This window comes from Centroberyx gerrardi, chromosome 13, assembly GCF_048128805.1.
Source record: "Centroberyx gerrardi isolate f3 chromosome 13, fCenGer3.hap1.cur.20231027, whole genome shotgun sequence".
NCBI lineage: Eukaryota > Metazoa > Chordata > Actinopteri > Beryciformes > Berycidae > Centroberyx > Centroberyx gerrardi.
The window spans coordinates 10,527,913-10,600,001 of NC_136009.1; the positions used below are offsets into that span (position 1 = coordinate 10,527,913).

A 72,089-nucleotide genomic window follows, 5' to 3' on the forward strand; every position below is an offset into this window, starting at 1 on the left:
TTGTTGCCGTAGTGATCCAATATCCCCTTGAGGATCAATAAAGCTGATCCTAATCTTAACAGCATGTTAAGATCTTGAAACATCTGGCTGGTTTACATGTGAGTCTCTCTGCGCCTCTAGACATCTGTATTGTTTAATTGGTTATTTGTTTATTCATTTATTTAAAACATTTAAAAAAATGCCAATTACAACCTCATGACAATAGAATACAGAAGCTACACAAATCAAACACTCAAAACAAACCTTCTATCCACCCACATGTAGCTACACCTATTCAACTCTCCACTTGCCTCTTTTATTTCAAAGAATTGTGATATTTGTAAGCTTGTATCTGATATCAATAATCTGGGCCAACATGCACATCTGCCTGAAGAGAATTCGATACACAACATGCAGTTCATCCTTGTACTTCACCGCAATTACCAAAATTGCAGTGTATGTATGTCATGTATGTAACATCAATACAAATCAATATTTTTCCAATTGCTCTCAATTATGGCCAGGTTCAGAAGTAGCTTAATAATGCAATAACAGTGTGTGTGTGTGTGAGAGAGAGAGAGAGAGAGCGGATAATCACCCTCCTTCATTTTCCATGAGTGTGCGAGTGGCATTAATGACTTCACCCCCGCCTCTTTAGGAGCCGAGTGTTTGAACAGGAACAGGAGGTTGCCGCTAGAGTAGGGGAGCGTAGGAGGAGAGCGGCGGGGGGAGGAGAGGGGGAGGGGGAGGGGGGCGATGATGATGGCTGGATGGAGAGCGGAGGGAGGGGGTGATGTGCGGAGGGAGGGAGGGAGAGCTGGCGTGAGTCACAGGTTGTGAGTGGCTGCTAGGTAGTAAACAAACCTGCCTGTGGAGGTACACAGTCGGTGTCTGCCGTCTCCATGGAGACCAGCCCTCGCACTCGGAGGCTTCCCGGCAAATCCCTCCATGCTCCGGTGGCCCATTTTGTTCACACACACACACACACGCATGCGCACGCACACACACACACACACACACACACACACACACACACACACACACACACACACACACACACATTGTACTTCTATACTTATGAGGGTCCTTCCACTGACTACATTCATTCCCTAACTATTACATGCCTTTACCTTGACCTAAACCTAATCCAAAATCAAAATTTTACCCTAAACCCATGTCCTAACTAGTCTTAACCATAACCGTTACCCTAACCTAACTTTAACCTTAACCCTAAACCTAAACCCTATCCTAAACCTAATCCTAATCTTAATCTTAACCCTAAATCCAAATCCTAATCCTAAACTAGCCCTTTGTAGAAGTGAGGACTGGCCAAAATTACCTCATAAGAAATGTCCTCACTTTGAGGGTCTAAAACTCAAACTAGTTGTCACAAGGATAGAAGTACAAGAACACACACACACACACACACACACACACTCACTCACTCATACTTAATAGCTTCCATACTGTAATGCCTGAGAGAAGGAGTCATCTAGTCGCCTACTTGTGAACTGGAAGTGGAACTAATGAGGCTACAGATTACTAACTCTAATGACGTGCATGAGCAAGTCCTTTTCTTTTCTCCTCCTACCTTTGTTTCTGACCTCAGCCGCCACCTACATCATCTGAACAACTGAACTTTCAATGGAAGGAATGAAACAGAAATCCTTTTTTTCCCTTCTGGAAATCGTTAATCTTTTATTCAGTATTCATACTTTTTTTTTCCATACAGTACTTCAGGTAGAAATATATAAAATAGAAATCAGTTTTCTTCAACGAGTTGCACAGCAAACATTCACATAATAAAGTTAATTTTTAAATAAATAAAAAATAAATAGACATTAATGATACAGAACTGACATAGCTTTTCTCCCACTGGTAGCTGTGAGCTGTGAGTCCTTTGTCTTTGCAGTGGCAGACTTCACCTGCAGCTCAGTCTCTGCTTTGACAGTCTCGCCTCCCTCAGCTTTAAGGTGAAGCTTCAAGTGTCTTATAACTTCCAGCGCTGACCCCAATCTGTGGAACCTCCAGTCTCAAAAAATGTATTCCACAACCCGGCAAGGAACTCCTCAGACCGAGGCATTTGTTCTGTCTGAACGTTTTTTTACTCTTCGCCGTGCGTCGATAAGCTCGTGTCCCTTTGAGTCCTGGTCTTCAGAAAGGCCCTTTTAGCCCGACTTGGCCTTTCTGCTGAGCTCCAGGTACGTGGAGGACTTGAGGAAGCGGGGATAGCAGTCCTTCTCCATCAGGGTGTAGATCCTGTCCTGGGCCAGGTCGAAGCAGGATTGGCTGGGCTGCTCCATGTTCTCCTTCATGGCTGCTTTGGTCACATGGTCAAGGTTCACCTGGGAGGAGAGAAGAGGTGGAATGATTATCATCAACGTCAGGATATGAGAAATCAGCATATAGTGACAGAGCATGTTGACTTTGCGCAGTGTAGCGTATTCGGTCGTCTATTATGGTTTTACTATGTCTACTTTTAGTCATTTGATATTTACCTCTCGTGGCGCGTCGCTGCAGATGAACTCGTCATAGATTTTCTTGGCCTTGGCAGCCAGTTTTGAGGTCTTCGTCGTCCTGTAGTCTTCACAAGCCAAGTAGAAGGCAATGTTTTCCTCACTGAACTCTGACACCAGGAAAGCTCTAAATAAGCACAGTCCATCTGGAGAAAGGAGAGAGAAAGGAGAATTAGTCGATGAGCAACTGGTAGTTATAACTCTTCAACATCTGCAATGATCAAAACACTTTCATACAGTGTGAGTGAAAAGATTGTACTTACTTTGGCTGGACAGCAGTTTCTCAAACGACTCCTTCCATTTCAAAGGCTCATCTACATTTAACCTGCAACAGAAACATATAATTAGTGATGTAAATAATAATTCATCCATCTAAAAAACTCAGCTTGATTGAATATCAGTTCACTGATATGGTTGGAAATAGAGAATTTGACTGAATGTCTTACCTCAGTTTGTCAGGTTTCTTCGAGTGTCCAGTGATGCTGTGATCTGACTTCTGGAGTAAACTTCCAAACAGAGCTTTGAGCTCCTTTGCCCTGTAAAGATAAAGAGAGATAAAGTGTTACACCAAAGATTGGCAAGTTTAACAGCTCTAAGGATGATTTGATCCACCCTCACTACACTACAGCAATTTGTGTCTAACAGCACACAGTAGAATTACTTTTCATCTTGAGAGAAACATGACTGAAAAGCGTGATGGAGCTCACCTCTCCAGGCAGGTGATCGGCAGTGAATCAAGCCCTCTGCACATGATGACAGCTCAGATGTTATCCTGCTTGCTGACGGGTATTTCCAAAGATCGTTGACAGTTGTTTGTAAGTTATGTACTATGCTGTGGAGCTGCGCAGCCCTTCCTTGCTGCAGATGAGCTGGCTCTTAGCTGGTCTGCCGGCTGTGTGGGAGACTGACTTTTTATATGCCAGTCCACTCCGTGACATCACGCCTCTCAGCCAATGGGGCGAGAGCTGTGGGAGGATGAGGATTCTCCGCAACTCTTATTTTCCTCCAGACTATTTCCTCACCGCTGACCACCAGCACATGTGACACTTACAGTGATTGGATTCCTTAGGGACTCTTAAGTGTCTGAGTATTCATTCTGCATTCTGTGTGTATGTGTGTGTGTGTGTGTTCTTGTATTTCTATACAATACCACACACATGAGGAGGACCACGTGTTCTCATAAGGACAGAAAAATGAAGAAAATCAGAGTATTCATTCTGTGTGTGTGTGTGTATGTGTGTTCTTGCATTTCTTATACACGAGGAGGACCACGTGTTTTCACAAGGACAGAGAAGTTAGGACTTTGGTTTAGTGTTAAAGGAATAGTTCACCCCAAAAAATGAAAATTAAGAAATTATCTACTCTCCCTCATGTCATTGAAGTTCGTGGGAGTACCAAACACACAGCAAGTTACTGTCCAAAGCTTCATCTCAGCCTTCTCTCAAACTGTTGAAATTAACAGAGCCATCTCTTTACAGCTACAAAAAAAAGCATGAAATGTCCATCAAATGTAGCCATACGATTGCACTAAAAGTCCAATATTTACCTCATTATTATATGGAGGTTGGGGTTTTTGGAGTGAATGTAATCAATGAAGGTCCTCACAAATGTAGTAATACAGACATGCGTGTGTTTGCGTGTCTTGGTTCAACACATTCTCACACATTCCCTGTCGGGAAGATCATTCTGGTTAGTCTTTTTCTGGTCAGGGCACAACCCTCACAGTGAAAGTAAATATATCTGTGCCTATGTATAGCCTTAAGGGGCGAGACACCTATTGTGTGTTGAATCCGGAGAGTCTAATTTTAGATGGGAGAGAGGGAGAGACAGCTATAGACTAAGTTAATTCGCAGGAGACTGGAGAGGAAACGCAAGTTAGGGGAACCGGACGAAAAGGCAGAGCGCTTATTGGAAGCGTCTGAGCCAGCTTCCTCTTCCGACAGCCCAGAACAATACTTTCCCTCTAACTCCCTCAGTCAGACATAGCTGGGTGTCAACAGCAGGTCACTTTGGTCCACAATAATGAGCTGGCCCTCTGCTCCTTCAGACACAGCTATGGCTGTCGACGCTGAGTCACATCGGCCTAACACGAAGGACGTTTTCAGCTTCATTTAGGAGCAAATGCGCCCTGGTCTATGCATGACGATAAGCTAAAAAAAGCAGCTTGGTTTTTTACTGTCTGTCTTTTTCATATGGGAACCTTCTGTAATATTTGATCCAGCATATCTAAGGCTACACTAGGCAGAGATAATACAGGAAAATTGAATTAAAGATAAACTACAGTCGCTTTGTGCTTTAATTGTTCGATGCACAATAACATGCATCCCATTAGCACAAGTAGGTTGAAGTTTAGAGCCTGAAGAGCGGACGGTCTATTTTCACACTGCAGGGTCAGTGTTTTTCAGGACATCGTGGCTCAAACATGTTCCAGCCCTGAGCCAATGGAGGCTTCCTTTTTGGAAACACTTGACATGGTGTAAACATGTTTTCATTGACCGTTGCTCATCATACAGTATCTTACTCAAACAGTGGCAAACAGGATCCAGATCTATTTCACGCAACCACGACATGTTATTCTCATTCGCGCTCTGTTGTTGCCGTTTATTGATGTAATGTTTCGGTCATTTGAGAGAGACGACAGCATTGCGTCGCTTTTGTCCCGGATTGATGTGCCGTGTATTTTTCACAATGCGGTGTATGAGAAAGTTTCCATTTGATTAACGATACTGCGGAATCCAAAATGATGCTGTCTCAGGTCTTCATCACTGCCAATTCATTCTCGTCTCATTCATCTGCAAATGTTTGTCACTGACGTATTTTCTTTTCAAACCTTACCTACTAAACCCTGATACCTGAAGATTACAATCACTACTGGCTTTTCTGTTATGGATTTTAATAGGAGATGACTCTGAATATACTGTAATAACTACTTGTTGTGCATGACTTTCCTTTAAAGGCAATGACTAACTGAAATAATATCATTTATGTTATATCATGAGAAAAGCCTTGTTATCTAACAGCATAATAGGATCCTGTTGTCATTGTGTTGTTGCAGTCGTTATGCTATTGTGTCCATTGACAGAGGTGGCAACCTAATCAATGGTGTGTGTGTGTGTGTGTGTGTGTATGAGTTATCGTCATTGATTAGGTTGAAATCTGGGTCAGTCAAAACGGTGAAGCATGAGTAAATAGAGACACACTACAAAGCTACTATTACCACACACACACACACACACACACACACACAAAATCATTCACATTACATGATAATATTCTTCTAGGAGAAGGCACAAAGAAGTCCCACAGTGTGTTATCACACAAAGTGCTCACATTATTAACAATTAGGTCATAGTAGTGCCGCCCAAAAACTGGGTCAATTGTTCAACATGTAACTGACATCTAATTTTCTGGTCGTGTCTTGGTGAATTTAAATCTAGCGCAGCCTCGCTATTCATCTCTGTATCTCACCTTGGCCCAGAAAATTTCTGTCATTTATGTGAACAACAATGTATACAAAAGAGAATCTGATTAGTTTGGGTCTCAGGTGCTGATTTGAACAGCTTTGTGAGAAGGATCCAAGGCCTTTCTCTTTGTGATGAACACAGAACAGTGATGCAAGATATTTCAGTCAGGTCGAGATGGGGATTTAGCATTTAAGCCAATGATAAACATTGTCTCGGCCTGGCAGACGATCACAGTGCTTCTTTGATCTTTTTCTTTTTATTCCAATTTTATTAGATTTTGTATTTCATTCTCCATTAAAGATTTTTTAAATATGTTCAGTGTCATAATATGTTCATGTCATAATTTTTTATTGTATTATTTTGTGCTCCGGTTGATTAGATTCAAGTTTAATTTCTCCAAAGTATAATGAAATATAGTTTAATTTCTTCATAGTTCAAGTTAAACTTCGCTGGAGGTGTTTTGCTGTACATGTTTTGACTTTGGCATGAGTTTTATTTTCTAATTGTTAGCTTTACAGTTTTGGGCCATACGCTGTACAAGATGAGAAGGAGCACAAGGGACGACTAGTTCTTTGGAGAGATGCAGAGGTCTTTCTAAGGTCAATCATGTTCCAGTCCTGACTCCTGTCTGTGTCTAGTTGGACTATTTAAGTCACCATAAATAAAAACTGCACTCAGCCAACTGCAGGTCTCTGGGTCTTCGGTCAACGTGATGTTTGTTGCTGTCCGCTCTAAAGCTCCAGCACAAACAAGACTAAATGTTCCACTATTGCCACTTTCCCTAAACTGAACTTTGTGCAGCAAAACAGCAGCTGTGAGCTTTCAGGGACAGATTCCCCAGGACTAATGTACCTCCATCATGAAAGAGTTTCTCACACTCGTCTGCTTTAGCCACACTATAGTTTGTTGACTAAATCTATCCCAGTTCAGTCAGTTGAGGAATTGCATTCTTATTTAAGTTCAAAATCCTGTTGAATAAATGATTTCAACAGTGACTACATTAAGTTTTTTACTTCTCAACATGGCTTAAGTTGGCCGAGCTTACAAAATTCCTGGTAATTAAAAAAAAATGATTGTGTTTTGCAAGTTTAGAATATTTCTAGATAAAGGCCTACACTTGTCGTGATAGTCATCGTCTCGATGCTCTGGGGACTGATACCATATCCTGTCCCTCTGCGGCCGCAGTGATTTTCATCGACAATCAAAGCCTGGTTTCCGGGAGACTCTTTCACAATAGAGTCAAGTGCGGGAAGTAAATTCCCGCGTGGAAATCCCAGATAGTCTGTCAATTCCCCAGACACTATCTGGAGGGCTTCCAAAAAACTTTCCAAGACTGTTTCCTCCTCTTTCTCCCCATCCTCTTCCTTCCCCTCCTCCTCCTTCCCCTCCTCCTCCTCCTCTTCCTCCTCCCCCTTCCCCTCCCCCTCTTCCTGCTCGTCCTCCTTCCTCTCATTCCCATCCTCCTCCTCCACTCCTCCTCCTCCTCCTCCTCCTCCTCCGCTGAAGCACATCTGTTCAGATCTTGTGTTTTGACATTAGAGCGAGGCAGTCTCATTCAAAGTCAACACTGAGAACAGCATTCACTTTGGGCACTTATTGGATCGCCTCTAGCGGCGGACAGTTATCTTTTTGCATAGTGCAGCATGCAGGCTGCTGATACGGCTTGAGTGGCACCATATGGCAGCAGACTGAGGATCCAAGTCCTGCATATTCAGTCGGCTAGATACCTATCTGACAGAGCAGGTGCAGGCTCACCTAATGCATCCCAACTAAGAAGCCTTGCCAACGGCTATCACCAGTAGAGCACATGATATCTGTATGTTATCAAATGTCAGCTGGCCATTGAACAGTCGGAGACGCAGCGGCCAGGATGGCAAATCAATGTTAACGATGTTCTACAAAGCCTACCTCATCTCCAGCAGAATAACAATGACTGCACATGGTCTCTCAGTGTAATCCATGCAGTCAGGTGGTGAGAAAGAAGATACTGCCTCTGGATACACCCATCTGTCTCTGTAACGTTCTGTAGCTGCCAGACGCTAATGATGTATGTTTTTTAATTCTGACACACTGGCTATTCCAAACGCATGCATGGCTTGTTTTTCACCCATATGGTTTGGGCTCCCATATTCGTGAAAAAAAGTACAAGAATGTTGACATATTCATACTTAATTAACTAATCAAAGTAACTTGCTCACCCACGATCACATACCCGTTATCACATGGTGAATCTGATCTGACATTTGAGAGCTTCCCTTTCTTCTTGGAATAATATAATTATAGGGGGCAGCCAGGAAAAAAGTGTGGTTTCATTTTTTCAAAGAAGCCTCTGCAGGAGGCTAATAAGTATGCACTCGTTAGCATCGAAGCAGATATGCCTGCAGGAAGGCTAGCGACGCACCAGCAGGACACTGATATACACAGCCGTAATTGGGTACATTGCCAGAAATCCAGCTGTAGGCAAGCAAAAGCTGTTTTATAGGAAATGATTAGAGACACTATACCACTAATCCATCTGCTCTTATTCTGTCATGCGGCTGCCTTGCGAGAAACTGGGATGAGTGGGAACAGAGATTTAATGGGGTGCCAGTAAACAAGTCAGAGATGTCACATCAATACTTCAGTGTGATGGAGGGCAACGTCAGTTCATAATGTTATTTATTGGACTCCAACACACAAACCAACATGTTTGGCAACATGTCAGCATGTCCTTCACTGGTAACACTTTATAATAATGACAGATCATACACCTTAAACTACGAGGTAACGGTGAATTAAATAATAACAGTAAGTTGCTTATCATATTATAAATATTTACAACTGAGTAGTACATCATTAGTAGTAACATAAGTTAAAATGTTATATCTGATTCAAGTTGAAGTTTATTATGAAACACCATGGCATATTTGAAATGAGATGCTTTTTACAATAATAACAAGAGGCCCACTTAAATAACAAGTAAAAGAAAATATATTAAGATATATAAAAGAATAAGTTAGACTACGATAATACAATGGAGTATGAGTTGTGACAGCATCATATTAGTTTGAACAAGCAGCATGTAACCTAATACTGATATGTTTTTTTTTCTCTCAGTTACCAGTGACTTTGCACTGGTGTCTCTTTATGCAACTGACTGACTGTTGGTGACGTCTCCCTTTTCTCAGACTACAGTGGCGGTCCTGCATGTTAGCTCTGCTCTCCTGAGGCTGTTTTCACAAAGCTTCCCAGTACTAAGAGAGTTGGTCTTGGTGATGATAGTTATGGTGTAACTATTTTTGTAATTACTGCATACTTAAAAAATAATTACAGGGCACAATAACATAAGTAGAGGGGGACAAAACAAATGTTATCGGTGCTTGTTCCCTGTAGTTATGGAGTAAGTATTTAGACCCTAAATTGTATTTTACATTTTATATTTTAAAATTGACATATTTGATATTTCATCTCAACCCACTGTATATTGCATTCAATAAAGCTCTTGTATGTTCAGTTAAGTCTGTTACTGTGTGTTCAAGTTCCATATTTTTTGTGTATGTTATATTGTTACAGAAATGTCATCAAACAGCTGGTCTTGGGTCTCCTCTCCCAACATCGATTAGCAGATGGATGTATGTGACTTTCTGTTAAAATGTATTTACTGTGGGGCAACCTTGAACCTTATAATTACAGTGAACAAGAGGGGAACAAGCACTGCTTTATTTTACAGCCCGCACACCTTGTACTTAATCCATAACTACAGGGAACAAGCACCGATAATATTTGTTTTGTCCCCCCTAATTACGTTATTGTACCTTGTAATTATTCTTTAAGTATGCAGTAATTACAAAAACAGTTACACCATAACTACCTTTTAAATCTCTCATAATTACAAAATTGTTACCCCTTAATTCCTGGACTTCTTGTTTTGTTACCCTGTAACTACAGCATTGTTATTTTACTAGTATCCTATAATTACAAACTAGTTACACTGTAATTAGCGGGCTGTAAAATAAAGTGTTATGATAATAACAATAATTTTATGTGTTTTTTTTTTTTTTTTACAGAAAACAAGTGGTATATTAGACGCAAAATTGACTCTCAGTGAAAAAACAGCCACATTTAGAATAAATATTGATTATATTGTTAGTAATAGAGGTATAGAAAATTAATGGCCAACATATATTTACTAATTCCATTACACTTTCACTGCTTCAGGAACAAAGGTGTGTTTTGAAGAAATTTACAAAGACACTGTAACAGCTGGTGTGCAAATAAATGTATTCAAATAAAATGATTCAGTTGTTCAACTGTGTAAAGTGGATAGGAAGATGACAGCAGTTCAGAAGTGGACTGCAGGTGAGAGGGCAGTCAAGCAGGGCTTTGGTTCATCTGCTTCTGTCTGGCAGGTCTGTTGGAGCGGCGTCTCTGCTGTTGCAGCCATGTTGTCAGCAGATTTCTTGTTCTTCTTCCGGAAAATGCGGGATAGCCAAGAAAAGAAGCCACGCTTCTTCTTCTTTGGTTTTGTTGACAGGCTGTCTTTGGCACTGGGACTCTGAGGTCCTGTAGGTTCGACCAGCTGGACAGGTGAAAGTGTTTTTTCCAGGGTCAGACAGGACAGATCCTTGGTGTCCTTTACAGTTTCAACCACAAGGCTTGGTGGAGCTTTGACCTCAACCTGGATGGCTGGAGCCTGGGACTCTTGAAGCAGATTGGTTGATCCTTCCTGAAGCAGGTGAATCAGGGTGTATTCAGCAGGAGAGATGGGGAGAACCTCCTCTGAGGTGGAGTTATTGTCAGGTCCAGCAGAGAGGACAGTGACTTTTGTTCCCTCACAACATTCAGGTTGATGCAGGACGGTGACAGAGCTTTCAGCAGCGGCCTCAGTCTGAGTTGACCGTTTCACTCTTGATGATAAAAGAACATTGTTCTTCCTCCTTCTCCAAGTCCTGGAGGAACAGCATCAGTTTAGAATCAGCTTTGACGATTGGCTCCCATTCATCAAGGTGATCTTGAGTAGGGGCATGGTGTGCAGCGCAGGCAGCCATGAATGTAGAACTCACTGATGAGGAAGCATTCATGTGCTTTTGATGAAGTTCCTCCTCCTCCAGGAGGACTGAGAGGAACTGCATCAGGTGAGAATCAGTGCTGCTGACAACAGGTTCCCATTTGTCAAGCTGGTCCAGAGTCGGCCCATGCTGTGGGGAGCAGTCAACTACAAATCTAGAGAGATGTGATGAAGCGTAGAGGAGCTCCTCACCAAATCCCTCCTTCTCCAAGTCAAAGTGGGATTTGACCAGTGGCTCCCACTCATCCAGGCAGCCCAGAGTGGATCCACAGGGTGAGCAGCAGTCAGCCACAAATCCAGATGTGTCACATGGAGGAGCATAGAGGTATCTCTTTCCAACTGTCTCCAGGTGGTAGTCATCGTCAAAACCAAAGAGGGAGTGCTGAAGCAGCCTCAATCTCTCAATGATTTTGAAGTCATCAGTTTGAGCCTCATGGGACGGAGCCTCAACAAGGCGGAGCAGGTTAGACTGAGCCTCAACATGCTGAGCTGGGTGGATGGATGCTCCAGCATTACCTAACACTGTGTCCTCGGTCATGAGAGGAGACTCTTTCTTTGTGGGAGCAAAATCCTCTGTACTAATCTTTTCCTGGTAAATAATAAAAATATAGATACATGTGGCTTACCAAGATGGAAATCACTCTCCATGTTTTCCTTTCTAAAAGGCAGATATTGTTGATGTTTCTCCAAATGAAAGCAACGTGAGTTTTCTGTCTCAGTGTGCAGGTGAACACCGATCAGAGATGAAACTGTGAGTCTGAGTCTGTCTTCAGGTCAGTCTGTCTTTATGACACTGACATTCTAAATTCTATGAACTCTGCTGCATTGTGTCCGGCTGCATTATGATTCATCAGATGAAGCTCAGGCTCCAGTAGACTTTGATGACAGAGATGTCTCACTTCGTTCATGGTTTATAAACTACACATGATTAAAATTAGACAAATTAGAATTTGTATTAAGATACTGTATTTTTTATGCAGAAAACATCTATTTAATTGTTAATTCCTATTGCACTTTCACTGTTTTAAGCCACAAGTTAGCTCACTCTAGTCTTACTACTACCTACTACTATTACTACTATGTATTACTATTACCTACTACCTACTATCATATCTTATGTTATTGTTTATTATCATATGTTATTGTACCCTGTAATTATTTTTTAAGTATGCGGTAATTACGAAAACAGTTACACTTTAACTACTTTATAAATCTCTCACAATTACAAAATTGTTACCCCTTAATTCCTAGACTTCTTATTTTGTTACCCTGTAACTACAGTATTGTTATTTTATTAGTACCCCATAATTACAAACTAGTTACACCGTAATTAGCGGGCTTTAAAATAAAGCGTTACCGAATATTCTTAGAATTATGATGTTTTCTAATAAGACTTTCCCCTTAAACATTAGATTAATTCCTAGTAAAGACAAATGCTATTCATGAAGCATCTTTGTCTGTAAGACAACTCCTAAATTGGGAAACTGTTAAGAGTAGGGAGGAGGACTTTTAGAAAGCTTAGGAATTTCTTAAGCAGAGGAGAAAATGGCTGCAGGAGGCGGAGGCAGGAGAAATGTTCTCCAAACGCTGATTGACAGAGTTAATAAAGCGCTACAGATTAGGTGGTGTAGGATGTTGGCGGTTGATCTCATTAGAGATGGGCTCCCATCTCCCTCTCAACAAACCATATTAATAATAAACTTTTATTTATATAGCACCTTTCAAAACAAAAAGTTACAAAGTGCTTCACAGACATTAAAACCAGAGGGGAACATTAAACATAACTAGAAACAGCAGGAATATAAAAATAACAAGCTAACAATAAATAATACAACAGTAGCCTATAAATAAGAACAGATCCTAAAGCACAAACCGAGTGTTGGGGAAATGCAAGTTTATTAAAATGAGTTTTCAGTAGGCATTTAAAAGACGTCACTGAGGTAGTTGAATTTCTCCAGAGTTTAGGGGCCCTAATAGCAAATGCACAGTCACCTTTCTTCTTGAGTCTAGACCTATAGGGACTAAACTGATACAAGATCTAAGATTGAGTTTATGTAAATATGGACATACAAGCTCACCAATGTAAAGCATGCTGGGGCTAGACCATGTAATACTTTTAACACTATTATGCCTGAAATGGAATATCTTCATGTTCACAACATTAAGATATTTGGCAACAGGCAAAATGCAGCAGTGCCCCAGTGATGATCTGGGTCTGTTGCAACACTCCAGCAGCATTTGAGTCATCACACAAACAATTATCTCTTTCACAGCCTCATGTTGTGACGCAATTTATTTCATTCCCACTGGATGTACGTGCTTCGTGAGCCAATAAAACAACTTTTATGGATATAGCGGGCTTCCCCCGGTGCTGTCGATGATACGAACACACATCCGCATCATCCAGTCCAGACGATATTAATGCATGAATTACTATTTCTAGGTCTGAGAAGGACAGAAAGGGCCTGATTTTGGAGATAACCTTTTTAGACCTATGATTCACCTAACATACATACATAACAAGTCTCTATCATGTAATGTTATTCAAACTAGAAGAAGAACGGGTTTCTGGGGTTTAGTAAATGTTTGGTAAGTTCTTTCAAGTTGTAATTCTAAGTCACAAGACATGAACTCAAGTTTCTAAGCTATGAAGCTGAAACTAGCAACTGTAAGTCAAAATTGACAGACACTAGGTGAGTTGATTTCACTCAATTGCACTAGGAGTTTTTACAGCGTTTTAGCGAGGGAACCATAAGGGATCCCTATGATTCTGCAGTATCTTTTATTCCCAAGATGGACACCAAGGAGCTTAAAGGATTTCACCCTCTCCACAGCATGATTTTTCAGGACAACAGGAGGGTCAGCACGTGGTTTCCTCATTCTGATGACCATATCTTTTTTGTTTTTTCAGTGTATTAGTAGTCAGGCGATATTTATCACCCCAGGCTTGGATTGCATTTACAGCGGCCTGCCTCTGGCCCTGCAGGGAGCCCCTGAGAAGTTCAGAGAGAATTAATTAATCTGCGCACTTAAGGCTGTGATCAAATAGAAGCTTTTTTCTCCTGTTCAAACACAAACTCAGCTGTGAGCATCGCTACTAAAGGAGAGAGTAGAGCTCAAACGGCGCAAGGAGGGTTACATCATTCTCGTTGCTACAGAGTTGACAACTACTTGCAAGCTATCTAATCAGCATCATCTAGCTAACCTGAAGTAATGGGATACTGTTGTTGAAAAGGGGATACTGTTGTTGAAAATAAAAATGGACAAGAAAAAGTTTGCCCGTTCTGAAACAGAGGATGTGGGTACACCACGTCCTCCAAGGGAGAACAGAGCATGGAGAGATTTATCATCTTGTCAAAGAGCTCTGCCTAGATACTGCTCATTTCAACGGCCATTTTTGCAATGATGCAATGTGCAGCGGTGATAAAGTTGAGACATGTTCGTCTTGGAGCCCCCTAAAACAAACTGTATCCAAAACATGAGGCACCTAGTCTGGAGGAGCTGCATGTCTGCTGCGACCAAATCATGGAAAATAGCATAAGAAAAGACAAAGTATCCTATGTGATCACAGCCTGATAGGCTCAACACTAGCTGGATGCAGAGTGTCCAAGGAGTTCATGCAGAACAGGAGAGGTGGTAAGACCCGACCTTTAGAGAATCCTGCTCACACTAGCTGTGGATTAGAGTTCAATCAAATCAATCATCATCGTAAGTGAAGAATATTATTGCGAGTGCATAGTTAGACCTCCCCTTCTTTAGGAGCCCTTCAAGTTAAGTGAAAATAATGCAGGTCTGTATGTGGGTGTAACTATAGATATATCATGGACCCCACCCCACGCAAAGTTTCAACTGCTGAACGATGGAGCTACAAAGCTTTGTTCTCATTCTCATGGAATTAAACAAAATGCCACTTCACTTTCTTCCACCTTTTCAGATTGTCAATGAGTTGTGTTGGAAGGCCTAACCTGATGTACGCTAATCTCGTCATTGCTTTGCTTGCAAAAGGCTTTTGCAAATCTTTTAAAAAAGACCAAACGTTTCACATAAAGAGTGGAGGTGGTGGAAGAGGTGGCTCGCTAAATGAATATTATGACAGTTTCACAGTATGCCAAGCTTTATTCTGAGGTGTAGGAGGCCACAGCGCATACAAGAATCAATTTAAATGCTTCTGAAAGGGGAACCTTCTCATGGCCATTGAACGGCAGTGTGAAATGTCCACCCACATAGCAACGAGTGCTCAGCCTCCTTTGTGAGACTCAGTACCTACTGCTGACTGTCTGAAGCTTTCCCAGTGACTCATTACTACAGGTAAAGCGGCACACTTTCTGTTAAGTTTATATTTTATGGTATTAAAAAAAAAAAAGCAACTGCCAATGATCAAACTTACTAAACCAAATGAGAAAAGACGCACTGCAGGAAAACTGGGCTCATCTCAATGACAAATTCTTTTTCTCAAGCAAAATATTGTATGTTGTTAATTATTTTATCAAATGACAAAACTCAAAGCACCAATAAATAATTAAATTTGTGTCATGTTTACTGTGTGATTGTTTAATTTAAATAGATCATAGATTGATCTTATGTACATCAAATCCATGTTTCAGCAACAACTGTAGTTACTAAAAAGAATCACATTTGGGATGCAAAATATAACCAGAAATTGAATACTATAATACGATAAAATGTTAATATTAACAAACCAAAATGATTCTGAATTTGACCTTAATGGAAAAAAACAAAGGCGACCTGGATTGAATTTCCTAAAAACACTAATGCTGGGATACTTCAAGGAAAACAGATTTATTGTTTTTTATATAGCTTTTACGGTAGTGCTAAATTTCTCATTACACATAATAAAGCTTTTAAACATTGACAGTGTTGCTTCTTCAGTGCTTTCCATCTTGTGTTTGAGAGCGTATGGGACAGTGACGGTCAACAAACTTCCCATGTTGCCGCATTCCAGTGGATTCCCCCGGGACCGACTGCAAGCCACAGAGTCATATGAGAGTTTAGCACTCCCTATGGGATGAATACCATGCATCAGCGAATGAGACATAATATCTGACACAAGGGTGACAATGTTTTTACTAAAGAATAAGTATTGACTAGATCACATCCGGTCAGCCTCTGTAATGAGCTCCGACCCCTGGTTTCCCTTCTGAGGCAGAGGACAGTTGGCTAAAGTCGGCCTTACGAAACCACTGTGGGACTATCTTCGTCCACTGAAGTAACGTTCTGATTGATAAGATTGATTGCCAAAAAATTATATTATGGAAATAAACCAAACTTTAAAGCTGCACGAGGCAAAATGTTTATGCAGAAATACACTCGTCTTGTCAGTCTAAATCACAGTGGGGCTGAAATATGAAGATTGTCTCATGCCGCTAATTGAGGTATTTTCCAAGAAGTAAAAGTAATGGGATTCACTTTTGGATTATCATTGCAGTATTGTATTCAAATCCTGCTGGAAGGCCTAATCTAACTTAGTCTTTCCATGCTGCAAGCCATTTGTGAGCGGGGAATATTACAAGACGCACACCATGCGGTTTGTCACGCCACACATGGTGCCCGGGTGTCAGGAACGTCCTCAGCAGCGTTGGACAGCGGGCATCATGGCCCACACAGGGTCTGTTCTGGGTGAATAATAGCAGGAGGGATTCCCTGGCTGCTATGGCAGCTTGGCCACATTTCACAACCCTGTGCCCTCTCCGGAGAACTGATGATTCTCTTCATCTGGTTGCGTTGGCTATATTTAACTCCGGGCCCAAGTAACGAGGGTGGAATATCACTCCGTAGTCTTACTGCTCACTCTTGTGTTCACCCAGGAGACTGGTGACAAACAGTCATGTGACATCCGCTTACATAAGAACGCTGTTGCTTCAGCTTGGAGTTTTTTTTTAATGTGTGTTTTTAATTTTCTCTGCGTCAGTAAATGGCCCAATATGATTATACAGAATCTTTGTCACTAAACCCAGACGATGTCAGATGCATTGATCTACTAACGTGAACTTGTTAACTTGAAGGACATCATATCAGGGACTATCTATCTATCTATCTATCTATCTATCTATCTATCTATCTATCTATCTAATGTGTCTGTTAAGGTTGTGTGTATGTTTGTGCATGTGTGGTCATACAGGCACAGTGTGTGTGTGGTATGTGTGTGTTTCTGTGCTTCATTATTTTGCCAGCAGATGGAAGCAGAGTCACATCTTTTGGCGTGTCGTCATTCAGGCCATAATGCAAATGAAATCCTGACAGTAGCACCTTTCATTCACACACCACTCTTCATTTTGCCTCCAGATAACAAGAAACATTCTGCTGCATTCAGGCTTTCAAGGTCCAACATGGAATGCAAATGCATTCGCAAAGGAAAGGATTCCAAGTTGTAATTATGTCGGACTAATGTGTGTCATTGGCGAATTGATACATAATGACTTCAGAAGCAAATAACATTGAGTTCAAGGCCTAACAGAGGATTGCTTTGAACTCCACATATTAAAAAGACACATTGCGCACTGCGACCAAACGAACCATTTAGTTCAAGGCCAGAGACATACTTAGCATGCATAGTATCATATAATAGGATTGTGAGCATGTATAACTGCAAACCGCCACATACGTCAAGCTCCCTTCAACAATAGCAATTCACATAAATTCATATATAATTTCCTAGAGATATATGGGAGATAAATAGAACAGGCAACAATATGCTGTTCTTGTTTTCCCAATCAATTTTCTTTCCCTGTGGAAATCCCTGCATACTTTGTATTGCGTTTGTGTTGCATCCCCACCAAGGACCACATTATCTTGCATTTCCACTGAAGACAACAGAGAAAAATAATTGTTTTTAATACTTTCATGTGTTTTCCACTGGGTACAGATACATAAGCATATTTTTTCATATCATGTATGCTTGTTTCTATCCCTAAATATATCAAATCCAATCAGTTCAGCAGTGTCCCAATCATTTGTGCTCTTTGTGTTTCAATCAAAGCAAAGGTGGATACTATATTTTTATATATATATTTCACTAAAGTAGGTTTTATAGATCTTTACTAAGTGCCTGCCTTCTTCTAGAGCTATTTTGTCTACTGGGATCAGTGGGTGTGATTGAAGCCTAATGGGAATGGATGATGGCTATAAGGGCACCTGTCGGGGGATGATAGCTTAAATCAGTATTCTCTCTTGCAATGAGAAGTGGAAATAGGGGCTGCAGTTAAGGCAATAGTAATGTCTATCCCCTGGTCTGTGAAATGGCTCAATCTCAGCAGCCGATCCATTGTTTGATTGTTATAAATCTTTTGGGATCACATCATCTTGGCACACCCATTACCCACGATTGTGATTCTGCTGCACTGAGAAATATAAAAAAGCGGAGTATATTTCCAAAACTTCTGCGGTAATACATATACAAAAAAGACCAATATTACTTTTGTTTTTGCCATTCCCACAGGAACTATTATATCTTGGCCCTGGTGTTCTATACACACAATTTGGCTGAATGAAAAAGATAATGCAGACATTAAAGTCAAAAAGCCATATATGGAAAATCAGTTTTAAGTGCCATTTCTCAGGCTGTACGCAGAAGTGCAATGGAGACAAGATATTATAAAAGCCATAAACTACAGTACTTTTATATCAATCTCACATCTGATATGATCTTCATATCAGTTCAGAGGCTGGTAGCAGTCTGAATAGAGTGAATGATTGTCCTCCAAGTCCACAAAGGAGATATATGCTCAGATCCTCACAGCGCTGCATGTATTAAGTTGACAGTTTTCAGCTGTCAGTCAAGGCAGAAACCCAAGGAATTATTCTGAATATTAAAAAGAGCATTGCAATTACATGTGAAAAGAAGAAAAGGGAATTATATATCTCCTTTACCATTCAGTTTTGAACAAATTCACCACAGCACTTAAGCTAAAAGGGTCATTTCATAAATGGAGGTAAAGGCCACTGAAGAGATTTCTCTACCTTTCAAAGATATTTCTATATTCTTTTCAACAAGCACTCAGCTATTTGGATGACAATGCTCTTACTGAATTATAAGAACATTACAGCAGTAACAAAGAACTCTTTGTCCACAGGCAGCACTAAGAATAACCCTAATATAAAGTTCGTTAAGAAATCTAATATGTATACAGTATATATAAATGTATATGCTGTTTTGTTGTTTAGAACTGTGATAAACACACTCAAAATACGACACTACATGTTTGCTTGTATAGTTGTTATGATTCAGCTTTGATATAGAACCAATTATGAATGCCAGTGTGTCTGGGAAAAGGAATTGAATTGTTGACATAAAAGCAACAAGCATGTTGGACACAATCAATAAAAGCAAGAAGGAGCAATTTTGCAACAGATACAGTATCCAAGGCCAATGTTATTTTTCAAGGATCTCTTTGTATGTTTTCAGCATACAAAATCATAATGGACCCTTTTAATTGAATATTGAATGTTATAAGAAAACAAGCAACTGCTTTTGATTAAAAAAAAAATTGAAAATGTCTCTGAGCCCTGTAGGGACAAAAGGCTCTTAAATGATCCCCCTCCTTCCAGCCCTTGCAGCAGCCTGCGTGGAGCTGCACGAGTAAGAGTTTGGTCATTATAAAATCTTTTATCATTGTTGAGGGTCATTACCCATCTGCCATAGCAGTAATAAAACCTACACATAGTTCATCCCCCCCGAAGTAATTCACCATGCCTTTAGTTGCCGAATTAGCATACGGTAACGGTCCTCTTGGAGGCCCAACCCAAATGCAAGCCAGTTAATTGCAGCACAGCTTAAAATGTCACTCATGAAATGTGTCTCGGAGGCTGCAGCAAGATGAAAACTCTGGAGAGGTTTAACGACCGCCGTGAAATCATTGATGTAAATGCATGTTCCTGCAACTCACTGGGGCATCGCAGCCTGGTAAGGACGGACTGCGGAGGACAAACAAGGACAGGAGGGAAGCAGAGCTCAACGCTAATGCTAATCCCCCACACCCCATCTAAGAGTTCACTTTACCCAGGAGAGCTCTCATGGCTAATCAAGACAGAAATTAAGCCGTAGCCTGTGCTGATCGTGTGTAAAGAAGAATCACTACTGAACGCCTACTATGGGTGTAACGTCTTGCTAATAGGAGATAACATGTCTTGGGAGACACAGGGTCATCCTGGAAATACCATTTATAACCATGATACATAGATAAGGGCAGTTTCCTGATGCAATGTATAACTTTCAGTAGGGATGTTAATGTGACTGCTTAATTATAGGACCAATCAATGGCTACACTGAATAATGGTGATATGCAGACTAATCATAAAAGAACATCTGGTCCTTGACCCCACTGCCAAAAATAGCCAGTTATTGCCTTTATAACAATATGTAATAGTGAATGTTCACTTCAGTTTCCTATAGCCAGAAAGTAGAAGTTTGCCCCAATTCCTAATCGGTGGTGTTGCTCTGTTATCCAGTTCCATAGAGATTGAATGAAAAAGATAGAAAGTAGTCCTGAACTGTTAGTGCTACTGTAAAACCAACCTCATTTGGATGTCAACTGCAAACAAGCATTCTCTGAGTCTGTCTGCCAAGTTAGTATAATAAAAAAAAGCAAATTAAGAATCTTGTTTCTTTTGCTATTAGCTTTTTAGGACAGAGTTGATTGAACTGTAATGAGCGATAGGAGTGTCATGGCAATGGCCAAATGCTACCAGTGAGGCTGTACAGGTATGAATGTGCATAACTTGCTCAGAAAAACCTCCCTTTGGTGATTAAAGAATAAAAAATGAAAGGTATTCCCCTTTATGACCGCTGATATGGACATGTTCTAACCTTTCCATACAGTACTGCAAAAGTATGGGCCGTTTTAATAGCTATCCATGTGATAAAGTTTTGTGGCACTCATTCTCAACACTCACACAGTTTGTCATCCTGCATAACACATTATTCCCTTGACTTTCATCCATCACTTTCAATACCTCAGGAGGGATGGCTACAGAAATCTTGATATGATGCCTAAGTCGCTCCATCATCTTCTAAAGGCTTTATGAGGACGATGTCTTCGGTCAGACCTGTCGCTGTCACCCTGCATGTCTTTGATGCTTTACGATCCGTGAAATAGACCCTGCAGATGTTGGTGTTTTAGGGCCGCTCCTGTCCTCTCTCTTCCTCTCTCCTTATTCTCTTCTCTTCTCTTCTCTTCTCTTCTCTTCTCTTCTCTCCTCTCCTCTCCTCTCCTGTCCTCGCCTCGCCTCGCCTCTCCTCTCCTCTCCTCTCCTCTCCTCTCCTCTCCTCTCCTCTCCTCTCCTCTCCTCTCCTCTCCCCTCCCCTCCCCTCCCCTGTTCTTCTTTCCTCACCTGGGTCATTTCCTTGCGGAGCTGCCAGAAGCACCAGGAGACACGCGGGCCACGATGAGGATGGCCAGTGACAGATAGAGGAAAGCCGAGGTTATCAACTCTGTCAGCCAGTCAATCCGGATGACTAACGATGCAACACAGCCAGGTTTGACCATCAGGTACACTTTCATCCCAGTATCTTTTTTTCCCTCTAATTTGTTTTCACTACCTGTCAGGTTGTCACAATTGCAACATCATGCACTGCAGACATAGAATGAAGAAAATACTTCATACATTCACTCCCTCTTGTTTTCAAAGATATTTTCTGTTCCATTGCTTGTCCAAAAAAACATGTAGAACTGATACATTCTCTATATAAGATAACCAAGATATCACATTTATTGTGTTATGTTTGTTATATTGTGTACGCAATCTGTACACGTGTGTGAGCAAACCATGTATTCACCTTGTTCTGATGTTTGGAAGAAAACTGTAGGCATGAAATGAATCCATGTTTTCCTGAAGCCACAATGTACGCATGCATGCAGATGTGACCTTCAGTTTTCCGCAGCTGAATGTGAAAAATCCATTTTGCAAAGTTTTCATTTGTCCATTATGTTTCTGAGAGTTGATAATGGGATTTGCTGTGAGAAAATCAATTAGCACAGGACAGGGAAATACAACGTCCCCTGTATATGCTCTGAAATTCCAGCCGATTTGTCTCAATTTCCCCATCAAAGTCCTTTGAGCATCACTGTGATCCTATTAGTGGACCTCTCTAGGTGAAGATGACTTCATTCAGCCGTGGAGAGGGATCTGACAGCTGAGTGGGGTTTGAATAGGGGTGGGGTGCGGGTGGATGGGGGGTGTGGGGGGTGTGGGTGAGGACAGAATGGGTGGAAGGATGGCAGCGGAGGGAGAGGACTGTGTAAAAGACACCTGAATTGAGAATAATGAGTCTAGAGAGGAGCAAAGACATCCCTTTCATCTTCAGCCAGACTTGAACTGCTCTTTCATCATCATCATCTGAAAAAATGTGCATGCTCATAGCATAGATGCATGTACCTCCAGGGAGCAAAGAGACATTTCACTTTCAAAGGATATTCTCCCAATTTCCTCCTTGTTACTGCTTTTCAGGTCCTACAGTGTGGAATTAGAGTGAGGAGTCATTAAAGACACAACACACACACACACACACACATGCACCGTGAGGAACAGAATTAGAGCGGGGGCCGGTGGCAATTATTTATCCTGAAATCAGCATCGTTATTGTGCCTGATGAATGTGTGTACAAATTAAGAGTGAGAGCTCAGAATGGCAGACTTGCGATATCAGCGGAACAAGGGTTTCTGTGGGTTTAAGGAGTTACTCATCAGGCTGACAGTCGGGGTAACACTGCGCACTTCGAGGAGTTACAATATCTTGTCAGTTTTGAAAGCTGAATTTTTCAGCCGGGGAAGTGAGTTTCATTCCTCCAGTATCTCCAAGTTCAAGTCAAGTTTATTTGTATAGCCTGTAATTGAGTGCAAACGCAGAATGCAGAAAGAGGAGAAAGGCCTACTTCCATTCCACTGCCCTTTGTGTGTTCCTCAGGTGATCTAAACCTGGGTTTTGACTGTGTGTCTGTGTGTGTGTGTGTGTCCCATCCGGTGCTGCGGAGAGCTGGTTCACTTAAGCTCACTGGCCTCGCTCAGTCCAAAAAAGCAAAAAGATGTGTCCCGACCATCTGACTGGATTTGCTGTGACCCAGTTAAGCAGCAGCAGGCCTGGCTGCACTCGCACAGACAACCTGGCTCGCCTCTGCTCAGCTCCTCCTTAATTGAAGAGACAGCTTAGTGAGATGAAGACACAACAACTTTCAAAGGGCATTTAGGTAGGTAGTTTATTTTCACTTGAGGTGAGCTTAGTCACCAGCTTAGTCATCGGCGACATGATTCACCCTCTGCCCCTCTACTCCAACAACATGAACTAAGACCTTGGACTGGAATTACAAGAACAGGCTTCCACTGCTACACCAGCTGATAATCAAATCTAATCTAAACAATCGACAAGCTACAACTTGAGCCGCTTATGTATTCTGGTGGCGAGCAGCGCTTGGAGAGACGAATGGCTTGTGATTTTGAGAGATAATTACTATATCCAAGTGAGGTTTCTGAGCTGTCCTGGGATATACCCGTTTCCTCTCAATAATTGGCTGCGGGATTCCAGGCTGTGAGATTACTGTTTCTCCAGTTATGGCAGCTTCTGCTATCCAGCAGTCCCAACAGACCGAAAGTGCTGATTCCAAGTCCTTTTTTTAAGAGAACTTATTCTCTCTTAATCGCAAAACGGTCTCCAGATGCCTTTTTTGTGCGAGTCAGCCCCAGTTTGATTAATGTGATAGGGGAGTGCTGGAAGTCATGTAAAAAGGCTCCCAGAGGCTGCTGCCAGGCTCGGAGGTGTCACCCCACATTGCTGAATAAATTAACAGAACTAATTGTTTGTTTATGATTTGAAATATTAATAACATGAAATATATGAAGCTGTCAGTTGAAATCACCACTGGGGACGGCTGTGTGCGGCGGCTGGTGCAGCTTCCTTCACAGCAACGGCATTTTACTGCCTTGGCACGAGGACACAAACAGCTAATATCATAAATGTTGATTAGTTAGACTTCGGTTTGATGTGTTATGTAATTATTTTATTCCCTTAAGAAGGCAAAAGTGTGTCTATTCATAATTAAAGTAGCTTATATAATATTTTTTGGAAGTTTTGGGGGGTAAACATTTGAAGGGGGAAGCTGCTGAGATGGGCCGGGTTGATATTGTGAAGTGCAGAAGGTTCTGTTAATGAGATGATGAAATACTCACAAATGGCTTGCTGCACATTGCACATCTGCTCTACTTTACTGTACGTCATTCACATGGAATAACATGGGGAACACTGTTACAGTTGCACTGGCTTTTGGGCCTTCGGGCAAGTTCAAGTAGCCTTGATGATTACCACTAAGTATGATTGCACTTCAAGGATCCTCAAGTTTCAAGCCGAGTATTCCCGGGCCTCTGATTAATGAACTATTATACGTACTATGTTGTGCAGGAGAAGCACTTAGAGAAAGTATCAGAGTTTCCACAGGCAGTGGGATAATGAGAGTGGAGAGATCATCCCTGTGTGTGGGCCTTGGATATATAAACCGAGTAGCTTTGTACTGCAGAATGTTGCAGGCCGGAGCGACGGTGGGCCTCATCAGGATTTCGGCTCTCTGCCTCTCTAATGCTGGGAGTTTAAAGAGGATGACGCTGAATCAGGAGACTAAATCCCAACTCCCTGGTGGTGCAAACCCCAGGCAAAGTTTTGTTTACGCTGTGCTTTATCAGTAATCTGGGAAGCTTTGTAAATCCTTTGCATCTCCTCTTTCATCTCCACGCCGCACCTTGATCCTGCCTGCGTCATTAGCTCCGCAGCAATATGAGAGACTGGGATAGAAAAAAAAAAAAGCATTCTTCTGGTTGCGTTCTTGGCATTGGGGGGGAAGAGGTATTGATGCCACTCACTATATAAAGCCGTTATGCAAATCCCGAAGCCTCTGTTATTGTTGAGCTTTGTGAGGAAGTGATACTCGACATTATATCATGCAGCACACAGCGCTCTATTGAAAATGACGTATGATAGAGGAGAGCAAACGTCCAGGTCCGGTTTGTCCTGGAGCATCTAATCAGTACCTTTATTTTTATTTGATTGCATGATGGTTCATCTTCCAGTGTAGCAAAGTATTAATATATTGGTTTGCCGATATTGGCCTCTTACTAAATATCACATAGCAGCCAGTCAGTGTCGTCCACTGCTGATATGATGGAGGTTCATTCCCTGATCACATAAGAAATTTTACCTTCTTTGCACGTTTTTATCCATTTAATTGTTCAATTATGCTTTTTGATTAATTCTACATTTAAACGCCTAATGTATCCCAGAGTTTCTCCTACCATTGAATAGGTGCAGTGAGTCACCCTGTTGTAAAGAGCTGCCAACCCACCTCAAAGAATTTCATTAGTCTGGGTTTCAGTGGAGAGTTTTAATGTCACATGATGGCCTAAATGCTGTTTCAGAGGCTTTTCCACCCTGACAAGAATGAAATTCTGGGGGAAACACTGAATACTTGCTATTTTTTGGCATCAAAATGGTCAACTCTTATAGATACTGAATATCAGTACAAAATGTCTTCAGTCTTCAGTCTAAAAATATCTCTACCGGCCTTCAAAAACCCATATCAGTCGACCCCAAGAGCAAAAGTGATCTATGCGATCATAAGATGCTGTTTGGAAACCCAGTCATTATTGTTGACTGATCATGTCAACATGTTTTCCCATTAGACATGCTTAGGTCTGCTTTTCTCTGGTTGTGTTGAATGTCTTGAGATGGCACAGCAGCAGAACACTGTATAGTGGTGTGTGTGATCTCATCTGTCATGCAAGTGCGGCACTGCTGGAGTGGCGTCACATTATTTGATATCTTATCATTACTCCAATCTACATTGTACCCGTTATTACTCCTGGCAGAACATAGCCCTACTCTTAATTTTCTAAATTAACATGTCTTTATGCTAATTAAATGGGGTTTTAATAGCTCTCTCGGTAGACTGCATTTAGAGGGACAGACAGAAAAGCTGTCTGGATATCCCCATTCCCCACCCCCATCTCTCACAGACAAAAGATTTTCTTGTTAAATATTGATAGCATCTGCAGACATCCAATTATTCAATAAAGCAAACCGACACATTCATTTTACAACCCCACTATTTGCTGAATCTCAAGTCAAGAAAAATGATATCCGCTTTCAAAATGTGTAATCCAAGAGCCTAAATTGCAAGGCAGCAATCAATAACAGCAGGCTCAGTTATTTCCCTATTCCTGTGAGTCCTCTGTTTATCGTAAAAAGGGCTAAAAAGAACTGATGCTCTACAGTTAGTTTCTATGGGAGATCTCCCTCTTGGCTTTTAAAGCAAGCTGTCTGGGCTGTTCTGACGTATCGTCAGCTATTATTCCTGATGCCTCCCATGGGGTCCTCCTCTCCATAAACTCTTCCCCTTCACTGAGTCCCTGCCTCCCATCACCAGCATGCTTGTTAAACAGACACACACATTAGTCTAACTCATGTTTCCTCCGAGGCCCACAAGCCTGCCAACCCAAAGCCCCTGCTTATCACTCAGCCTCTGCCCTGTGTGTGTGTGTGTGTGTGTGTTTGTGCATAGCTGCTTGCACACATTTATCCTCCTGCTCTGCCCTCTGCTAAACCCTCTAGAAGTATGTGTATTTTTTTTTTGTTTTATCCCAGCATCCTGCTCCTTAATCGCTCGGTGTGTTTGCACTGTGTAGATGATTTGACCCAGAATCCAACACAAACTCTTTACTCGAATAAAAATAGAACAGGAATCTGGAAAAACAATGCTCTAATGTATACTTCATTAAAAATATTGAGGAATTTTATATTAAATATACAATAGGGTACACATTTTCAATATGTCATGTTTCAGTGCCAAGAGGCCATGATTGATGCATTAACTTCTAGATCAAGTGGAATTTAAAAAGAAATGGCATAAAAGTATCTGCCGGCATGTAAGTTCACCTAAAATTGAAGCATTCAAGTCAGGTACCTCAAAACTATCCTGAAGTATCACATAAGCCTGGTGGCCACCTAGCCACCAAGCTAATTAACTGTATGCTAATTATCTCCACCAAGGAGGTTATGTTTTCGGTGCCGTTTGTTTGTTTGTTTGTTTGTCTGTCTGTTTGTCTGTTAGCAGGATTACGGAAAAACTACTGGCCCGATTTTCATGAAACTTCGTGGAAGGGTGTAGCATGGGCCAAGGAAGAACCCATTAAATTTTGGAGCGGATCCGGATCCGACTCACGAACAAGCAATAATAGCACGAACCTTGGCGGAGGTCTGCGCTCTCTGAGTGCCCTTCTAGTTAACTGTAAGCAGCCAAATCAAAACACCAAGCTGCATTGTACCAAACATGCAACCCTAACAAACAGGATGCATTATCAAGGCCTGCATGCTCCTGGTAAACACAAGCAGCACAGGCTATTACACAACAATTGGTGAGCCAATAAACACACTCTGAACAAACCCCTTATTGGTCCAATCAAATGTCTGGTAATTTAACCTAATTATTTCCTCAGTATATCCTTTCTTTCCACGGCCATCATGGCTGTTCCACAATCTAGCTCTTATTTAAACATCATCTCTTGCTTGTTGCTCGCTGGCTGGCCACTGCTCCTTTTGGAAGTATTTCCCTGCGTATAAATGTTCTCATTAATATTTCCTCTGTATTGCCATGACTTAACAAAACGGATTTTTGAAATTGCATGCAGTGAAAAGTACATTGGTCACACTGTAGATTGTCGATTTTTTCTAAGCAAGCGGAATATGCTGTTCCTCCAAAAGATTGGCTTGTCCAAGCTGAATTAATGGAGTTTTGCAGACACAAAGAGCATTGGTTTTCACATTTCAGCTATTTCTGTCTTGTCCATATGACAAAATAAGTATGTCTGTATTGCCCCAAAAAAGTTTAGTGGGGATTCAGTGGCTTAGAGGTGTTGTTGGACACAACTATCACATATAACATCGATCAGTTTTATACTACTTGAATTTATGACATAAAGATTATACACCTCAAAGGTAGTACTCTACTCTCAACCTTTTATTCTGGAGATAAAAATGTAGGCAAACTGAGTTTAAGTGGGTTTACTCTCCACTGCATGACTTTTCCTTTTCATGTTCAGATGATGATCCTTGAGCTTTTAGTGAAAAGCACTCAAAGATTTGTTCAGATGCTTTTGGGCCTTGTTGCCTTTGAGCGCTTAAATGGAGTTGCCAGTAAATGTTACACATGAGAGACAGAGAAAAGTTTGTTTACATAGGATTTTTTTTGGTTTCGTTTTAATTGCTTTCTATCAAAATATGCTAATGCAGTGATGGCTTGTTTTTTTATTTTTTTTTTTTCCAAATCAATCAAAAATCAAAACACAACCTCTCTGAAAGTGCTCAGTCCATTAACTTCTGAAAGCAATCCAATTTAGGACTATGCCTGCTAAATCAAACGAACCAAATTAACCAAGAATAAGAAAAGACTTATTCAAACTGATCTTGAGACGGAGGGCTATGTGCTCAAACTGAAAGCTGACTTTTAAGCCAGAATTGCTCATACTAACAAACTCTTTCTTTCTGCCTTTTCCCCACATTAGAATCACCCCCGAGGTATGATGGACTGCTTCCAATAACATTGCCATATTTTAATCAGACCCAGATGCAGAATATTTGCTTGTTAAAAAAGTTTTAAAAACACACCAGATGCTCATCGTTTAACCACCGGGATTAACCCTTTACTGGGACCTGGTCCAGATTCACTATCTTCCTCTCGCATAAGCTTTCCCCTACAGTCAATTAAAATACAGAGCAGTTTGGTAGATCTTGGCATGTTGAACACTACTGCTGCTACTGCTGCAACTACTACTGTAACATAAACTACTATAAAGTTAACATGAAGCACCAATTACAACAGCATCATAAAACAGGATAAGAAAAAGAGTCAAAGGAGGGTTATAAAAAAAATATCTGAAATGACATAAAGGCCAATCTGTAAAAGCATGTTTGGGCTTTTTAAGATCATTTGACTTTGCTAGACACTTTGGAATGGCTGTAAGAGTCTGACCAGGCTTTAGGTTGCGATCTGGCTCACAGCAGACTAAAAGACTTGTGATGTAGCCTGGGGAGCAGACACAGCTGTCTCTCTAAATTGGCCAGTATCATCAGCAACATCGTAAAATCAATGCTTAAGCTCACAGGCAACCTAAGGAAGATGCTAAAATTTGGCGATCAATGCCTTAAGCACCAGTTACAAGCTTTGTTACTACCAGCAGCTGCCTCTAAACTGGTTACACAGATTCCTTAGAGTAACACCGAGGCCGGATGCATCATACAGTACAGTGAGCCATCTAAATGACTGGAGTACAACTGTACTCACCACCTTCTCTCACAATCAACACTGCATCAACAACCTCTTCACATTCATTTTGAGCCATAGCAAGAGAGTAAATTGTGTCTCGCTTTAATCTCAGGAGAAACGTGTCTGTTGAATCTTGATGAAGCTACATCTTTGCGACAAGCTCTTTAGATGCTAGTCTAATCAAAGCCCCGTCATACTGCTAGCCTGCGGCTCGGCTGACGACATCCCCTGGAGGATTAAAGCTGATTTCCCCTTTGGTCAGAGTCACTCTTGTGAAGCTCCAACTCTCTCCGGTGTTGGGGGAGAGTACTATCCTTGTCACTGATACCTAGCCTAGTGTTGTGTGATGCTGGGCATGTCTCTCTGCCTCCCCAGCTCATCTATCACAGTAACTGTGAATGGCGGACAGGGACAGGGGAGGAACAGAGGAAGGCTGCTCCCAACCCTCCCTTCTCGCACTATATACTTAGTAATCTGTGCCAAGGCTTTTCCCTCAATGGAGAATGGAGACCTTGTGTTCTGTGGCTGCAGATGGGAGAAAACAACACAGCACACACCACTACAACTCTCCACAGTAAGATAGATGGTATAAGTGTAAGACAGAGTAATGAGGGTATGACGATCGTTTGAAAACAGTGTTTTGTGTAACAATGATTAAATTGTAATATTGTAATAATGTAAAAACGTTGCAATAACACAATTAAATCATAAAACGTAATATCTGGAGTGATAAAAACATCAAATTTAATTGCACATAATGTACAACAAGGCCTTGAACAACACACACTTGACACAAATGGATCCAGCTGACAAACGACACAGGCTATGTGAGGCAGCCCGGTCAGTAGCAAGGTAACAGTACAAAACATCAAATAGGAGCCGCGCTGCCCATTAACTACAAAGTTTGTTTGCCTCGTATTCCACGTAGTTTGGTTGTCTGGCACTGAAAGCCTGCAGGGCAGTGAGTATCCTGGTCACGTCTGCACTGGACAGTTTGAGTCTGTGGCGGAGCAGACAGGCGAACAGATCCACGTGTTGAGCCCCTGGAGGCGAGAGGCGGTTGACCCTGTGCCGCAGCTCCACCAGCTGCAGCAGGGCCGAGTCCTGCGATCCCTGAGTGTACGGGTAGTCTATCTGCAGAATCAGGTCCTGGATCGCCTCCGGGTCGAAGTGCACGCTGTATCCGAACAGCTGCATGCTGTTGACCTTCATGTAGCCGATGTTGTTGGAAGGCTCCATCGCCTCCAGAGGCTCGTAGTACGCCGTGCCGTTTCTGCCTCCCCCCGCCGCTCCCCCGGAGTCCCTGATGCGGCTCCTTAGGTAGAAATGAACGGTCTCAAAAAAGCTCTTCCACCTGTTTCCTAGAGTCAACGTCCAGTTGTAGCAGTCCAAGGGGATATCCAGCTTGGTCCTCTCCCAGTCGGGGTAGCCGTGCTGGCCTATGGGCATGGTCCAGCTCTCTGAGTGGCTGCCCCCGAAGGGATTCACAAACAGAGACAAGGCCGGCTCCAGAGTGCTGTTTTTGGTGAGGCAAACCTGGAGGGCCAACCCGAGCAGCATGTGAACGCGGTTGGACTTGACTCGGTTGCTCTTGAGCGTGAGCAGCATCCTTTTCCTCCAGGACGGGTCGAACCAGGCGTTCAGACGCACGTCGTTGCTGACGAACACAGCGTGCAGAGTAATGCGCGGGTCTCGCCGCTGGAGCAGGTAGCGCAGCTCCAGGTCCTGCAGGTCTCGGTCGCTCTCCAGGCCCAGGTAGGGGTCGGTGGGGTCGGGCACGGCGGGCCGGCAGGTCCCCTGGGTCAGGGTGAAGCCGGGGTTACAGCCGGAGCAGCGTGTCCGGTTCTCTGCGGAACAGGAGGCGCAGCGCGGACCCTCGCCCACGGAGCAGGGGATCAGGCCCTGGCAGGGGGGGTGGTGGTAGGGGCAGGAGCAGCTGCGGCTCACGTCACTGTACACACCGATCTGGTTGTTCTCACTGCAGTACAGGATGGAAAGGATGTAGCTTATCCAGTAGTGCAGAGGCCTGGGACAGAAACAACAGTTAGTCACTTCAGGTTTTCAGATACCACACTGCCATACTGGTGGATACGACAAATCCAATTTATTGTTTGTCACTTTTCTTTCGGGGTTATGTTTTCTGATTATGCAATGAATGAAACAATTTTTTTGTCCAATAAGATTCCTAATGCATTTTCCAAAAAATACCTGTTATTATGAGTGCAGCAAAAACTAATTTTTATTTTATGCCAAGCTCATAGGCTCAGCTGTTGTTGCACAAGCCAAATCAGATCAAAATGAACATTTTAATCTAGTGAATTCCTCTTGAGTGGCGCAGATGGGTGGTGATGAGCCAAATACACACACACACACACACACACACACACATACACAGAACCAGACACAGTCGCACAAGTAAATGCATTAACTCTCTCTCTCTCCCTCTCTCGCTTGATTACTCTCTTACATCTCTATCTTCTCCTCCTCTTCTTTATAAATATGGCACACTAACAATGCATTGGGAATACAATTACAGGGTAAATAAGCAAAAAAACACAATATATGAGCGACAGATATTGTTTCATGGGAACATGAAGAGAAAAAAATACTTATCTAGTAGTTGTAAACCTCTATCAAATTCCCTTTTTACGAGCAGGAGTGGTGTGATAAAGAAGTGTAATTGGATTGTGGACTGAGGAGGCAGAGCCTGCATGTGACTGCTGAGCTGATGGATTGTGTCATTTGGTTAATTTCCTTGCTAGAAATAGCTATCAAAATAGAGCGTTCATGAGAGAGGCATAAATCTGACTTAAGTTATGATCATAGTGGCCTCTGATAGGCTGGTGAAATAATTAAGAGTCCAGGTGGGAATGCTGCTGAAACAGCAGCCATAACAATAAAGAAAACGATAAAGATAGATATATCCAAACAGTCGTGTATTACTGGCCCACAGCAGTCGAAATCCCTGGATGTGGCACCGTTGAAGAAACTGGATTGTTAGATGCAGCATTGATTGCAATGCAGTTTACACCTGCGGGGCGATCACGGTGAAACGTGTCTGTTGGGCCAGACTCTCCTCATCCCATTTGTCTTTTCCCCGGCGGAACAGAGAAACCGCCTTGCTCCCGTCAGCACTTCTCACCTCACTCCGCCACTACTTCTCCTCAAGTGCCTCCTAATAAGTGCCTTCTCGCTCCACTGCTTTCTCCCACTGCCTGGTGCATAAATCATTTTCATAATTATAAGTTTTGGGGAGCACCTTGGGTTAACAGGCTCCAGTATAAATATCCCTCCTTCCTGTTCTTGCCTTGCTGCTTACCTCTCCCTCTGCAGGACTATTTTGGGCTGCTTTCGGCACCTCTTGCTGAGGCTGAAGAGCTTGTTAGCGGTGCGGCGAGCCTTGGTGAATAGCTGGTTGCTGCTGGTCTCCAGCTGCCGGTAGCGCTGGAGCAGGTTGGCATCCGTCCTCCACAAGTGCTCGACGACAGATGTGTTTACAGCGTAATGGGTTGGCAGTTTCCCAACAAAGCTTTGGAACTCCTCTGGTAGGAAGAAGAACATGAATAAGTAAACTCTGCCTTTGGCTAGGAGCCGCAGGGTAACGATATCCAAAAATCTGTCTACTCCTCATTGTTTGTCCCAGAAAAGCAAACAGCTCAAGAGGGGAATAAACAGTCGCAACATGCCAAGAAAGCATGTTTTGTTATTGTGATTGGATTTTTTTTTGCGCTGCTGATCTCATCAGCATGTCAGAGAACAAACTTCTTCCATATTTCTGTTTCTGTCAAGAGATCCCATATGTTAATCACCACCTGTTGGCAGCATGCACCTTCAAAGGAGCTATTCTCTAATTAGAAATGAGTGACACTGAGAGCACAAAATGCTGTTCCTGCTTTAAATGATGTGAAAGCAAGGCAGGTTGCAGTAGTAGCTATAATCATTTTTATCAAAATATAACAAAAAAAAGTCATGTTTTAGAAGAGAAAAGTTCCTTGAGATCTTTTGATTTGTTGCACAAGAAAAGTTTCTCAAGCATGACACACCTTGCGTCTCTCCGCTCATTGTTAAAAATGACTTGCATATTGGTGCACATGACAGCGTTGCCTCAGACTGCCTGCGTTCTCTTTCACTGTCTCTTTTTTTACTCAGAAACGAGAAAAACGAGAAGAACAAGAACCAGAACCACTCAGTGTCAAGACCACTGGAGTCTGCTACAAGTAGCATTTTTAACCATCAACATATCATTGTCAAATTAATTGTGATACCTTGGTATGATTACTGCAAACAAATAAAACCATGGTGGAGATGATTGTTAGCCTCCATCTCACACCAGTGGTATTGTTAGTGCTGTTAGTGATTCTCATAAGTAAGATATTTCTAATACAGTAAACCCTGTTGCTTCCATTCACAAAGAGGATTTTTGCTTCTTTGGCCGCTTTCTCTTTGTCTTTTCTGAAGAGTAGTGAACATGGTAGTGATTTTTCCATCAGACTTTCACTCATTCCACCATCTGCAATTGTGAGAAACTCTCAAGTCAAGTCAAATTTGTTTGTATGGGCCTTTATCACAGTCTCGGAAGGGCTTCACAATAAATGAAAACAACACCCCCAACCTTAGACCTTCACTGAGAACAATGAAAAACTCCCACAAAAACCTCATTAGGAAAGAAAATGGAAGAAACCTTGGGAAGGGCCCGCAGAGAGGCAAACAAAGACTAAATGTTGATGATAAAATGAACAGAAGCAAAATACACAGAATAAACAGACTAAGAACGCTTGGGTGAACACCCGGCTCCAGTTTTTTATGCTGGAAGAACAGCAGCTTCTTCTTGTTTTGTGCTGTAAAGCAATCCAGCAGATTTCAGTGGCACACAGTGTGAACTGCAGTATAAAGGCCAGTAGAGGCTGCCAGTCTTCTCATCAATGGCCTTGTTTGTTTACAGTAATTATACTACTGTCTCAAAATGAATGCAGTAAAGAGTTATTAGGAGCATGAATCGTTTGTACATGGCATTTTTTGCAGAACGCAGTGCTTAAAGGAGAATTGCTGTATGCACAGAGGCCTAAGAGGCAGTACAGCAGAAGTCAGGAATGGGAATGGGAGTGGGAGCAGGAATGAGTCAGCTTCACGTTGATGCGCTGTACATCCACATACCAGGATCTAGCTCTGTGATTTGTAACTGATTTGAACTGTAGTGAAGTCAACACATTAATTCAATATTTTGTTCAGCAATTCTCTTAGTTACAACACTGTGCTGCCACAGCACTTAGGTGTTAAGAGGTCGAGTTTTTAAAGTCAACGTAGTTTCACTCACTCCGGTCCTCCAGCCCTCCACCGGAGCAGCGCACTTGATGTTAAATTGCTACATGTGGCGCCTTTAAATAGCCAACACGTCCAATCCCAATGCAAACAAAAGCAATATAACAAAATGTAATCCCCATGTAAACAAAAACTCCACGGCCAAAAAACAAAAAGGTGGATTGTAAGCTTTTTTTTCATTATCATATTGACTGAAACAAACAGAAGACGGAAGGTTGGTTTTATTCCAGAAGCCATAAGACTTGTGAATAGTAAATGTAAAAGGAATGGTCTTCTCACACAGCATATAGACTGATAAATGCACTCGCACTTCCCTCTGGACTGGACAGAATTGGATAGTATTTATTATGTTTTTTTTTTATCTGTCTATATTATATCTTGTCTTCTTCTTATCTATATGTGTGTGAATGATTGTATATTGTGGTCTCTTATTTATGAACTCACTGCTTTGAACTGCGGGATTGATTGAGGGATGAATGAAGTATTTTGAATTGATTGACAGACCTCTTGATTCAGAGTCTGGCAGGGTTTGATACCCAAGCGTAGGTACTGAATGTATCTGGAACAGAAGCAATAAATGTGTTTTTGGTGTATATTTCTTGAGTTAAAAAAACAACCTGTATCTTGAGTTCCAGTGTTATGAGAAAAACATTTGAGTACACTATTCACAGCTGACATGTTCAGCAAAGTCCTGTCTTGTCCACTGAGGATCACAGTGAATTAAAAACGCTGACTCACCGGATTCCTCAAACTCCTGGTTGGTGAGGGTCCAGGCCTCTCTGATGCGCAGCAGGTTGTTTTGCAGAGCGTCCAGGTCAGTGTGAGGACAGTTGCACTGAGGGAAACGCGGGCTGCACTGACACCAGCAGTCGCTGTTCTGGCACACGAAGCGGCCTTCAGATTTACAGCCGATGTAGTTGAGGGCGGCCTGAATGAAGTAGCTCTGCAGGTAGGCCGGCAGGATGACCTGCAGTCCTGTGGGGGATGATATACAGGACATATAGGCTGAGTCACAATGATAATGCTAATAACACAGGAGTCACAACAATAATAATAATGATAGCCCTCATACACACATATCTCAGACCAATTCTGGCTGTCCCCTGGTATCGATGATCACTTACAAGCTTTTGTTGTTTTGTTGAAATCCACATCTAAAACAAATCATGCAAACTATGCTGATGTGGGTAATGTGATTTTTCCACCTCATTCATGGTTGTAATACAACACTAGGTTTACCAGGAATCAGTTTTTTTTTTGTAACAATCCCTCGCTTTTTTAAACGTCTTCAGCAGCACTGAGTCAATAAAGGAGGTCGATAAGGAAGTGCTCGGTATCACAAGAGCAGAATATGCCTAAGAGAGACGGGAGACGCAGCTAGATGTCGGCTGCACTTCTGTCAGGTGTGTATTTGAGGTAGATTTTACCTTGTAGCTGAACCTTGTTTTCTGGACTGTGAACCAGGACGGAGCTGACTGTGTCCAGATTGTCATAGTTGCTGCATCCGAGGGGCCCGGTTCTGGTTTCGGTCACCTGCCAGCAAGGATATACAGTAAAGAACATGTTAAGATTTTGTCTGGTGATTAATTCTGTTTTGTCATTTCTTTGTGGAAGATTAAGTTATCAATATGTATCAATACATGTAAGCAGGTGGACATAGTTGTGACATAATCATACCAGATGGGTTTTGTTTTCAGATGTTTTCTTTTCCCACATCAAATACAAAAAACAACCAAGGGACAATCTATCATAGATCATCTATCATAAATCAATCAGTGTGATAAAAGTTTCATGCCAGGTTCACATTTCTTGCACATATTGACTGATCTTGCTCTGTGTATTTGGAAAAAGAAAATCAAAAGCAGATAAATGCACACTCATCAAAGGTGCTTTATGCCTTAACTGTTTTTTTGAAATTGATGAGTCACTCTCAAGCAACACTGAAAAGGTCTGCAATTAGAAAACCTTCACTCCTCAGACAGAATAATTTGGTTTGATCTGAAAGAAGAAATCAACTTCCCTGCAACTCAAAAACTTAGAACTGATTCATTGATTTAGCAACTGATTTATTAACCTTGATGTTAAAGTTAGAAAGTCTAAAACATTTGGCAAATACTCATAACTTCTATTAGCATAAGTTTATGCTCAAAAGCCTCCCTACCATTTCTCATTGAAACCCCGTTGCCATATGTGTTTTAATGAATGACCATATATAACAGGTGCTGCTTTACATCTCTCATAAACTACGGCATTCATCTCTCTCCCTCTTTCTCTTGCTCTGATCTTCAATCTGTCTGGACTCCACACACACTGCAAAGTGGTAAATGAATGGAAGTCAGCTTGCCTGGAAATTAATGGAATGATATCTCCGATCCATCATGCTGATGCATAACCGTAGGAACACATTCTCGTTTCAGGGGGGCACTTGTCTTCATCAATGGCTACTCACTATAGCATCTACGTTTGCCCCTCAGGCTGATTAATGTGTACACTCTAATAGCCACTTCAGATGATAAAATGGATGAGTGCTGTTTTATAGTACAGGACATGCAACTGCTGCTCTGTTCTGCTTCTTCACTCTCCTCATTACAAAGCGCCGTTAAAGTTTGCTGCTGATAAAACAAGGAGGGTCGATCCCATTTTCAGAGGAACTATTCACTCACAGACATAGAAACTCTGCTTTTATAGCATTTGTTTTACCCTCTCGCTACTGATGTTATAAGAATTCATTGTAGAGCCTGATGCAAATCAAATGAAATGTTCATTCCCACTTCTCTGTTCACATATTAGCTTTTTCATGATAATACACAGCACAGTGAAGAGATGAGAGACAGATGTGACAGCCTTGCTGCCCCACCAGAGGTGAATTTTCTCTTGTCTGGGCAATTTTGTAAATATGCATTTGTTCTTAATCATACCTGATGAAATAAGTTAAATAAAAGCATTGCCTGAGCTGGTGTTGAAACGCAAACATTTGCTTGTACATGCTATCTGAGCAAACTGGTCGAGCTACCAGGAGGTCACAAATCAAAAATAGCTGTATATGATGTGTTTGCTGTATGTGCTGGTCCTGCACTGTAGTAAACATGGTATGAGTCACACAAAGAGAAAATCTAAGCCAAAAAAAAAGGCAAAAAATCTGCATGGCTGTAAACTAACACCACTGATCCAAACCTCTCTTCTCTACCTGTACAGCTGAAAATATTTTGCTTGCCTAGACTGAATATGATAATAACCCATCTGCACAGGTTCAATACCTTCACTTGGCCCAGTTGGCCCAGGCCCAAAACCGAGCCGGTCCAACTCGACATCGCTGCCAGTGCCCCAGCACACTGTAAGAGCTGGAGGCTAACAAACCAGAAGCTGGGGGAACGACACAGTTGCCTAGAGGCAGCAAGTACTCGGTGTTTCATCTCCCAACAGGCTGCGGTGCATTTACAGCTCCCCTGACCTGCACATACCCGTATGGCGGTGGATGCGATCTGGAGGTGGTGGAGCCTGCGCAGGGTAGTCTCTCTGTCAGTGAAGTAGGAGGCAGCCAGCTGGTGGAGGGCCTCCAGGGTCACCGGGCCAGTGCTATTTAAGTTACTGTAGCTGCTGCTGCTGGCCTCGGCCCCCGAGGAAGAAGACTCCTGGCTGAGCTTCCGTTTGTCCACAAATATCGTCAAAGACTCCTCCCCTGGTGACAGTCAGGCGGAGGGAAGAAGAGCTTCATTAGCCCTGACAGAGCGGCACTAATCACTGTTCATTAGCATCTTTTCACATCGGTTGGAAAAGCGCAGTAGTGATTAAGTGCTGTAGGGGGACTGATGGTTTTTCTTGAGCAAATGCATAGACCAGGGCTCTGCATCTGTCAAAATCCTCAGGAATAGAGAGCTATTTTAAAATCATTGATGAGGTTCCCTTGATTATTTTTATAAGCATTTATTAGTTAATAATTACATGAATAGCAAAACTGATATTAGAACAGCACTGCTTCTCTGGGAGACATTAATAAATGAGTAGTCCTGGAAACACTCTTCTTTGTAACAGGTTACAACTATTACATGGCCAATATGAAGAGCAGTCAGGAGCAACCAAACTACCACACTGAGAGGTTTTAAGACTCTTACATACAATATTAAAGGAAAAATCCACCCTTGGTACACTGATACATATCATCAATGTGTGCTGTTCACTGCATTCCAGGAGTTATTTTGTGATGCAGTCTTGTAAATTATTTTTTTATTGTACCCACTTTTCCTCAACCTGCCTCGCCTACTTCTACCTCAGTTAGTGATTTCCTACATTTCCCAGAATGCCTTTTGACAACACCAAAAGAACAGGCGTGAACTTGTTGCATTCAGACTGGGTTATAGTCTAGATGGAGAGAGCAATAGCAATAGCGTTAGCGTAGCAACCGTGCGTTTAGATTGCAAGGAACACCACCATCAAGTAATTTTTCAAGCTTTCAAGTAATTTTATTTCAGTTTATTTTCGATTAATGCTAGCTAATTAGCACTTGCCAGGCTGCTATGTTAATCTGTTCACATGATGTAACGTTATGAAAGGTAATACCAAAGCAGTAAAAATACATGATATGCGTGTTCAAAACTTCACAGCTGCACAAGACCGCTGAACAGATGCAATTGAGCCTCTGGCATCGCCTACAATCACTCAGAATAGAGCGGCCCGTCAGCCAAGTTGCTCGCAGTGTGAGCGCCCCGTAAGAGCGAGAGAGCGAGAGTTTTTCAGTTGAGAAAAAGTGAGAGTTGCGCCCCTCACTCAAACCGCAACATGTCCTGTGGCTGCATTGCATTCTGGTCTATTGAGGCTACTGTCAGTGGAGAAATTGGTCTCTCTGCCTCTTCTATGATGGATTTCTCCCTGTGTGATTGTTGCAAAATGGTGAGTCTAGAAAGCCCCTTGCTCTTCAATTCTGAGAGAACTGAAGAAACCTTATGTTTACTGTTGATGTTTGAGCCAATTATCTGCGGCAATAAGAAAAATACACCACCAAACAGCAAAATGGGCCCAGAAATCCAAAATAGCTGTTTTTTAACAGTGTTTGTGGATGGATTTTATCTTTAAAAATGTTACATACAATTAACAAACTAACACTTTTACTATCTGCTCATCAAATATACTTTCTCATAATGACTAATTGAAGCAACAGAACATAAGCCAAAGGCTTATATTAAGACGATAGCATGGTAACAGTGGGGAAGCTCCCATTAGGGGACCATGCTGTTTTGATGTAGGCTGAATAAAAACATTGTCCTTGTTTCCATTGCCACCTCCAATTTCTTTTCCGTATGTCTAAGCCAGAGTGATCTGATCTTTTCTTTGCTGCCAAAAAAAGAAAAAAAAAACACTCATTTCATTTTTATAGGCTTTGTTGTTTAGAAAGCAACAGACGGTAAAATTGGTGCCCCATATGCTGAAAAAAAACCTCACATTAGAGATGGCTGTTTGAATAAGGCTCGCTTTGAAGCTCACTGTACTCTACTGTACCTCCCAGAGTGGCAGAGAGGAGGAAGTGGGTTCCATATTTCTTGATTATGCTCTCTGTTATCGTCTGGAGGCTCGGCCGCCTCCCCAGCTGCCGGATGGTGTGCATGAAGTCGGGGTCGAGGGGCAGAGCCAGGCCGCCGCTGCCGCCAAAGCTGTCCCGCTTCTCTACCGCCAAACTGTTGACCTTCCATCGACCAAACTCCCTGGAAACACCGCACGCACACACACACACACACATTTGTTCACTTGGTTGAGACCTTTAGTGGTGAATAATGCCCTGGGCTGCTGTTTAACAAGCTGCGTTGACAGCAGTGGATTAGTTGAATGTGGGTAGTTACAAGCATGCAGTATTTCAGACAAATAGATTCAGGCACACATACACTATATAGAACACACACACACACACACACACACACACTCATTGTTAACACATTAAGAGGCTGTGAAGTTGTATCCCTTGAGGACATCGAATCATACAGTACAGATGTAGAACAAAACTTCAACATCCAAGCGTAACGAGAAGGTTGAAAGTAAATCATTTTGTGGCTGTTCTCCACTGTGAAAGTTGCACTTTTCACAGGGAGGTTATCAATTACATAAAGTACATTTTACAGGGCTGCTAATTGTTGTCCGCAACAAGCATAACTATGTGTAAAACACAACTCAGTGTAAAGCGATGCTGTAACTCCATGGAAAGGAAGAAAACCAAAACAATCTTCCGAAGGCTTCCAAAGGTCTAACTTTATTTCCCACGTCATCAGTCGCCATCAGTTTGTTCATCAGCTGTCGACACTCGTGCCCTTTTGACACACGTCACGACCAACTGTACACATTCAGGAACCAACTGGGAGCCACTGCTAGAAAGACACAATTCTCTCTCTCCCTCGCCTCTCCTCTCTCTCTCCCTGTCTCTCCCTCCTTCCATACCATCAGTCAATGTCTAACTCTCCCACAGCGCTGCCTGCTGCGCTGTGTGCCTCTCTCTCCTCATGGGAGGCAATCAAATCACTGCCATGAGAAAACGATCGGCAGAGAAATAATTGGCGAATCAGGACAGTGTTGAGTGTGTCATTACGGCCAATCATCATAACGAGGGACAGGCAGAGTGTCTCTCCCTGGTGGACAGATGGGCATTACAGATCCGGCCCGGGGTTCAGCCTCCAGCTAAGTCACTAGCATGCACATATGGCAAACAGAGGCTGGTTGCTGTACAGAAATACTCTGGCATGCATACGTGTCTAACCTGTAGGCATATCTACTGTAAACAATCAACAGTGATGAAATTACCTCCTTGAGGGGGAAAGAAACTAACAAAGGGAGAGACGCGGGGAGCAAAGCGACATGCTGCTGCATGACTGTCGGCATCCTGATGTTCAGCATGGTGGCGTTGCTGCTTTTTCATTTACATGTCAGAATGTGATAATGTAGCCCCCTTAAGCTATTTTAGAACACATAATCAAAATATGTAGGCCTACTGTACACAGCACTGCAGGGACTGTGTAAAAATATAGCTGTGACATATTTCTAGGAAAAAACATAAACAACATATTTCCTCCTGAGATTACAGCGACAAGACAGCGATCAAATAATAGGCCAAATTAGGCAGTTGCACTGGAAACAGCTACTAATTTTAACAGTATTCCAACTTGTTTTACTTTCCTGTCAGCGATGATTTTGTCCGAGATTTTTTTCCGAAGGGTGGGTGTCTCATTTTGGAATGAAACACTCCAAATAGACTTAAGGTTAGAAATGTTGAAGGTTGCAGGTTCGACTTCCTATAGGCAGAAAGGCCTGCAAGTGGTGAGACGTCACCATGCAAATAAAGATGGTGGCCTACGGTCCTTCATCCCAAAGTGCCACGTGCTGCCAGTGTTTACTCCACCTCCTGTTTAGATGCTTTTCACAAGAGCTTTGAAAAAAGTAGTGACCTCAAACCAGGGGATCAACATCTTTATGCACCAGGTCCATTGATGCTGGTTTCACTAACTGAGATAAAACACTATAGCCTGCTAGCTGAAAAAGAGATGCCACAAGATTGCTGAGATGTGATAGTGACATCCCTCCATTTATGCACTTAGACACATACAGTAAAGCATTATTCCCCTTTGGTAAAACATTTTCAGTGTCCGCTGCACAGAAGGCACACAGTCCTGGGGATGGAGCTTTGACAGTTCATTTAACCTAAATCCTAAATATCATGACTAACAGAAAATTGTAGGGGGAAAAAAAGCCTCAGCAAGGATTTCATAACACTACCTAAGCAAGTGAATCATTTTTTCCATTTCAAGGTCTCAAATGCTGTCAGGCATTCATTCACCTATATTAGGCTATGCAGAAATGTTGCAAGAGAATAGTGAGCCAATGTCAATAAGTGCATTATAAAGACTGTGGGTACAGTGTCTGAACCCCTGACGAAATCAGGAACTGAAATGTGATCCTCCAATAGATCCAGTACAGCAACAAGGCAGGTCTGGGTGGATGGCAGTGTTTTATAACTGCTAGGAAATATGAACCCCTGAAAAGATGTGACACTGGCCGCACACTACCACAGGATTATAAGAATGTGGTAAATGTATATTGCCCTCTTGTAGGGGTTATTTTGAAACATCAGCACGAACAGAATTGTCTGCACTCACAAGACAAAAGCCAAACACTGAAAAAAGCCTCATAAAGTAAGACTATGATGCCCTTTGCACAGATCCAAATCTGTGAGATGCTGGTCAACTGCAGGGAAAAAACACACCCAACAAGGAATAAATGTTTGCTGCGCACTCAAACAGATTCAGATGACTGATCTGTTTTTATTCATAATTCATGCAAGTAAAAACACAAGAGAAGTCGAAGGATGCGTTCATCGCTGCTTCCCCAGCTTCATCAGGTGACTAATTGAGTGCAGGTGTGATGAAGGTAATCAACCATGTGACCATGTCATGTGACCAGCTGCATCGTCCATTTGATACTAAATACCGTACAATACATTCAGCCACAATAGGCAACTATCGGCCTAACATTTTGCCATTGAAACAAGCTTGTTTATTAAACTATGGCAAACAAGCCTGTTACTGAGCGAGCCTTACAGTTTGCAGACTTTTGGAGATAATTGCGTCATTCCCACGAAATTTTGGGGTAGAGTGCATCTACACGCACGCACGCACGCGCACGCACCCTCTCTCTCTCTCTCTCTCTCTCTCTCTCTCTCTCTCTCTCTCCCTCTCACACACACACACACACACACACACACAGCCCAGCTTCCCCACCCCGGCTCACCTGTAGATCTTGTATCTGGTGCTGAAGCCCTGCTGGTATCTCTCCGCAGCCTCTGTGAACTCCAGAGACTGGTGGAAAGGCCCTTTATCGGACAGCAGCCAGCCCAGGGAGCCGGGCACGCCCTCGCTGGGTCCAGCTCCGGCTCGAGCTCCAGCTCCAGCTCGGGGCCCGGTCCAGCAGCAGCAGCAGAGCCAGAGGCTGAGAGCCGCCCCCTCCCATAGCAGAGACAGCCGCCTAAGACTGATTCCCTGACGGCTCATGCTTCACCCAGAGACACCTCATTCTCTCCAAACTAGGAGGGTGACAGACCAGTAAGACATTTTTACACATTTCAGGACTTAAAGAATCGTGTCGGTCAGGTTTGAGGGAAGCTAGCCTACTTTTAACCAAAAGAACGGGGGGATTTACTTCATTTAGTAGGCTATTCCTAGATGTTTGATTGATGAATTCAAGCCAGTAGCCTATGCGTGTTTTGAATACCTGAGTCAAATATTTTTTTCACTTGGATAATACATAATCAAATGTTTTAGTATATAAAATATGTTACTGAAGGGAAAGCCACTTACCTGATTTTGCAATAGGGACCAAACGATGCGTTTCAAAACTGATTTAACTCCTCTGGTCCTGTAAGTGCTGTAAATGGAACCTCGCCCGTCCAGTGCTCCGGGATAGTGGCAAAAATCACAAATTCGTGAAAGAGTCCTTTGATTTTTTTTAATTTTTTTTTACTCTCACTCAACTTTATTTCTGGGGACAATCCAGCATCCGCGAGGCAGCAAATCGTAAAGCGGGCTATACTCTCCAAAATACACGGTGAGAAGTTACAGTAAAGGCACGGGAAGAAGAGCCGTCCGTGTCGGTCAGAAACTCACGCTTTAGATATTTCCAAAGGTTGACCGCTCCTCTCTCATTCAACTCCCGTTTGCAGAACATGGTCTTAAAAGTGTCTATTAGTTCTTGATAAATGTTGCGTGGAAGCTGCTGTGGCTGAAATTCCTCCTCTCCTCTCTCAGCTGGTGGATGAATGAGCGGCTGGTTCAAGACGGAGCTTTCCTTCCCCCCCCCCCCCCCCCCCCCCCCCCCCCCCCCAGCGAGAGAGAGAGAGCGAGAGAGCGAGCGCGTGCATCATGGAATAGGTACATCAGTGCGTTCAAGTTCTGAGGAAAGCATAATTACTGTGGTGACGGTGATGATGATAATGATGGTGATGATGCTGATAATGAAGGCTCCATCTCTGCTCCCTCCATCGTTCACCATCCCAACCATCACAATTAATATCCACCCTCATTATTTGCCATCAGCATGTGCTCCACTTTCTGTGAATGTAGCGCATTAAAAGTGTTAAAAGAAGCCTAATAATAGGCTAATTATCTTTCCCTTTTATCGGTGCGTGCCAGAGCTTCAGTGGATTTCAAAGCCTGCAGTATGACAAAATGGCTCACATCAACCTCTCCTATATCTATATATATATATATATATGCACATTTCTAGATTCACCAGTTACAATAATAACAGGCCATTTTCACAGAAAACAGGTTTCTTGGGTGATGTGATTCAAGTTCATTAGTGCATCATGCTCTCCACTCAAATTGTACTACCAAGCATAATAATTTCGGCTGCACAGTCACTGTTTGTAAAAGGAGGCCAAAAGTCACAAATTATGCAAAAAAAAAAAAAGTTTGACCTGTAAGATATGCAAATTACGGACAGCGAGTGCCGAAAACCTTTTTAATGTGAATCCTCATTAATAATGTGAACCACAACATGACATTTTCAGACAGTGATGGGCGAGACAGGTGTATGAACAGATGCTGATTTAGATTTTCCCTCTGCCTTCCTTGCAGCAACATCACAGCTACTTGACACATCGTCTACGTATCTTTCAGGCATGTGAAAACTGAGTGGCATTAGAAGAAAGTTAAGCTCCCATGAGCCTGCAAATTATGGTGGGGGTGAGGGTGCATGGGGGTGTGTGTGTGTGTGTGTGTGTGTGTGTGTGTGTGTGTTTGGGGAGGGGGGGTTGACAGGTACAGCAGAAGAATCTCTAATTAAACTCTTGTGTATAATCTCCAGGGAATACAAGAATGAGAAAGTTAAATTCCCGAGCAGAAGTTGTTTGATGTTGGCTCTATTATATTTTATTGTATTATTGCCAGGAGAGGCCTTTTGTTTAGCTCTTTCTACTCATCATGTCATTATGCTTGTCATTCAAACTGAAGAGCCGATTGACAAAGGCCCCCCTGTGTTAAATGGGCTGCAAAGAGAGTGTCTGTTCCCCATGATGGGGTTGAATCAATAGTCTGCTTCCATTGATTCTCTTTGCTTTAATGTTATTTGGCAAGCGCCCCTGAGAATGTCAGGGGACTTTTATTTTTTTTCTTATTCAAACTCCAATTGAGACAGTCAATTCAATAACGAGGGGTCATATCTTCAAAGCCGTAATAGCTATAGTCACCATCGCCGCCGACAGACGTCTGGACAGTCTCAATCAACTCACTTTGAACTCTAAATGTAGGATGCAATTTTTCTTGTAATCTTCTGTCAGGAGGATCTGCCTCCCCTGGTAGCTGATCTTGGCAGTTGTGATGTCTAATGATAGGGAAGCCTGCGATTGCTTGTGCAACAAAAGGAACACATTAAATATTCCAACTCGCCCGTAATTTGTGTGGGGAAAGGATAGAAGAAATGAAGGAGGCTAAATGAGCTTTTCCCCCAGGACTGCAGACTGTTATAGTCTCTTGGAATCTGGGTCTTTGTTGTCTGTGTGCAGTAATTGAAAACTTCCAGCCCCTCTGCTCTCTCTTCCACACTCCTTTGCTTTCCCCTCGCTCTCTCTATCCTCGCCTTGCCTCCTAGTCTGACATTCGTTACTTCCCTTGCCCCCTCCCTCCCCGCCAGCGCTGTCTCTCTTGTTCTCCCCCAGAGCCGGCTCTATCAGCTTTTTTGCTTTCTCTCTTTTTATTCTAATTCCCCCTCTTCTCTCGTTGTAGTCATTCTCTTCCCCTCCCCTCCCGCTCCCCCCCCTGTTCTCTCTCCTCGGCCGCCCGCTGAGCTCCAGGACGTATCTAGCTGATTTTGATCATTTGTGCAGTAACCATCCCCTGAATTCCAGCCTTGCCAGCAGTACTGAGAGCGTGGAGAAATTCAGCATCGCCAAGGCACAATTTCCTGTCCAGGAGGGTGACATGAAAGGGCTTGACGTGGCAGCCGTGTGAATGTGCCTGAAAACAAATGCTCCTGGTTCCGGGAACATGCAATGTGCCAAAGTAATCACAAGTCAAGAATGACATTGTGCTTTTCCTCCCGCGTTAAGAACTGAGGTTTGAAGGAGGGGGGGAGGGGGGGGATTTGCAACTGCACCTTATGATATGACATGAAGGCTTTGGCATGAAGCAGGAGCGGCCATGTGACTGACTGTGTTTGTTCAGCATAGTCTTTGTGAAAAATGTTATGACTATTACTAACTTTGCTCCACAGCTCTGTTATCTCGCAAAGACTTGTGCACCGTTCTTCTGTTTCAGCTGATAACATATTGCAGCCCCCCCCCCCCTCCAACTACAATGTGTTTTAGTGTTTTACTAAGTAATTACTTATTCAGCATCTTTATTGTTGAAGAAAGAATTGCAGTCGATGAGTACAGTGTGAAGCAGATCATGGGGGCTAACACTTGCGCTCGCACGCCCATTGTTCTTTGAAAGTGTCTGCAAATGAAAAGGCGCCGCGTCTTGGCAGGTGGTGAATGTGGAAGCGGAGGGTTAAAATGGAATAGATGATGGGGTCTTGGCTCCGCTAATTCCATTTAACCCCGGAGCGAAGACGAGGATTGTACCAAAATCTCTCTAGTGTGAGTAATTGGCCAGGCATGGCAGAAAAGATGTTTGGAAATGAAACGGCGAATGCCCCCCGTGCCTTAATGTGGGTGTGAGGGGGTTGTCGAGCATTACCAATTGTTTCAGCACATTAAGCATAATCTCAACGGGACTTGAGATTTTAATGAAATAAATTAGGCTAGGTTTTGATTAGCTTTCCTCTTGGATGTATAACAGTATACTGATTGTCCCCCTTTGTTTTCAGCACATGAGTGACCGAGCAAGGTGGTGCGTTGACTGCGATATTGCTGTTTTATTGGAAACATAAACAAGAAATAGAAGTGGAGGTAGTTGTGGAAGAAATATTGTTGTTTTCCTACGTGTCGAGGGTCTACCTGGTCGACCGCTCCACAGCTCTCTTGGTTATTCAGGTCAGGGCACACAGATGTCCAAGGCTTTGTCAAAGCTTTGGCTTCTGTGCCCCAGCTGCTATTTTTGCTCCATCCCTGTACATGCCCTTTCATTCTTGAGTCACAGCGGAGCATTGGAGGGTTGACCTAGAATACTGAAATCCTGTCACACAACAGGACATGAACAACTGTGTGCAGGAAAGGTAACTAAATAGTCGAGGAAAGTAGCACTGCAACAATACGCACGATTTGCCTGTATATTTTTGTCCTTCTCTTTGTTTAGATGCACTTTGTCGCTGAGAGTGTTAATGGTCTTCTGTGGGATTACATATAACTCATTGATTCTTTTCTCAAGTCTAAATCATGCAACGGCTGCAAAGTTCTAGCCTGAAAACGATGAAAGAACGAGAGAGAGACAGCTTGTTACATAAGAGTCTTACATACTATCATAATAGCAGTGCTTATGAATGTACTTTAAGATGATCGATGTCTTTGACTTGTCCTCTTTGTGATACTGCACACATAGACAAAAAATCTACTATGAAATGCACTTCATGGCCTTGCTGAGTAATTTTTTTTAGAGTACAAGAGCTCATCCTATTGCTCATAAGGGCTCTTAATGGTAGCAGTTTTCATAAACCCTTGAGATAGCGCTTCATAACTTTTCTTTGGAGAATCCACTCTTTTACTTTTTTTTATATCCTGTTCCTGCAAAATCGTCATTTGTCACTTTTTGGATTATTTTTCAGTATGTTTCTTCTGTGTTGTCATCAAAAACTACCTAAAAAAAACCCCCTAAATTTTACCTTTATTATCTTTTATATAATAATTTCTCCTTTTTAAACTTTTTCATTTGTCGGTTTTACCATTATTTGGATCAATACTACCCTTTTATGTGGAGATTATATTTAAGACTCTACACTGTATCAGCTTTGAATTACTGACAAAGTACCATTTAAGTTATAGTTAGAGTTACCACTCACAAAAAGAAATGATTTATTGTTGGAAGTATGTGGAGCAGGTTTGGCAGGTAAAGTAATAGAACCTGAACTTTGTACACTGGCATTATGTAAATGAAGGTTCTTCATTTGAACTTCCATTCAGTCGCTTCAATTCAAGGCAGGAAATTGGTGATTTTGAGCCACCATTTATTCTGTTCCTTATTTCTCTTAATATTCTACCTAACAGTGTTATTTGGAAATTTAGTCGGTAATATTAGCCTACTCCTTATAAGTATGAAGAACATACCATTATGGGAAAATGACAAGAGCTTGAAAGGCAGTTAAAGTTCCTGCTGTTCTGTTATAAAGGATTAAAACTTTTGAAACTTGCTTTGAACAGCATCAGTTTAAGGTATTTTGCAAATGAGCTTCAATTTTATAGAAACTCTACATGTTGCTTTGTACCGGATAACACACCCATATCATGTATTATGAGTTTTGAAAATGTCATGTTTTGTCCAGTGAAAACACACAGCAGCCATTTCCATCTCAGCACTCATTGGCACATTTTACTAAATTCACACTTTGCAATGGCACCACATTCAAAGAATAAATGAAAGCTCTTGTTATTAAATGTTGAGCAGGCACCATGAACTTTGAGTCTTATTAGTTTGTTTTATTGGTTCTAACCCTAACCCATAAGAGAAATTCAGCTGTTATGAACTCCAGTCTTGGGTGAAAAATCTTTGCCGACTGAAGAACCTTGCATCTCTCCCTCCCCAGGCAGAGATCATTCCTTTTAACACCAAGGCACTGAAGGGAATCAACAATTGATGATGTTAATCAATTAACACAAATTCTGCTCTTTTCACTTTCACAGTCTCTTGAGCTCTTGGCTAAATCGAGCTAAAGAGAAGCAAAATAGAATATTTGATTGATAATTCTTCTTTTGCACACTGTTTAGTCTGTATCTGTACAATTAAAGCAAAGGTCAGTCCTTCACCATGTCACATCTTAATGTATACTGAAGACACGCTTATTACACCTTAATATTTATAGTGAAACAATGGTATTCTTGTAATTGTTTAGCCAACTGCTAGCATGCCATCACAGTCAATAAAATGGTGTTGATTTTTTACTTTGAATCACTTCACATCATTACTTTCTTAGCTGCAACTGTGCAACACTAATGAACCTTGCATTCCCCATGCTGGGCTCCATTGATCGGCACTATTGGGCTCAGAATCGGAGCCGAGCACAGCAGGCGTTTCAGCCAGCCAGCCAGTCTGGAAGACAAAGAGAGGCGCTGAGGACTTTTTGATGGAGCACATACATGCAAGTCACCTTGGCCATATGGGGGAAAGCAGTCATTATCAGATTATTATATATGATGAATATTGTACTGTACTGTAACTGCCAAGGATGCGATGCTCCTCGTGCATCACAATCGCTCATAATGTATGTCTTTGTGAGCCTCGGCACAGGCATTGCACTGAAGGGCTTTAGTGCATGTGTAATCGTCCCTCGGTCAGTGGTGCATTACCACGTGAAAAGAAAGCATCATGAGCATTGTGCCAGGGCCTTTGCCATTTTAATACATTACATCACGTCTAAACCAAACAGTTGCTATCCGTCTCACTGTGGGCAAACCTGTGTACACATTCTGAGACCTGTTGCATCATTTTCAAATAAACAAGTGCGCTAGTGCTTTCTAGGTGCCTGGGTGGAGGGGTGTGTGTGTGTGTGTGTGTGGGGGGGGGTTATGCCTGATTGGAGTGAGTGAAACTCCGTTGACATTAAAAACCCCACCTGTTTACCAAAGTGCTGTGGCAGCACAGTGTTCGCGGAACTAAGAGAATCGCTGCTGAACGACATATTTAATTCATGCATTGGCCAAGCTGCTTCCTATGTGAGCGTTCAGGTGGTTGATGCTTGCTTGACTTCTACCGTACTGCCTGGTGTACGAGCGCACACTGTATTTCCCTCATGCAGGGCTCTTAGTGCCACCTGAACAGCGCAGTCCGTAACTCCCCTAAGTACTGCACGTTCCACACAAACAGAACCCGGCTCTTATAGAGAAACTCCTCCTGGACACCTAATAAGCCTTATTTGTGCAGCACTTGTTGCAACTCGGACTTCTGCAGACTGACTGGGTACACAGTTTTGAGACGTAGCGTGACCTTCAGCCCTCATTAGGTTTGGCTGTTTCACTGATTTCCTTGAGAGGAGAAATTCAGTTGCCAACAAATCCTATGCAGCAGACAAACCCACAGGCTCATTACACCAAAACAATAGATAATGATGTATTCTAGCTGTAAGGTCAGACTTATCATATAGCCTCTAGTCAGAGGAGCTGATACACCATTGTCTTTCCTCAAATGATTTCATAACTTCATGTTTGTGTAATCCCACTGTCTGCTGTGATGTCTTGTTCGTATTATCAACTGTGCCAAACAGACTGGAAGGACTGTGTTCTTTCATGCCGATAAAGCACCTTTGAAGTGAATTCAGCTGAATAGGGGTGTGTGTATGTGTAGGCTGTGCGCGCTTGTGTGCGTTTGCCTTTATTGCATGCACTACTCGTCCTCGACCATTACTAACCAAAAGTAGGACACATTTTTATCAGTACGTCATGTAATGTTTTATATTTGGCAGTGAGTTACGCCACCGTCTCCTGAGTTATTGATGTGTGGAATTGTTGAGTTTTGCGCTCAAAGACAGACACGACATTCTTTCTGACCCCCTCACTGTCAGGATAATCTGCCCTGTCAGCTTTCATAAAGAACCGAAGGACACTAAAAAGAGTCCTTTGACTAAAACTAAGCTTCTTACTTGAATTTTAAGTCTTTGCTGTTTTTTGTGTGCACTCTCTCTCTCTCTCTCTCTCTCTCTCTCTCTCTCTCTCTATCTGTCTATCTATACGCTCCACCCTCTCGCTCGCCGGGTGAGATGGCTGAAAACTACTCAAAACTTTTTGTTTGAGCAGGATTGTTGTAAACACTGCCATTTCAGTTTCAGATCTCCAGGGGTTTGTTAAATTTATATAAGCATCTGTGCACTTTGTGAATCACAGTCAGATGCAGTGTTTTTTTTCTCTCTCCATTCAGTGGTTCCTCTAATCGCTCCCTCTCTGACACTGTAACCTGTGTAGGAGTCGCTGGTCCCCATTAACCTCTGCTAACGCTGTGTTTTTCATGTCAACTCCCACACCAGGCGTGGCATGCATGACACCCATGTTCTAATGCACTTAATTCTTAGTGTCTCGGAGACAGCGGGTGTGAGATTATGCTGTCCGGTGGATCAAGTGCGTCCAATCCCTTGCATGGAAGAGAGACACACAGAGAGAGAGAGAGTGTGTGTGTGTGTGAACTTGTTTTGCTGTCCTTCTGAGGGCCATTTTGTGTTTTAGACCTTCGGATGAGGACATTTTTGTCAAATGAGGTCATTTTGGCCGGTCCTCACTTCACCCAGGGGCTAGTTTAGGATCAGGAGTTGCATTTGGGGTTAAGGTTAGGATTAGGATTATATTTAGGTTAGGTATGGGTTTAAGGCTAGGTCACGCTAGATGATTTTAACCCCTATTCTAAGCCCGACTGGACTATCCCAGATGGTCAGTCAGATAATCCTGTAGTGAACAGGCTCAAGGCTTTTTAAATGCGTGATCGTTTGATTTCGTTGGGCCCCGTCTGGCCGGGCTCCTGTAATGTGAAACGGTCAAAGACACGCCGATCTGAGAGTGATGCTGCCAACAGCCAATGAGAGGTCAGCTTAATGTGAAGAAAAGACGGAGTGAACTGGAAGAGAAATCGCTTTTAACAACAACAACTCCCACTCACGTAGATAGGTTACATCATTAGAGATTCACAACTCCACTTGCTCCTCTCTTGATGGGTTGTTGTACAATTTTATTTCGAGGAATAAATCTCACATAAAATGGTACAAAATGGCAGCGTGCCTGGATGAGTCCACATAAGTAGGCAGTTACAAATTAAGTGAAAGAAGTCTCATTCAAACTTCTTCAGCAATGTAACAATGTCACTTCAAAATCTATTTGTAATGTAAATGTAAACACTAGCTTCTGTGCCATTAAACAAGACACGATAGAAGACCTATTTTGTGATCGTATTTGCAGTGAACTGTTCTGGACGGATGAGAAAATGATTTTGAATGACAGAATGTGTGAACCTTCATCCAGTGTGAACAGCTTCCCAACGGCAAGCAGACATCAGGCTGACCTAGATTTAAGGTAAAGGTTACTTTACTTTATTTGAGCTTAAGGATAAGATTAGAATTAGGATCAGGGTTAAGGTTAGACATGCAGCGGAGAGGGCTAAGGTTAGGGGTTAGGGATTGAATGTAGTCAATTGAAAGCATTCACAAGCAAGTATCGTAAAACAAACCCGTGTGTGTGTCTATGTGTGTGTGAGTGAGTGTGTGTGTGTGTGTGTGTGACCCCTACCTGGCCCACAGGCCTCTGAGCTGCACACTCAGTTTGGGATAATGAGTCACGATGGTCCAAGCAGCAGCAGTCTGGATCCACATCAGCTGTGCTGCATTTTAATGGACACATGTACCGCAGGGTGGCTCTTGGCAAACCCCATCACACAACCTGTAAACACAGAAGGAGAAAACAGCCTCTTGTCTACATACCCGACTATATCTGGCACCCGTTGATATACAATGGCACTCATACTGTAGATAATCAAGAGCGTGTTTGCAGCAGCGGGCGACATATCAGCATGAAGTGGCGTTAAAAAGTTACTCCACTTAATTCGGATTATTAGTTATAATTCACCAAGAAAGAGGAATGGCTTTTATTTAATGGCTTTTCCCCCCTCTGTGTTATTCCCTCGTAGTACTCAGTAATAATCACTGACCTCAGATCATTGATTTTTTTATGTAAGCATTTTGATTTATTTATGCTTTGAAATTATAGCTTCCAGACTTTAAAGTCAGCCACAGCAAAGGTCTCTTTGACTACTGGCTGTCAGTTATCATCACTAATGTATATTTAATAGTGACCAGCATAGAGTCCCACAGTCTGGGCTGCGAAGATGCCTGCAGGTGCGAGACTGCCGACGTGGCGCTTGCGAAAATGAAATGGGGATCCATCATCACCTATCGTCGGGGATTAGGAGACTCATTTAAAAAACCTCGACTGAAATATTAGTGTGATATTTCTCCTCTTAAGCCTAATAGTGGAATCTCAATTGAATTGGAACTAAGTACAGCAGGTTTTTGAGAGATCAACCCCAGGATTTCACATGAAAGAACAGCTTCGTTCTCATTATAATACACTATAATGTCATGGGATGGCCTGTTTTCAGTAGCTCTCTGATCAAAAGGATTCAAATTTTGAAACCTCGAATCATTAAGGTTAACACAAAGTTAATATTAAAAAGTTGGATTGAAGTGAGGATATAAATAGAAGAGGATGAAGCGTTTGTATTGTTTTTTTTTTGCTTATTTCTTTTGTTTGTTTTGAAGTGAGATGCTTTCATAAAGCCCCTTGAGTTAGTTTTTTTTTATCTCACCTGCACAAGCTTGTACTTTTTTTTTGCCTCCCTCTGTGTTTTTGTCATTGTATTTTATTATTGTTGTTTTTTTTCATCACTTCGCTCCTGTGCAAATAAACTAAACTTAAATAAACTTGTTAACCTTGACAGAGCACTTTCTCAGCTTTGCAGTTCCGCCGACGCGACAGAACATCCCACACGGGCGAAGTGCGACAAAGCACAACAAACGCAACTCTACCTCGCTCGCGACCTTTTGTTTAAGCCGCCACTCTCGAAATATAAGTACATTTCAAGGACCTTTTATGGCATCCAGTGCACAAAGCCGCAGACATTTTTCAGAGCGAGTATCTCATTTCATGGTGAGTTTGTGGTGTCTGTGCCTCTTGGCTGTTGGAGGCTGCGGGAGAGGTGGGAGAAACTCGGAGCGTGGGTCAGGAGGTGCGGGGAGGATCATTGATCCCTCTCTACAGGATGCCGAGGAGCCTGGAGTGGGGACATCTGAGAGCGAGCGTGTGTGTGTGTGTGCATTTGTGTACAGCCACACCTATGCATGCCTGCGTGTTTGTGTGTGAGTATGAATGGTTAAAGGGAGCAGGTGGGCGTAGCTTCGCATGCGGTGCCTCAAAATAGAGGGTGAAAATCCTGCTGGGGCGTTGGAACAAATATTGGTCCTGAGGGATGTGACACTCTGTAGCGCAGTGCTCATTTTTATGCGGAAGTCGTTATCTGTGAAGCGGTTTACCCTCCGAACAACGCGGCCCTTAAGGAAGATGAAACATATGTTCGCTCATGGCAGGACTTTGCAAGATACCACACCTAATGACAAGCTCTCCATCTGCATATCTAAATTGGGAAATCTCTGGTCCGAACTCATTAAAGTTCTCCTAGTGGTCTGTGTAAATATGTTTCTGTCTCTGGTGCCTCTAAGCACCATATCTGGTATAATAGGAACCCATTTACTGCAACCTCATTAGGACAAAGCCAAACAACAAGTGCTACAATATCAGCGTCGAAGCTCATCTGCATTCCAAATGTGCAATACAAATGGGACTATGAAATGAACACCGGTGCAAGGCGTGAGTCCCCATGCTTCACTAAGCTAAATTAAAGAAATATTTTGTGTATAGACACACACGCGCGCGCACACACACACACACACACACACACACACACACACGCACGCATTCATATTTTGTCTGCAGATTAAAAAGAAAACCATCAAAATATTTCATATAGCCACTGAAGAATCACAATCAATATCAAAAGTGGTGGAGCATAAAAATACAGGCGAATAAAGAAAGTGCTAAGAATGCAAGTCAGAGAAGGAATTTGTTTTATCAGTTCTGATATTCGTGGCTGCAATTTTGGGCTGGAAAGCATCCCTGTCTGATATTGCAGTATATCTCAGTAATTTGGGCTTCATACAGCATTTGAGAGTTCTCACCTTATCAATTATTTAGCAAATTTGCCAAAAGATACTGTACCTGGGAGGAATAGATTTGACACCATCCATTGACGCAGAGGTAATGTTTCACACAGAAAGATGTATTTTTGATTATTATTCTTGTGAATGAATGGGAATGACCTTGGTCTGCATGCAAACATGACTCACGCATCATGTGCACTGATTGGCCCTCCTTGTCTTTTGAGTCATGTTGGCTTTGCAGATCAACAGACAAACACTTCGCATCGACACCATCAAGACTCAAGTGTTTAATGGATTCAGCAGGAAAACAGATCCTCTCACCGCCATCAATTGGAGCGCGGCTGCCGAAGGTGCAGCTGCTCCCCGACAGAAGACTTCGTGCCTGCTGATGCCTGCAGCAGCTAGTTATTAGAGCACAAACAAAGCTTCGTTTCAGATAATGTTGTCTTTCAATCCCTGTTAATTCAGCTAGGTTCAGATTCATCCGATTGCTTGCATACAAATGATCCTGATTACGGTGACTTTGATTAACAAAATAAACTTGGATGAAAATGGATTTGCATTTCAATGGTATATGAATCAAATATAAATAAATTGAATGAAATTATGAATATTAAAAGCATGGATACATGCCGCGAAAAATGCTTTTTTCTTCCTGAAAAGTACTGTTCATTAAAAAAAAGAAAAAGAAAAAGAAGGAACCTCTTAGTCTCTTTCAAACAAATATATTTTGGCCTTGATCATAGGCATTCTGACTATTTAAACATGAATAAATGTCATCCATCTCATAAATTCCATGTTTGTGAAGCAAAGTGAAATGGCATAAATGATGAATACATATTGTAGTAATGTTTTGTCGCTCGGCTGCCTGAAGGCCGAAAAGCTCTTTTCACTTTGAAAAACATCTTGTTTCTTTTTATCTTTTTTATGTATTTTACGAATGTTTAACAAGCAGATAGACACCTAGAGTGTCCTTTGCAATTCATTATGAAACTATACCTGTAGGGATAAGAAATAAAAAGCTACAGAGAATGACTTTAAACTGAAAGAAAATCCTGTCTCTGTTCTGGCTCACTGCCAGCTACAAAGCTAGAGATAACACTCTGATAGTAGCGATAATACTCCATGTGCAGTAAAAGAGGAGCAGAAAGAGCTCAGTCATAACAAAGACCAAAAAATCATTGCAGGTACACACAATACTCTCTTTCAATCAATGTCAAACAGTATTCTGTGGCATTTGCAGAACTCAAAACTATTAAAATCCTTCACATTGACATCATTTACCATGTCGTTTTGATAATGCACTTTGCAGTGTGATCAAGTGTGGGGGTTACAGAGTGCATTTTGTTAGACAGTGATTGTTAGAATAAAGAATGCCTGAGCATACAGTTATATTTCAGTCTTGCGATTTGCATTTGTAATGCGAAAACGGACCATAAAAAGCAGCTACCGTACAATTATAATGACTCCAGAAGTCGGCTCCCATGGCACTGGTATTATATTGGGAGGGAAACGCATACATTCAATGTGATTGATGTCAAAGTTTCGCCATTAATGTGTTGTGGTTTTATAGCTTCGGTGGCTTGGCAACACAATGGTTCATTACACCATATGTTCAGCACTGAGGTCTCATGATTACTTTATAGCTCTGAGTGTGCAATAACCTGGAATGACGACTCATTATGTAATTATTGGTGGGAGTACCTTGGATGTGTACCCTCCATGTTATGATGCTCTGTCTCACTTGCAGTAGGTTTGGGTTTGTGATAGCAACAGCACCTCCATACACTTTGTGCTTTTTCCTGACTGACAGAATGATCTGCCAGTCTATGAGTGATTACTGAGAGGTCGCAAAGTCATCTCGACTAAAATCGAAAAACTCTGTGTGACAACCATCGGTTCAAAGGTGTCAGGATGCAGGGTTTCTTTTAGCTTCGACAAGAAATAAAAAACCAGAGACTACTGGGGCGCTACTAAAGCAAAGAGCAAACCGATGTATCAGCTAGCAGTGAAGTTTCTAGTGTTACTCTGAGGACCATGTTGATTTGTTTAGGCTTGTTGCAGTGCCAGTTTGGCATTAGCTTCCATTTTCTAAACCGAATGCTCCCAGTTTGAGGCTGTGAATCCTGTTGTTGCCAGCATGATAGAAGGCTTTGCTGCTGTTTGAGCAGACTCCTGATTTGGGTGAAGCAAAGGAAAATACCAGTGTCATTTAGAGTTATAGCCCATTTACTGCCGCCTATGTCTAGTTTACATTTCCCCCAGTCATCTTGCAATGCGTGCCGTATGTAATTCGATTTTTAAACATTAGCTTGTTTTTTATCATTTTTTTAAAATACAGACTTTATGGTTTCAAACCTAGCTTGAAATCGACTGTTGTCCCGGCAAACGAAGACGCCCTAAATAAAAAGACATGGACGTGACAATAAGGTTTATAAGGCGACGTGTTTCTGAGGGAGTATTTCTGGAGGAGACTTCCATTTCTTCTTGTGTGTCTCAGGTGATTGACAGTAAGTAGAGCATAACTAATGTGCGCTCTGATATGAAAACACTCAACTTGGGCACAATGAAATAACAATAAAACAGAAACTTTGACAAAAACAAATTAAGGCTTCTTGTTTTCTGTGATGGATTATCTCGATCTGGCAATTTTCAAGTCTGTGGAAGTTCTTTTTCGTACTGTACAAGAATAAATGGCAGCAAAAGGCTTCTTCTGAAAGGAGGAAAACCAGCCCTGATATTTCCAACTACACTGACTCTGTGCAGACAGGGGAACCGAGACCATTTGGCACAAACTTAAAAACTGACCTCTTCATTGAACTGAAATCCATTACATGTCGGCAATCTCCAACCTTAAAGCAGAGGTAGGCCTACTCTTATTCATAATGCTACAAATATATTGTGTACACCTTCGTCTGCTGCTCCACAGAGCCCAACTACTTTTTAAAATTATGTGGAAATAGTTTGTAATAACTCATTTCAACAGTACCTCTCTTTTACGTCTGTGTCTCATGCCTTTTAAATCCCAGAGTGTCCTTCATGGAGACTCATGGTGCTTTTGAAGGAGTTCACTGTGGTACGATGTTGAAAAAGCATTATGTTCTCAAGTAAGAATTTGGCACAATTTTGAGGAGACATTTCCTGGATTTATCAGCAAGGACAAGGCTACATGTTCATCAGCTGTTTGCTGTTGCACAAAGACATCATGGAGACTGCTAATTACTAGCAATAAACTCCAGAGGAATGTAAGCATCTACAGCACATCAGTTTCACCTTGCACTGCCACTGTCTCCTTTTCTGAAGGGACTAAGTACGTAAGCAGATATTGAACACTAAGCCTTTCATGTGTCTGCAACAACAAAGTAACTTTAAAGCTGCACTTGGCAAGATTTTTATGTTTTTTTTTTTAATATAGCCGTCTTATTTGGCTACATCACAAAGTGGGGCTGTGATAGAGAAGAGCGCCCCATCTGCCCTAACTGAAACCCTGTAGATTCGTCCTGTTTGCCCAAATGAAATTCTGGTGTCGGGTATGGACACTTCTCTGCTCACAAAAAGAGGAACAAATTAAAACTTAAAGGTCCCATATTCTACACTTTCTCTCTCAATCACACACAAGTCAAATTACTCTCAATCCATTTTTACGTGTTCATTTTCCAGCATCTCTCTGAGCCTTACCAAGAACAGGCTGTTTCTGTTGCTGTGTCTTTAAGGCTCATTAATATTAACCCCCCCCCCCTCTGTTCTGATTGGCTAACCATTTCAAGAGTGAAACATGAGACACCGCAGCCCAGCAGCTACAGGTAGGGAAAACTCTCTGGTAAAAAAACAATGACAACCGCTTTAAAAAAGTGACGCCACAAAGTTACGGAAGTCCAAACGGCTCGTTTAGAGGCTCGGTTTTCTAATATGGATTGTGTGGATTTAGTTGGCGACCGTGCGTTTTGATACTTTCACAATGTTTAGATAGCACATCCAACTCCTTTATAATCAAAGAGGCAAGGGGAATCCTATTTTACACTATGTGGGACCTTTAAGAATGACATACAAACTGACTCCTAAACAACAGTGAGCAGCGCTCCGTCCAGAGAAAGCTGGACTCACCAACATTGAATCTTTTTCCTCTCTCATCCTGTTGATATCCTTTAGTATAAAGCGTCACAGATAACACAGATAAACATGAGTTTACTTTGTGGTTTACTGATGACACATTACCTGACTTCTGGGTATTAAAGACCCCTCACTGCCATTTGGAGCCGCCAACGTGCAAAGTTGCCAATTGTTGCTTTAATGAACTGTGATGATAAAAAGTACAAACATTTTTCATGTTATCACTGTTTTGGATGACGTTGTCAACCCAAGAGACATAGAGAGTAGCATGACTGGACATTGTCTTAACCGTGCTGGGTTCTCTCACAGATGCATGGACACACACACACACACACACACACACATGAATGAATGCACACACATTCACGTGCATGTACATGAGAGATTACCATGTAGGCGTGTGAATTTTACTACCATCTGCTACACCATTTCATGGGGATATAAAAAGTGCCAGCAACCCTCATACATATAAACATGCGCTCATCAGTTATTCCTCTGCGATGGGGGATTATGTGTTAACTTTCCAGACCCTGAGGTGAATCCTACCTTTGCAGTCTCTGCTCGTGGGTTCGCCCATCTAATGTTCATTTAGTTGCTGCGCCGACATTAGCATGAACATTAACTCCACTGCTGCTGAGATTTGTCACAGGGTGGAGAGCCAAACCAAAACTTCAAATGCTGTGATGCAACCACCCCATATGTCAAATCTGTCCAGTGCCACTCACAAAGTTCTCCTTCTTTTGACCCACTTTTCCCAATAGTTGCTTGATGTCTTTTGAATAATGACATTGAAGTGATGGATGCAGCCATCAGTCACACACTAACATTCAAGTAGGCCATTGCCCACATAAGCCCTTCATTCATCAATTGCCTCGTGTTTCCATTTTATGGCGAGCAGAGATTGGAATCCAACTGACATACGGATTTGGGATTGGTGGGTGGGGGAATCACTGTTTTGATTTGTCTTTGAGTTTCAACATCACTTACAGTAAGCAGTTGTTGTTGCTGGTCAGGTTTAAGCGAGGTGAAGGTCATTCACTCTCTGCAAGCCAAGTGTACAGGTTTCGTACGAGGTGCTTTGCTGATGTGATTGATGCTGAAGGATCAAAGATGGATGGATGTGGAGGAGGAAGGAGGTCTCGTATTCTCAATGACACACCAGAGCGCTACACCATGTGGTCGTGTTGACGTGGCGGCAGATAAAGCCACTCATGAATGACAAACGACGCTGTGAAGTCGAAGGGCAAAACTGTCATAACACATTGCGTTAATGTTATTATGTGACACTGATATCCATCAGTTCCACATGGAGTATGCTCTGCGAAGCTGATTATAATGTTACATACTAATCAGCTTCACATAGTAAAACAAGGTAAAAAGGCAACAGTGAACATGTCGTTCCCCACAAATGGTGCAGCCCTCCTCTGGGCCAATCAGTGGCAAATATGTCACCTTGTTTTGACCTGTAATTATAACCAATCAGTGTAATTTTGAGAATGCTACAGTGTAGATGTGTGATGCACCATTTCCCCAAGTTTCATCAAAATCTGTGGTATCTGAGATGTTGCGTATGACACATGGACGAAAAAATTATTTAGCACCCCCCCGATCAGTGTAATAATGCCAGAACGCAGTGCATCATTTCCATAATTTATTCAATATGTGTGATGCATGATGGACAGATGACCAAACGGACAAAGATCCATAGAGACAAGGGGTGTCTTGTCTCTATGGATCTGTTTTGATATATTTCTATGGATCTGTCTTTGTCCGCCTTTGTTCGTTACAATTGATAATTGTTAAAAAAGGATCAACCAGTAGGTCACCTTCTGTAACCGTGGGATTTACAAACAGGTGATTTACAATCGCTGAGCTCTGTGTATTCAAGCAATTACACGAACATTATAAAATCTTAAACCCAGTTATAATGTAGGCAGCAGCTGTAAAAAATGCCCTTTTTTGCCTCTGTCTCTCTGTCTTTCTCTCTCTCTCTCTGTCTGAGTCATCCGTGTTAAAAACAGTTATGTCCTTAGCCACAATGAACTGTTTGATTTATGCTTTATAAAGTTGTGGTGCTGGTGCTCTGGTGCCAGTGCAGACGACTTATGGGCCTGTTAAAAGTGTCATCGGTCAAAGCAGGGAGGGGGGTTGAATTCCCCCACACACACACCTCCCCGCCCACACACACACACACACATACACACACGCCCGAATTTGTACAACCAACACAGGAGTTTTGCAAAATTTGAAGGACTTCATTACCCAGAAATCATATAACATGACATCAGTAAACTACATACTCCTCGTACCTTCTTCTTAGTGGATGGTACGGGTTGAGATGGTGAAAAAAGGAATCTTTTGGCAGCAGGTTCAGCCATTGTTGGGGAGTCCAGCTTTCTTTGGATGGAGCGCTGGCTTGCTGCTCTCTGCGCATGGAGATTTCCTGCCAGTGATCATACCCGATGCCTGAAACTAATTTGGGGAAATTTGACAAATCTACGACATCTCAATTACGGGGAATGGGACGCTTTTCTCTGTTTCAGCCCCAAAACGTGTACATGAGGTCCACATGGCATCTGAGGCAAGAGAAAACAAATGGCTGTCACAGATTCTTCACAGATTCTTGGAACAGCTGATTTGGTTACGGTTGGTCAGAGACAGAGCAGCGTCATCCAGGCAAACATTTTTAATGAGAGAAAAAACAAGATGTTGTTGAGAAATGATTGAATACTGTCTGTCTCCCGGTATGTCGTTGCATAGGTTCTAGGACAGGAAACATCTGTGTGTGTGTGTGTGTGTATGTGTGTGTGTGTGTGTGAGAGAGAGCGAGTGAGAGAGAGAGAGAGAGAGAGAGAGAGAGAGAGGAGAGGAGAGAGGAGAGACAATCCTGGGCAATTGTACAATAAAACCTGCAGTGGTAAGTTCCCCATCATATGGATTCCTTTGACTGTAGATGACCGTAGAGAATGTTCAAAATAAATACCAGCAGGTGATTCAGCGATTTACATACTGTAGTTTTCTCTGTTCTAGGAACAGTGTGGCACCCGCTGGAGACACAGTTGCTCACAATTTGACAAGTGTGACATTTACAAATAAATCCTTGAGAGCTGTGACAAAACACTGACACGTTTTCTATGCCGACAAACTCTGATGAAAGCTGAGAAGACGCGATCTATCTTCTCCTGCTGTGTGTGTGTGTGTGCGTGTGTGTGTGTGTTTTCTTGTGGTATCTGACTTCTCATTCCAACTTGTCACTCAGGTCTCGATTGCCTCTCCTCTTCCCAGATCATGCTGTACCAGTTGGCTCCTCTGCATTACAACAGCAGCTGTGCCAGTGCTTTTTCTGTCTATTACAATAACAAAGATTAGATGGAGTACAATTTTCAATTAGCTTTTTTTTTTTTAATGTTGCACAGAACCCTTTCATATTCCGCCATTCAAGTCTTTTTTGTCGATTCACTATTTGTGCTTTTGTATTCACTGTAGTACTCTCATTACAGTAAGCTATTACCCATGAGAGCAGTTATTTCCCATTTGAGAATTTTCTTACAAAAAAAAGCAATAAACCCAGTGGCTTGTGGATTGTCCTGGTGGTTATCGAAGAGACAAAGAAAAAAAGGCTCACACCGAGTGCGCTATTCAGTAACCCATCTTAAGAAATTAACAAATGTTCGAGTATATTTAGCATCTGAGTCTTTCCGGACATGGCGGATAGTTCCTGGAAGCATTATGATTGGGAAAGTAGAGACTGTCCTTTATAAAACACTTCCCTGGCAGAGTGGTTACTGTGCCTTCAGGCAAGCTTTTACCCTGTCATTTCTCCACAATGCTTTTCTGTTTCGCATGCGGCGTCGTGTGGCTCCTGGGCTGAGTTCACTGTAATAATGACAGCGCCGGAGAAAGCCTTAAAACAGTGGAGAGATGCTCAGCAGGAAATCAAAAGAGTTTGAAATTCGTCAGTTCGGGAGCTGAAAAAATGTGGAAATTATATACTGGGAGATGCAAAGAAACAATTTCCTCTCAGACCCCCTGCCAGCATCATAACATTTAGTTGAAATGCCTGAAATCTGTTTCTCTCATTCCTGAAATTATGCATCTCAAGAGTGAACAGAGCGGTTGATGCCTCATTGATATGCCATGACCATGCACCGTGCACCGTGTAAAAAGTCTCTGAAGCATTTGAGCAGAGTCGGCTTGACCTGCACCTGCACAAGCAGCACTGTATGAGATAGAATCATCATCAGATTTCTCATAATACTTCATTTGACATGCAGAAACAGTAGCAGTTCCTTATTCCTGAGACGGGATAAGGTTCATTGCAGAATAATGTACTTCATTTTGACAGGCTTGTTCCCTGGCAATCTGTCACTGCTGACAGGAAGCGTAATGCCGTCTTCCTCGCAGGGGGACCGGGGAGGAAGATGCGGTCATATGGTCACGTCCCCTTGTCTTCTGCCATCTGGAGACACTGTCAAATACAGACCGAATGCAGAGATGAGAGTTAGATCTGCGGCCAAATAGCCTATTCTATTGTACTGGGGGGGGGGGGGGGGGGCATGATGCTAGACCGGCTGTTAAGAGTTCATGTAGACGAGCAGCCTTAACCCAAGCTGCCAGCACCGCGGTCCCCATGTGCCCACACTTTCACCTTTCCTGCCACACTGTCTGCTCGGGGTGCAAAATGCAGCAGAACAAGTTTAGAGTATGTGATCCATTCCAGGTGGCCTCCTGTTTTTTGAATTGCCTTGCTTTTGTCGGTGTTAGCTTTTTGACCTTAACGCCAAGGCACACTGACATGAGGCACAATTCATTATCGATTGCTTAAAAAAAAAAAAAGACGCAGAAAAACTAGTTTGATCATGAGAGGAGGGAGCAAAATATAAAGGTGTGTTGGAGTAAAGTGCATGCACTTTTGTGTGTTTGCTCAGTGGCCAACAGCAGGAGGTTGCACTGTATGTCTCTCAGGTGTGTGTGAGTGTGTGTAACTACATGAATGTGAAGCAAGGTATTGCTGAAAAAACAGCATCTGTGCTCAGACAAGACCTTCCCTGGATAAGGTTATAAAAACAACAGGCCAATTATATTGAATTTCTGTTGTTTGATATGGGACTTTCTTCACATTTGACCAAAATCTCAAGGCACACAAGGACCCTCTCCATGTCACTGCACCCTGGTTCAGAACCACCGCTGTTGTGATGTTTACTACGCATAACGTAGTAAACATGTGGAGTGCCAATAGATTGAATAACATCATTCAATAGCATTCAATTTTAAACACAGAAAGACTCTAATAGATAATATATGGTATATGGTCTGTCTAATATCATCCCATCAGTCCTGGCATCATTTAAAAATAAACATGCAGTTGGAGTAAACATGGTCAGCATGTAATGAAGGAGACACTAAGATGCTCACAAAGGCTCCGGTCTACAGCAGTTGACCGGGATGGGGGTTACTGAGTTCAGATGTACTGTCTATGAAAGCACGCTTAGAGATAATGAGGATGCAGGTCTTGTACAGAGGGAGCATGGATAACTGAGTAGAAACCAACAAATAGGTTTCATTAGCCCTTCCAGGAAGCAACACCATGGAAATGAAAACAAAGTAAAAAAGCTTGCTTGATTCTTGCACTCATTTCTGACAAGCTACTGACAGAACAAAAGGTTATAAGTAGGAGAGGGTTAAGGTTCAGGTGGCGCTCAGGCCATCAGGCTGCTGGTTCTCTCTCTGAGCCTCCAGACCAGTGTTCAACCCTGAGGCTCAAATGTTTTGAGTCTCTATCAGGGCAAATTGTGATAAGCCCGGGGCTAATTTTGTACATCCAGATTTTGCCGTTTCATTGTGCTTTTTACTGTGATTTTTATGGAATGAGACAAATTGTGTGATGAAGATAGGGGGATTTGAATGCCTCTCAATAGTTGTTCATTTTTATTATCTGGCAGCACTTCATTTTAGGTGGCCATGTGCACAGTGCTAATTAGTCCAAGTCCTTCCCTTCATTATCTTGTTTAATAAAGACACCAAAATTGAGTCATCTTGGGTCAAAATAATTTTTTGTGTGTTTTTGCGCTAGTGAGCTGGAACATCGATGTCATTTAGCTCCTTGAGGAATGAACACCAGAACACTGTTTAACTTGCAGAGGAAAACATTGTTAAGAATGACATCTATCTGCAGATAAGCCTACTGTTCATGATTTCCCAAGGAAAGATTTCCCAGGTTCCGGTGCTACGCTATGCCATTTGATTATAGCCCATCTATCCTGCACCACACAACAAAACATCAAATTGCATTGGGCTGGGTTTTATTGTTTGCACAAGGTCCACCTGCTACACAAACAGACTTGGCACATTCATATTGTATGATCGCTCCCCCAGCTGACTGACTGCACATCTGAGCCTCGTATCCGAACACTTCTTACAACAGGAAACTTTTAACATGATAAGCCTTTGTGCTTTGGTAAGAAAACTTCCATCTCGCATCTCATCAAAACTCTTTTTCATCTGAACGTATAAAAATAGCAATTTCCAACACTGAAAACTGTTGAGCATGTTTTGCCTTGTGGTATTTCTGAGTTGAGCGTTTGTACCAAAGAATTACTTGCTATGACATCATATTTTAGATGTGATAAAGAAACGTATTTATTTTATTAATAACCCACCCCCTGCCATTACTGTCACAGACGCCGCATCACCCCCAGAGACCCTGCACCCTGCTCACCATGCAGTGTGCGTCCACAAAGCAGCACCCCCCCACCCACCCCCCCAAAACAGATGGGATGTTTGTTCCTATGAACCCGCAAGGAGCCGCCACTGCTCACTGCTGCAATGAGGAGGGAAAATAATGACATGTCATCTGATAATGGCTGCATTGCTGACGAACTGGCCCTTTTAATGGATTTATAATTAATGCCTGTGTGTTGGCCGATGCCACTGATGGCTGCGGAGAGGCAGGATAATGTTCTGGAACTACAAAGTCATTTCAGATCAGTGTGGATCAGACTGAGGCCACAGAACCAGAGATAAGAGGTGCATTTTTATTCCACGAGAGGTCCAGGTCTTGCCATCCCTCTCTCTCTGCTCTCAGCCGGGGCATTAGAGGCACTTGACTCTCCAGGCTGCTCAATACTTACCACTTTAAGGACAGAAGGGCATTATTGTTCATGTTTTTGATGTCAATGATTCATGCCTTGACGACACAGTCACATAATCTGTCCGCCTGGCTGGCTGAAAATTTTCATTAAATCAGATAGAAAACTCTATTGTCCAAATTTGATACAGGCCTCCAGAGTGAGATGATTGAGTTTGTGTATTCCATTCAGGTCTGAGGTTGTATTCTGCGCTTTCTCTACCACCTTGAAAAGGTGAGAGAAAAAAAGAGTTTTTTTTTTTTTTAATGAGCAGAGATAAAAGGCACAGGCAATGAAAGAGAAGCTTTTTGTGGCCATCTGCTGTTCCATGTTGCGGTATACGTTGCCAGACTCGGGATGCTGGCTTATTCTTTGATATTGTTGAGACTTATTTCAACCCCTGTTCAGGATATGTAACTTAAGGTTAATTAATTTGAAGGGAATGACAGGCGACTTGAAAAAGCACTTTGAAATTACATGTAATTGTCAAAGGAATGTTTTTTTCATCCATCAGTGACAAACTGCACCTGCCACAATGCATTTCCCATTGAAGGCCTAATAGCTTTCTGATTTTCAGTGAAAGTCTGGAAGTTGAAGGCTGTCACAGGAAAATCATGCTTGAATAAGTGCTAGGTACACCACCTTTACAGATGGAGACTCTGGACTGCAGGTGGTGAACAGCTATGATTATTTTTTACTAAATTCCTAGGTTTGTGGTTTGACATTTGCATTTTTTATGTTCACTTGATGAATGACACTAAAAAGCGTGGCGGCACAAAGAGCTGCAGGCTTAACGTGGTTATTGTATTTATGTGTTTTACATCGTGTTAGAACTTGTTGCTGTTTAAAATGTGCTACTCTTATTTATTTTATTTATTTTATTTTATCCTTACTTTGTGTGGAAAGGATTATTTCAATCATAACTCTTTCAAATTTCCAATTCAGTTCTTCCTCAAATCATATCAACTCTGCATAACAATCTGTTTTACTGTGCAATTACACTCGGAAAGTGCTCTGAATCATAAACAGTTGTGGCAACAGAGCTGCCATCAACTATGCGGAGTATTATTTATCAGGCTATCTATCAACTAAAACTTGGAGGAAGTTTGAGCTCAATGCATAAACTATAAGATTAGCATAAAAAAAGGCAAAAAACATTTTTGACAGACAGGAAACAGGATGCCGTCTACTCGCTGTTATTTTGTGATAAATATTCAAACAGTGTAATTTTGCAAGAGTGACATTAAATCAGTTTTGGATGTTCTGTTCACTCCGGTTTAAATATACAGAATATCGTGTATGAATTCATAACATGTGAAAAGATAATGTTTTATCAAACCATGTACTGCTGAAGAGAACGATGCATAGGTCCGCTGAGGTGGTTGAATACTTGACAGAAAAAGTATTAGTGAACAAAAGAACATTTTATACCAAGGTGAAAATAGCGACAGGCCTAGCATTAGCTTCTAGATTAGGTCATGAGGTTAATTTGTACCATTTTATAAAGGAGAGTCAGGTGGGTTTCAGTCAGCAGGAGCGAGTGGAGAGAGAAATTTGATACTATTACACAAGCAAGATTTGGACAAATGGAAACATAGCGAAAAGAACACAGGATACAAAGTACTGTCTGCCCCCATGAAAGAGAATAACAAGCAAGTTTAAAGGTTCAAGATAAAAGTGAACAGTGTTGTTGCTACTCTATCTTGAACACCCTAATCTTCTCTTTTTGTATGCAGTGAATGGAAGTGCATGGACTTCTGGGCAAACCATTTACAGGCTAAAATAAAGCATTAAAATACACTAAAATGCATGAAGTGCAAGTGAATAAACGAAAGTAGGAACCTGTCTGTAATAAACAGAGGAATAAACAAAAGACAATTACATGAGACAGGTTAGTCCTTAAAACACAACTGTATCACAAACAAAATACATTTTCATGGAAAATAAGTATAACCCACAGCTGAATGCAACAAGTTCACGCCTGTTCTCTGGGGGTCGTCGAAAGGCATTCTGGGAAATGTAGGAATGGAAGCAGAAGTAGACGAGGCAGGCTGAGGGAAAGTGGATACACCAAAGAAGCAAATTACAACACTCCATCACTAAATAACTCATCTAACTCTAACATCACAGACTGATATCTAACAGTGTAAAAGTATCTGAGGATGGATTTTTCCCTTAAGGATCTTCAAAAGCCTTGTTGCTGTAACCTTCAGACAGTCTAGACTATCAACAGTCTAACACTCTGAAGGCCTGGTCCAACTGACCAAAAAACTAAACGTTAGCCTCTAGCCCTATCTGATTAGCTGATGCGGTAACTGGGCAGGGTCTTATTTGACATATTAGGCTACTAATTGCCTCGGCTGTGATGTACCTAAACGAAGTCTAACCCGCCTGTGGAAATGATCCCTCTTATGCCAAGACCGGCCGCCGTAATTCTGCATCCATCAGTGGACAATCACAGCATCCTCTACAATTATCCACTGGCTCAGAATAAGCCTTTTGAAGCGAATTAGCGCCCGAATTGAAGCGATGTTGTCGGAAATTTACACTTACTTAGGTAGTGTGATCAAATTAGATCAAACTGGAAACCTTCCGTAGAGGCTTGGCAAGCTCTGTGAACCATTCTCAAGTGTATTTGACAATTCTGTTACGGAGACTGGGGTCATATGGCTGTTTTTCCAGGAGGAGCTTGCGTGTGCATGTGTAAGGAAAGCTGCCACAGTGGTGACATGAATGTAAGTGTAGCGCAGTTCAGGTACGTGTTGCAGGTACTGATTCTTTACGATTATGGCTGAAATCTAACTTTGTGTCTGTGTGTAGATGTATAAACCAAGCTCAGTGCTGGCATACATACATATATATATATATATACACTCATCGTCTCGGCATACAGGCTCTAACAATGGCCCTGAATCTCAAATATCTTTATTTTTTCTGATGAACTTCTATTCAGAGAATCCGGATGCTGTGCCCTCTTTTGATGCACAATGGCAAGCTCACCCTTTTCATGACTGAAGGAGCATCTGAGCGAAGTGCAAATGTATTCCTTTCTCGACTGTCCATGGCGCGTCAAAGCCGAGCGAGGATTGCCGGCGTGCGTGGCCGGCCGGCGAGGCTCAGCGAGTGTTTAAGACGCGTTCGCAGCCTTTTATCCCGTGTTGTTGAAACAATAATGTCAGCGGAGACCCTCATCCCCTCCCCCTAAGATCTGAGAGAATACGCGCACTTCATCTACATGACTTGCCACATTTCAGCAGATGAGATAGATGGTTGCATCAGTTACTTCCTCAAAACAGCTCAAAGGCATCATCACTTGAATGGCAAGAACGCCGTGCCACGGAGTGCAGAAATGACACGAGCCTGTAATATGAAATGGGATTTTTTTTATTTTTTTTTTCTCACAGTGATGGGATGCGTTCTTGATGATCAGCGCTAGATGTTGAAGGAAAGGGAAGTGGGTTTGAACAGGAAAGCCTTTGTGTCTCAGCACGGCTTCGCTCACCTTTTGGCCTGCCGTCACCCTGCGGCACGTAGTCTTGGTATCACAGTCCAGCGTGAGGCAGATTAGATGGAAACCCTCTCTAGGACACAGGCTCCTTCCTAGATCAAAAGACTACAACAACCATTTGGCCCTCGCAGCATGGAAAACCCTCTCTGTTTCAACTTCCCCTTCAAAACACAGAGGACACAAAGGAACAGCCGGTCTAAGATTCCCGATGTAAAGCGAAGATGCTTTTTACACTACCAGTCAAACGCTTCGATACACCTGATTGAATGCACTATGTTTTTCATTCTCTTAAAGCCATTTTGATCTAAAGGCTTCTGCTTAAATGCTTGAAATGAGTTTCTTAGACAAATATAAACAGTGAAGTTGATCCTATGTATGAATTTCTTTCCAAAGCCTTTGCCTTTCCATCAAGGCAAAGGGCGGCTGCTTTAAAGAATCTAAAATATAAGATAGTTTGGATTTGTTTAACACTTTTTTGGTCGCTGCATAATTCCATTTGTGTTATTTCATAGTTTTGATGTCTTTACTATTATTCTAAAATGTGGAAAATAGTAAAAATTAAGAAAAATGTGCTGTGTCCAAACTTTTGCCTGGTAGAATAGGCCTCTGTCTGTGATTTTTTTAATATTCATTGTTATTCATGAGTTATTGCAATCCCCATGTTTTAAAGTCTGCTTAGAGTCTGTTTAGAGCAATGCTTCTCTGTCCCAAACCTTCAAATGAACCAAAGCGGGGCGGACTAAACCTTGGACCCTGCTCTTTTCTTCTCCCAGTAAAACACAGCACACATTTCAACTCTGATTTCCAGACGAAGACCATCTACACCGCGGATATGATCAAATTCAAAGCTTGCCTGCTTGCTATTCACCAAGTCCCAAAAGAACTTATATTTTTTTAGATTGCATACAGTTGTGTACAAGTATAGAGATCAAAGAATAATGAACTTTAGCTCTCATGGGCAAAACCAGCTAAACAGAATAAATCCTGTTTGCAGAGCAGCATCATTTCTTCAACATCAACAAACTGCACACTCCAGTGGCACTTTTAGATTTGTGAACCTAAAGGTCGACTGAGTGGACCAAAGAAAAGATTTCTAAATTTCAGTAAGCGAACCTTACACACAAATATGTTCACACCGGCAAAAATGAATACATCACTTTGAATATTTTAATTGCATGCTTTTATTGTGAAGGATTAGTCTCTCACCGTCTTCCACATTCATTCCTTTTACCCTCTCTCCATTAACACAGATCTGTACACACACACACACACACACACACACAGAGAGAAACACTATTCTCTCTCTCTCTCTCTCTCGCTCTCTCTCTCTCTCTCTCTCTCTCTCTCAATTCACCCTGTAACTGATAGCTTTCCAATGGTTCATGACGTTCCCTAATTTTGCTCAATTATTTCATTTTATTGTGCTTGGCTGTTTGTGTTGGAAGTTTGCAACTAATAAATGGACTGTAAGTTTTCTTACAGAGAAAAAAACTTGATCAAACTGGCTATTATGATGCAATCTGGACTTCATTTGACCATCTTGTGGGACACATGCTCTTGAGGAGTTTGACGTTTTTCAAAACTTATCCCATTCCAAAACTTTGTAACTCAAAATACTGATCTGTTTTACAACTGCTCCAGTGTTTACTATCATAATAGATGTAAACATTTTACATTTTTATAGCCTTATAATAGATACAAAACTCGTCTTTATCCGGCATATGACAGTCTTCGTATTATAGTATGTCCTTTCCCACATCAGCTCCCTCTTCTAATCTCTTCATATCAATACAAAAAAGTGGGATAATGTTGTTGCAGTTTTCACCTGACTAAAACTTACTTTA

At 42.1% G+C, this 72,089-nt stretch overlaps 2 protein-coding genes across 2 annotated transcripts; both read right to left on the minus strand.

The window, feature by feature from the left end:
• Nucleotides 1–1,662: 1,662 nt before the first annotated feature.
• Nucleotides 1,663–3,356, minus strand: rgs5b (regulator of G protein signaling 5b). Its single transcript, XM_071917672.2, has 5 exons — nucleotides 3,203–3,356; nucleotides 2,942–3,031; nucleotides 2,759–2,820; nucleotides 2,478–2,641; nucleotides 1,663–2,324 (listed from the first exon to the last, which is right to left on the minus strand). The coding sequence occupies exons 1-5, from the start codon at nucleotides 3,244–3,246 to the stop codon at nucleotides 2,148–2,150; spliced, it is 537 nt and encodes a 178-aa protein (XP_071773773.1). The 5' UTR covers nucleotides 3,247–3,356; the 3' UTR covers nucleotides 1,663–2,147.
• Nucleotides 3,357–30,210: 26,854 nt separating this feature from the next.
• LOC139926121 (BMP/retinoic acid-inducible neural-specific protein 3-like) lies at nucleotides 30,211–43,658 on the minus strand. Its single transcript, XM_071917713.2, has 7 exons — nucleotides 43,399–43,658; nucleotides 40,132–40,334; nucleotides 38,100–38,317; nucleotides 36,066–36,171; nucleotides 35,377–35,613; nucleotides 32,639–32,861; nucleotides 30,211–31,345 (listed from the first exon to the last, which is right to left on the minus strand). Exons 1-7 carry the CDS (start codon nucleotides 43,656–43,658, stop codon nucleotides 30,211–30,213), a joined length of 2,382 nt encoding a protein of 793 aa, XP_071773814.2.
• Between the last annotated feature and the right edge of the window lie 28,431 nt (nucleotides 43,659–72,089).

Coding starts and splice junctions, on each gene's coding strand:
- rgs5b (XM_071917672.2), bottom strand. CDS start 3,246: ATGTGCAGAGGGCTTGATTCACTGCCGATCACCTGCCTGGAGAG. Junction 3,032..3,202: donor CCGATCACCTGCCTGGAGAG/GTGAGCTCCATC, acceptor TTATCTTTACAG/GGCAAAGGAGCTCAAAGCTC. Junction 2,642..2,758: donor GAAACTGCTGTCCAGCCAAA/GTAAGTACAATC, acceptor TCCTTTCTCCAG/ATGGACTGTGCTTATTTAGA.
- LOC139926121 (XM_071917713.2), bottom strand. CDS start 43,658: ATGAGCCGTCAGGGAATCAGTCTTAGGCGGCTGTCTCTGCTATGGGAG. Junction 40,335..43,398: donor ACCAGATACAAGATCTACAG/GTGAGCCGGGGT, acceptor CGGTGTTTCCAG/GGAGTTTGGTCGATGGAAGG. Junction 32,862..35,376: donor CCAGGAGTTTGAGGAATCCG/GTGAGTCAGCGT, acceptor TCTTCCTACCAG/AGGAGTTCCAAAGCTTTGTT.